Raw genomic sequence first — 72089 nt, 5'->3', positions numbered from 1 at the left:
AATTCCCTAGACCATTAACTTCTGTTTCTACGTGCTCCTCTACACCCATTATCATTAGATTAGGCTTTCTGATGGTGTCTTCCAAGTGTTGGATAGATCTATCATATTTCTTGGACTTGTCTTGGATGGTTGCATGTTCTTTCTCTATAATATCTAGGTATCATCAATCCCCGAGATTTGATCTTCTGCATGGTCTAACCTGCTGTCAAGGCTTTCTACTTTGTTTTTTATTTCTTTTCCTTCTAGTTGGTCAGCTTTTATCGCTTCAAATTCTTTGTTGAAGTTTGTTTAAATCTTATATGAACTTCTTCCTTAATTTGGTGTTCAGTATTTGTTCTCAAATCACTTAGTTGAATTGTTATGGTTTCCTTGGACTCCCATTACTTCTGTTGGGTTCCATTCAGCATTCACTTTGTGGTCTCCCTAATTTCCTTCAGCTCTTTCTTAATGGATCCCATGAATGCCTTTAGTGATCTTTGTGTATTCTCATCCTGGTCTCTCAACTCCTGTTTTACTCTTTGGTTAGATTCCTCCCATTCATGCCATTCTTGTAGTTCTCTTTGAGTGTCCTCAGCCTGTTCATGCCATTCCTGCTTTTCTCTTTAAGTATTCTCAAGCTGCTCATGCAAATCCTGTATCAGTTTTTGAGTAGCTTCCTCACTCTCATGATATTCCTGTATAAACCTTTGGATTGCCTCCTCTCTCTCCCTCTCACACTCATAGAGTCTTTTGTAGGTTTTCAATCTTTTTCTGCATTGACCTATTGTTTGCCTCCTCTCTCTCCCTATCACACTTATACATAGCCTTTTTTAGATTTTCAATCTTTTCTTGCATTGACCTTTTGTTTGCCTCCTCTCTCTCCCTATCATGCTCATACAGAGTTCTTTGTATGTTCTCAATCTTTTCATTTATCATGTTTGCCAGCAGTTTTTGTAGAGCTATTTGGGAACTCTCCTCTGGATTATTCATTATCTGTTCTGTCCCCTGATTGTCATGAGTGGGTGTGGAAATACCCGAACTTGCCATTTTTCTTGTGGTTTTCTGGCTTACTCTGCCCATTTGGGATGAAAGTAACACCAGTTTTGTGCTAGAACAGTAACTTAAGGCAAGCATCAACCAAAGTCTGAATTTGCACAGTCAATAGTCTGCAGATACAATCTAGTTCAACAGATACCTCTATTCAACATCAAACAACTATATATTAATGGGCTATGAACCGCAAAGAAGAATTTGGTAAACCAGAAATTATTAGGGCTAGGGAGAGATGTTGTTACAAAATAGGAATAGAGTGATGTGGGAAGCTATAGGGAGAGTTAACTTAACTAAGTCCTAGTCTCAAAGCTGGAAATAGATTGGATAGGATGAAAGTAGAGAGAGAGAAAACAAGAAGAAAGAGAAAGAATAAAAAAGACCAGAAAAAATAGAAAAATAAAAATGAATAATATGCAGAATCGAGAACAAATTATTCAAAGAACATGAATATAATGTGCCGCGGACCGGGTTCTGTCGGGACGACGGAGGATACCTAGGGGAGGAACCTGGAATAGGATGGGGAGATGGCAAACAGACAACTCACACACATTAGGAGTGGATGCTGAGTGCGATTTAATGCAGAGGATAACAAACATTTATAACAGAAGTCTTCATAAGAAAAGGGGCAAAAGGTTACACAATCTTGCTGCAAGGCTTCGTTCTTGAATGGTCACCAGCTGGTCGCCTGAAAGGGCAAAAGTTTATACAATCTTGCTGCAGGGCTTCATTCTTAGGTGGTCACCAGCTGGTCGCCTGAAAGGCACTTGTTTCCGGCTTATCTCTAAGAAATATAATGGGTTTCGACGTTTGTCACCATCTCACCATTACCTTATTTCTATAGAGGCCTTAATTATAAGGTTACGGAGGCCTAGATCTAGCAAGTCTCTTAGTAAATGAGAGTACCAGGAAGTTCTTTCTCCTAAGTAGTTATCTCAGCAATTGCCATACATTCTTTCTGTTCTAGCCGCGCCTACAACTTTTTGTAAATTTCTTACAATTCCTTCTGCTGGAGTGACTTTGTGAAACCCCCAATACTTTTATATTTGCTTATAACTTGTCTACTAGCCTTCATAAGAGGGGTTTCAGGGTAGCACTTAACTCTGGTGAGTTAGTCATATTTTTAAGACACTCATCAGATATTGGAGTCGTCAACACTCTTAAGAAAGAGCTTTGAATAAGGGAACGTTGACAATGAGTAAGTACAATGAACAGCAGAAACAGTAAAAGATTGATAGGCACTCTTATGAGGAGAAGAAAGACAGAAACACATCTTTTCCCAGGGGTTTTTCCAGCCTTTTCCCAGGAGTAGGCCTCTTAGAAGCCCTATTCTCCGAGGTAGACTTCGGTGAAGTCCCAAAACTCAGAGATAGGTCTCGAGGCCCCTATCATGGTCTGATAGATGGTTTCCCATGCTAAGCAGACTCTACTGGGGTCGGCGTGGCAATAATGAGAGCAGGGGAGGGATATAAAGGAGATGTGAAATCTTAAAAAAAATACTTAAAATATTATATAAGTATAAAGAGGTAGTACTGCTTTTAAGGAATTTAAGTCTCAGAAATTTTGAATTGAGTAATAAATTTGTGGATTAAGTGTGTACACAATGAGGGATAGCTTCTAATAATCAATTACGGGTTTATCTGAAGATGTGCAGAACAACAATTAAGTCCCATAAAGAAGAACAAAAGAGAGGAAAAGGTGAGAAGGATGAGGACGAAAGAAAAAAAAAAGATCAGAAGTTCAGTGAAGCTAAGCAAAAAACAAAAAGAATTTAAAAATAAAAGAAAAAAAAAGAAAGAAAAACGCACACACGCATGTATCCCAAAAATAAAGATTATAAGGGGGAAAAAAAATTACTAGAAAAAAATTTTTTTCATAAAGAGGTAAAAACTAAAAATTAAAAAGTTTTAGAAAAAAAAAATTTTTGTAAAAGTATTAAAAAAAAAGAAGAGGAAAATAAAAGTTATTTGATTTTTTTGGAAGGATTGGGAAAAATCCTGTATCTCCCTTGTGTCTGTAATCAGCCTCTGGTTGGAATCTCTGGTCTGCTTGTGGTCCTGTGGCTTGGTTGGTTTCTTAAGTCAGTTTTTTTGGACAGGCAGAAAAATGCTCTGCTTTACCCAGGATTTTGCGATCCTCCTCCCAGGTTAGTTCAATGGTAGGGAGATCTGCTTTGATTATCACAAAAGAGGGAGATGGCTTTTTCCTCAAGTTTGGAGATGCTGTGATGAGGCTAGGTTCTGGGTTGAGTTGAGGCCTTTCAGCAAACAGTAGCTTTTCCTGGGGCTAGTTTGTGAGAAACTCACAGAGCCCAGCCTGGAGCCACTCTCGGGGTTTCTTTTTACTGATGTCGAGGCTGCTAAAGGGAGGGGCAGCCTCTGGCTCTTATTACCCAGTGAAGAAAGCCACTACTAGGGCTGGTGCCTGAACTGAGTGACTTTTCCCTGGGTGGAGCTGAGTCTGGCAGTTCACACCGCCATTAATTCTTGTGACCTGCTAAATGACGCTAGTTTTATTCCAAGGCCTGAGTTGGAGCTAGCAGCTCTGCTGAGCTTTATCAGTATCCAAGATGAGGGGGGGGTGGCCTTCCCTCTTCTGCTCCCTGAGAAGGAGTGAGGATGTTAGGCTTCTACTCAAGCCGAGTCTTGGTTCCTGGGTTGTCTCTGGTCTGCGAACTGCAGCATGAAGATGTCTGCTCCTTGTCGGTTCTTGCTGGTGTTGAGTAAAATCCGCTCGCCTGCCGCCTCTGGCTCTTTCGTCCCAGCCTCTCTCTGTTTCAGGTATGGAAGTACTGCCACTGCCGCTGCTGCCGCCACTGCTGCCGCAGTGGCAGCTGCTTTCAAGAGCTCCGATCTGTCTCCTTGCCTGGATTTTCCCTCTCTGGCCTAACTCTCTGTCCTCTGATGGCACACTTGGTATGATTCTCTGGCTTAGGACTGTTCACTGGAACTCTAAAACTGTTTTCTATGTGAGAGCTTGTTTTGCCTCCAGCTTCTCCTCCACCATCTTTCCGGAACTCCCAAATCTAACTTTATATGTTTTACAGTCCTGGGATATAATACATGAAGTGATGCTGAAATTTTCTGCTATCATTAGAAAAGATACCTTTCCACACAGTGAAATCCTACATGATTTAACACTAATTAAGAAGTAAAATGTTTTATTCTGTGTCATTAGTAGAAAAATGATTGTTTTTTTGGCTCAAAATGGCAAATTTTTCTCAATGATTATGAACTATTTTGAACCTAATAAAGCGGTTTTGAATTTGAGTTCTTTTTTTTTCCTGCCAGTTCTTCTGGGACATGAACTAAGTGACTGGGTGCTGCCCTGTAGCTTTGGACCTCTTGGCGAGCATTCTACGGCTTGAGTCACAGCTACGGTTTTTTTTTTTTTTGCCAGTTGATTTTTACTGGTTGAGATAAGAGACTCATGGAGTTTTTGCACCATCTGGCGTCAAACCATAATCCTCCAATGTCAGCCTCTTGAGTGGCTTGGATTACAAGTGTGAACCATAAGTGTGTAACTTATGTTATGCTTTTTCATGGTAAATTTTCTCAAATGAGCCTAGAAAATGTATCAATTTGTGATTCTTTGAATGAGTGAATTCATTTATTTCTTCTGTGAAGTAAGTCACAAATTAAATAAGATTAAAGAATTTTTATTTTCAGACCTGAGAACAAATTCAGGGCCTGGCAGTTGTCAGGCAAGTGCTCTTCCATTTAGCAAAATCCCCAATACCAAAATTAAGATTCCTAACATTCAATAACACAAGATTCAGAGACTCAGTGGAAACTAGTTTGTTGACCACTGAATAGAATGAAAACAAATCACAAGATGAAAGGTCATGAAGGCTGGGAAAATGTAGGCTCCGATAAATAGCTCTGCACCTCTTCTCCCTGCTTCCTGTATTCACCTATTTTTAACCAGTCTTGGGGATTGAACTCAGGGTCTGGTCATTTTCCTGAGCTTTGTTTACTTAAGGCTAGCACTCTTCCACTTGAGCCACAATGTACTTCTAGCTTTTTCTGAGGAATCAAACTTACTGAGGAATCAAACTCAGGGCTTCATGGCTTCTAGGCATGCAATCTCCCACCAAGCCACGTTCTCAGGCCTCACTTTTTGTTCTTGAGACAAGATATTCAACTACAACACAGGCTGGCCTATGTCCATGTTTTTAGTATTAATTGACTTAGGAGAATATGCAGGGTACAACTTGCCTGTATCAATGTCTGCCACCTAATTGTTTCTTGGTGTAGGCCTTTAAGTTGGGTAGTGTATGATTTCACTTTTTCAGTGTCACAGTGGGTATAATACTAATAGAGATAGAAATATATTTTCTAAAAAAAGTCCTTAGTGATGTTTGAGGTCTAAAAATGTCATAGCATTAATTAAATCTTAACAAATGTAATTGACATTACAAAGGTAATATATGGAGGATTTATGGTTACTTTTGACTGATTGATTTAGAATGATCCCTTACCTATGGAGGAAGTCACATTCCAGAGACCCTTGACATAGATGATAATCCTAGAAATGGCAATAAGTGAAGTCTAATTATCACAAGAAACTGCATTTATTTTTTGTGCTGGTCCTAGGGCATTAATCAAGGCCTAAGTACTGTCCCAGATTTGTTTTTAATTTTAACTAAGACTATTACCTGATGAGTTTAGCACATAAGAACAAATATACTCATGAGGGTGAGATATAAAGACCTCTGATTGAGCCCTGCTTGGCCTAGAAAATGAATGGGACACTTCTCTCCCGAAAAGAGATGGAAGTGGTTCTGTACTTCAAGGGGTAGATCAACAGCCTTGAGAGAAGAAGCAAAAGCATCTTGCCAATTCACAGTGTTCAAGTCTAAGTATTGTTATATGTACACCAGAGTGTGTGTATAACACACATACACACACACAGACACACACAGACACCCACACACCCACACACACACACACACACACACACACACACACACACACACACACACACAAACAAAGAAAAAAAGAAAAGGAAAAAAACCCTAATAAGGTAATTAAGACACCTAATGTGATAAAGAGGAGAGAGCTTGAGGATTAATTTTTGTATTATTAGATTATTAAGCCACAATCTACAGGTGATTTAAAGTATAGAGATATAGCTGGGACACCAGAGTTTCATTTTTGTTAATGTGTGTTTGTATGCATGTGTGAGCTCATATACCCCATACTAGTGCTTGAATTCAAGCCCTTATTCACTTCATTAGCTTTTTCTCTCAAGGATGATGCTTCCCCACTAAAGCTACATCTCCAATCTGGCATGCCTGTAACTCTAGCTACTTAGGAGTCTGAGACATGGGAGATTGTAGTTTGAAGCTCCATAAAGTAGAAAAGTATGTAAGATTCTATCTCCAATTAAACAGAAAAAATAATGAGTCCAGAGGCCTGTCTCAGTAATTTTTCTGAGGTAACCTTTAGTCAGTCCTTCCTTACATTTCTCAGTGCTTATGTAACATACGGAGTCATATAGCTACAAAATATACTCAACCTTTAGACACATATGAGCATGCATATATTTTCATAATATGTACATCAAGAGAAAATATACATGTTTTTGTTTCTATGATCAGTCCACACATCTCCTAGAAGGTGGTGAGTTCATCTTGCACCCATTGCTGTGCATATGGTATTACTCTAGAAAGACGAAATAGTAGAAAGAGGAAGCATATGTACCACATAATTATCAGAATATCTTTCTTGTTGTAGGACTCTAGGTGTGTACACATGCACTGTGTACATATATTAAACTCATTTACTTGCACTGTTTGACAAGTGTTAGACAGCTGGCCCTGTTTTTAGCAGTTACTTTGAACGAATATCATGGGTTCCCTAAGTTGTGTTAGAATGCAGTGCTAGACTCTGAAAACATTAAGGATGGAATAGGAGAAACCCTAGGTAACCTTGGCATAAGCTGAAATTTTCTTTTCATTTTTTTTCACTTTGACAGATTTATTCATTTTAAATTTGTTTTAAAAGCATTCACGTTAATTCTTTGAATATAAGCTATTCAGTTTTATTATTTTATTGTGAACATATTGTACAGAGGGGTTACAATTATATGGGCAAGAAAATGAGTACATTTCTCATCAAGCATTGCAGCCTCCTCCTTTGTTTACCCTTCACATCCCTTCCCTGCTTCCCCCGTCCCTCCCATGCAATCGTTCCCCCCCCACCAAAGTTGTAAAGCTCGTTTTCTATATGACAACTTGTACTTATTGTTGCAACGGATCCACCTGTATCCTTAAATGACTTGTTTTTCCCCTTCTCCTCCACAAATTATACCAACATCAAATATAGTGAAAGCAGGGGTTATACTGTGGGGGGGGGACATACAAAGCACCAAAGAAATAATCTTATAAATGCATTAGAAACAAATGCATGAAAGAAAAAAAACATTTAAATACATATCTAAGGGTTCATTTTCCTAACATCACATTATCTGAACCTTTTCTGCTTGACTAATACATATACTAAATATTGCAAATGAGGAAAACCATGGGACCTATATTTCTTTGGGTTTGGCTTACTTCACTTAATATAATTTTTTCCAAGCCTTTCCATTTCCTAACAAACGGGGCAATGTTATTCTTTCTGATGGAGGCAGAGAATTCCATTGTGTATATATACCACATTATCTTGATCCATTCATCTACTGAGAGGCATCTGGGTTGGTTCCATATCTGAGCTATGGTAAATAATGCTGCAATAAACTTAGTTGTGCTGGTAGCTTTAGTGTGGTCTTGTTTGTAAATATTTGGGTAAAGGCCCAAAAGTGGGATTGCTGGGTCATAGGGGAGTTCTATGTGAAGTCTTTTGAGGAACCTCCATACTGCTTTCCAAAGTGGTTGAACAAGTTTACACTCCCACCAACAATGAAGTAAGGTTCCCTTCTGTCCACATCCCCTCCAGCATCTCCAAAAGTTTCTTAATAAAGACCCAGAAACACAACAAAGCAAAGAAAGGTTGGACGAATGGGATTGCATGAAATTGCAGAGCTTCTGCATGGCAAAGGACATAGCTAGAAAGAGCAAGATAAAGTCCACGGATTGGGAGAATATCTTCACTAGCTGTACAACGGACAATGGTCTCATATCTAAAATATATCTTGAACTAAAAAAATTAAGTATCACAACAAGAAATCTTCAAAGAAACAACTGCCCAATAAACAAGTGGGCTAAAGACTTAAACAGAAACTTCTCTGAAGAGGATAGAAGGATGGCCAATAGACACATGAAGAAATGCTCAACCTCCCTAGCCATAAAAGAAATGCAAATCCAAACAACATTGAGATACCACCTCACTCCAGTTAGAATGGCTAAAACCAAGAACTTTAATAACAACAGATGCTGGAGCAGATGTCGACAGAAGGGAACCTTACTGCATTGTTGGTGGGAGTGTAAACTTGTTCAACCACTTTGGAAAGCAGTATGGAGGTTCTGCCACATAGAGCTCCCCTATTTCCCAGCAATCCCACTTTTGGGCATTTACCCAAATGCTGACACACAAGACCACACTAAAGCTACCAGCACGACTATGTTTATTGCAGCATTATTTACTATGGGTAAGATATGCAACCAACCCAGCTGCCTGTCAGTAGATGAGTGGATCAAGAAAATGTGGTATATATACACAGTGGAATTCTCTGTCTCCGTTAGAAAGAATGGCATTGCCGCATTTGTTAGGAAATGGAAAGGCTTGGACAAATTATATTAAGTGAAGTAAGCCAAGCCCAAAGGAACATAGGTCCCATGGTTTCCATTATTTGCAATATCTAGTATATGACTGAGTCAAGCAGAAAAGTTCAGATAAGGTGATGTTAGGGAAATGAACCCTAAGATATGTATTCAAATGTTTTTTTTCTCTTTCATGTGATTGTTTCTAATACATTTATAAGATTATTTCTTTGTTGCTTTATATGTCCTTCCCCCACAGTATAAACCCTGCTTTCACTGTATTTCATGTCAGTATATTTTCTGGAGGGGAAGGGGAAAAACAAATCGTTTTAATAGGGATACAGGTGGACCCATTGCAGCAATGAGATGTACAAGTCGTTATGTCGAAAACGAAACTTACAAAGTTGGTGCGGCGGGGGGTGGCGGGGAGGATTGGGTGGGGGGCATGGGGAAGGATGGGAAAGGATGTGAAGGGGAAACAAAGGAGGAGGCTACAATGCTTGATAAGAAATGTACTCATTATCACACACATAAAAAAAAGAATGCAGTGTTAGAATGCCTCTCATACATACCTACATACCTGGAAGAACTAGTACTTACTTATTGATTGTGAATGGGACTTTTTTTTGCCAGTTGTGGGGATTGAACTCACGGTTGAGCACTGTCCCTTAATTTCTTTTTTTTTTTTTTTTTGCTCAAGTTTAGTGTTCTACCACTTTTGCCGCCTTTTCTGTTTAGGTGGTACTGATGAATCAAACCCAGGGCTTCATGCATGCTAGGCAAGCATTCTACCACTAAGCTAAAATTCCAGCTGAGAAGGGGATCTTGATAATTGTTCCCTATGCAACCTTGAACTCTGCTTTCCAAGTAACTATTTTATAGGTTTGAGACACTACACTAATTTTAATTTTTAAATTTTTATATATTTCATTTTCCTCCTTTTTATTGGTAGTTCTGTGCCTAAAAGTGGTTCATCCCATGTATAAGAACTGTGTTTAAGAGAAAATTGGTTTCAAGAATTATTCTGGGGTATTTTTGTTTCTGTTTTGTGCTGTAATGAAAGATTTATTCCTGGATGGTAGAAATCTCTCATGGTGGGTAGTGAGTAAGCTGTGGAGCATTGATGGGGTGATGTGTGTTACTTGTTTTGTCCTTTTAGATTTTCATTTAGATGTGTTATTCCTCAAAGTAATTCCTTTACTATAGCAAGATTGTCCTTTTATTTTTGAGACATATTTTAGCCCAGGCTGATCTTGAACCCATGATGTTCTAGTTCAACTTCTTGAGTGGTAGGATTCCAAATGAGTAGCATCACACATAGCATGGATGTTCTGTAATTAGTACACACTTCTACTCAACTGCCAGTAGTTTGATGCCATGCCCAGTGTTTACAAAGTATTGTTCTATATTGGAAGATGTCTGTAGAAAGAATATCCTGCTCTAGATAAGTGAGTTATTTAGAAGCGCAGTGAGATGCATAGTAAACTAATTACACCATTTTCCAGGGCAGGACAAGAAGACTGTTAGGAAGTACACAGGTAAAGAATAGTGTGAAATATTATCTTGGGCTTTGAGTACAGTGATACAGAAGAGGACTTATACAGGTAGAGTCCTGTGAGGATTCTGGAAGTGGAACAGGTGTTTTCTAGGTAGATCAAATGTGAGGATGTCCAAGAGGAGGGACCAGAATTTTCTGAACCTTGGAGAGGCATAGCAGCAGAGTACTGGATGGATAGAAGCAGAGTGGAAAACAGAATACTCTTTGGGTGTTTGTATGTGTACTAATTTGTTGATGGCACAAAGCCTTAACCCCTGCCAGCAGCAGAGGAAGCTGCCCAGCTCAATCCCATGTGTGTGCTGGAGTGTGTGAGGCTACTGAGGGAGGAAGATGTGGAAACTCAGTCCACACTTGAGCCTGGGTCATTCTATAAATTCACTGTGGAAGAGTGTACCTAGATTTGTCACATATGAAATTAAACTTGTTAGGGAAGAACTGAACTGACAGCCCTTTTAATAATACTTATGTTGTGCATAGGTTCTTGTAGGTTTTTCCTGGGCAACAGCCCAGAAAACTAGCTCTGCTAGTTATGCCTCCCATATAAACTGGAATGACAGATTCATGCCATTACACCTAGCCAATACTGATTGAGATGGTTACTTGGTTAAAAAGTATTTCCTTGAATGGTCTTGCACCATAATACTCTCATTGTGTCTTTACAATACCACTAAAGAAAAGTTTAATGAATGTCTCCTTGTCCTCAAGTTAATCATGATTCTACCAAGGATTTGTGTTCTCAAAGCAGGATAACACCTCATAGAGAGAAGTGTTATGTCAGGACAAAAGTACCACCAATGACTAATCAGCAGGCAGTTCGAAAGAATATGAGCCTGGCTCTCTTGGCTGGGAGATCTTGTTCTTTGTAACAGAATTAGCCTTTACTTTTCTTTTTCTAAGGTCTATTAGCAAAAGATCAATACAAAAATAAATAATTTGCATTGAGCCTCCTATATAGAAGATTCTAATGACAATATCTCCTCATGGGTTTTGAGAACCCAGTCTTTGGTGTGACAAGCTTGGTGGGCTTGGAGAATTGTTTTCTGTACTCACAAAAGCAGAATCTGTTTCCCATGTTCCCTTGTAAGACTGTTACACTTGTATGGGATTTTAGAAGACAAAAATATGTTTGAAATACTAACTTTCGCAGCCAGTTGATTTACCAGTTTCTATTTTGGCTTCTTTTTTCAATGTTATGATAATTTCTTAGTAAGCAAGTGTATAACAATGGTACCCAAGGAACTTGAAATACAATAATAATTTTCCACTCCCTAATTTATAATTGTATTCTTTCACTATCTTATATTCAATCAACAATTATCTGATAGCCTTCAATGGCTTTGTCAAAGACCCCAGTACCTTAAACTTTGCCAAGTCTGTGTCAGCTCCATTCTTCATGTTACCTGACTTTGCTGTGGCAGGTGGCTCCCAGTTATCTCATCTCCTTTCCCTGCTCAAACTTTTTGGCTATTTCTTCCCTTATCACCCCAGATTCTTTGTCCTGGTTAAGAGGTCTTCTGGCACATTTGGACATGTTGGAGGCTTCCTTGATTTCTCACTTCCCTTCATCTGCACTCACACCAGCAATCTTTCTGGCCACGTGGCATTAAATGATAATTGCAGGTTGCCAGATTCCCATTGTGTATTCCCTGCCAGGTCTTTCCCTTCTAATTCACACCATACATTAAGATGGGTGAAATGTTTTCATTTGCAAGTAAATGGATAGAAATGGAGACTATCAGGCTGAGTGAAGTAAACAGGTTAAGAAGGATAAAGGTCACATGTTTTATATAATATGTAAATGCACAATCTAAAATATAAGCATGTGTAAACACATAGAGAATCATATATAAATACATGTATAGAATCTGTCTGTACGTTTAGGAATTTTTAAGAGGATTAGTAGGATTGGGGAAGGATAAATAAATTTATTTGTCATCTGTGCATGGCAATGTTGACAAAAGGAAACTCACCGAAATCTATTGAATATTGATGAGTAGGCTAGTTGGGGAAAGGGAGACTGAGGTCATCAATATCATTAAGATTACTCAATAAGAGTTTGTAAACTTTTATGGTGAAATCTCTTAAATACTATTTTCATGCAATTTAAATAAAATGGGAGATAGGAATGCAAAACAGCTACTATCATAGGTGCGTGTTTTAATGGAAGTGAGAAGGACAAACAGACTACAAAAGTAGGCAAACATGTTCAAAATATATAGTTTTTAAATAGGTGTGAAAAATAAACAACAAGGCATGTTGACATTGACTTGAGAAAGGCTGAAGATGTGTGAGAGTGATGGAGAGATGAGTCTCATAAAGATACATTGTTTGAATATACAAAAATGTCATAATCAATTCCCTTGGAAAAAGTGAGAAAAAATTACTACAGATATATGTGCTATTTTTCTTATCTCATACGCTAGTAAGTCTTTTTTAATTTTTCATACGCTAGTAAGTCTTTTTTAATTTTTAAAGTAACAGACTTTAGTTGTATATAACTGTCATAATTGAAATCTAGGGTTTAAATTATTCTCCCCACTCTATCTGCACAATCATATATGCCGTTCCCAAAAGAATACCATTGCCAGATATATATTGCCAGAACCTTTCCCATGCATATACAAACATCAAGTGTCCATGAGTATAACATACTCACATAAGATTTTACCGATTATATCATATATAGGTTTCTTCTCACTTGACCGAGCAACCTGCGGTGTTCACTATATATGAAACATTGTACTTAATTAATCAGCCTGTACATGATCAGTGGAAATTTCAATGGTTTTAAATTATTTTAGACACATCTCATTACTGCTAATGTCTTTCCACTAGTGAAGTGTAAGAATATCATTGGAGCATAAGGAAAGTGGCTATAGTTTCCCATTCCCTACCCTTCCCCACCATTCTAATTTGTGATAGAGACTGCCAAAGAAGTATGGCTATAAATTCTTTTTAAAAATGTAGGACATTCTGCCAAGGAAATAGTCCCCTTTAAGAGAATGTGAAATTCAGTGGGACTTAACATTTGTGAACATTAAATGTTGACACATGACTGAGTTTTCTAATACATAATTAACTTTGTGTGTGTGTGTGTGTGTGTGTGTGTGTGTGTGTGTGTGTGTGTGTGTGTGTGTGTATTTTCTGAACCTGAGAGTGAATTCAGAGCCTGAGTGCAGTCCTGGAGACTTTGTACTTGAACCACAGCTCCATTTCCTATTTGTGGTGTTTCACTTGAGATTAGTGTCTCAGAGACTTTCCTGCTTGTTCTGACATGGATCCTCACAACTCAGGCTCCTGAGTAATTAGGATTACAAGCTTGAGCCACAGATGGCTGGTCATTATAATCCTCTGGTTCTCAGAATGACACTTCTCTATATTTTGCTGTTAAAACTGGCAGTTGGCACTTCATTGGCCTGGTTAGGGTAGGAGCATCTTCAGGGATTGTGGTCGCGGCCTTAGAATTGAATGTAAGTAATACCTTCCCCAGTAGCTAACATCCGTTCTCATCACTGTCTAAATAAAATTTATAAATTGAGAAATTGGCTTTCAAACTTGAATTTCTATTAGACATATTGTCTTATTATTAGACAAATAATGGACTCCATTATATTTTCATGTTTTTATACTACATATTTTGATAATATTCACTTTCATTACCCTCTTTTGCCTGTCTCTTCCCAGGTTTTTACATTTTTCCCTCTCTCTCCCTCCATCTCTTACCCTCCCTCTCTACGTCTCTCCCCTCCCTCTCTTTCTCTCTCATTCTCTGTCTGCCTCTCTGCTAGTATTTGCTTTTCACTTTTTGCCTTCATTCCACCTTTTAAACAAAGCCTCAAGTTCTAGCTTTCTCCTGGTTAATTGGAATTAAGATTTTTAGCCAGGCATCGGTGGCTCTTGCATGTAATACTAGCTACTCAATTTGCTGAGATCTAAGGATCCGGCTTCAAAGCCAGCCCAGACAGGCAATTCCATGAGACTCTCATTTCTAATTAATCACCAGAAAAGCAGAAATAGCTTTGTGGCTCAAGTGGTAGAGTCCTTGCCTTGAGCTGAAGAGATGGTGGGTAGTGCCCAGGCCCACAATTGAAACCCCATGACCGACCAAAAAGATAAATAAAACAATTCCTTAGATTTTTCTGTCAAACCATGGTCATAAATTAAATGTATTCATGTAGATAATATAGGAATTTAATGTTGTTGGCTTATTAACAACTATTTAAATTATTTTTGACAAATATAATGAACCATGCTTTATGAATCTCATCTTATTCTGAAATACTACAAAAATAGTAGAGTTTTCGGACCCTTCCTAACCTAATAGGAAGCCCTATTCTATATCAGAAGTATATATCAACCATTTCTTTCTCCTGTGTTCACCTTAATTTACATCTATTCCTTTATTATTTTTATTTGTTAATTATCTTTAAGTAGTTGTAGAAAAGAGGTGCCATGTGACAAAGCAGTTTATGAATACAGTGTCTATTAATCCAAGCCACCCCTACAACATTCCCACCCCCCTCTGACACACCCCTTCCCTTATTTTTCGTAGTTTTGTAGTATATGAAATGAATTCCTTTTTAGAAAATTAATTTAGTTTATAGTTATGATAAAGAGATAGTGTAGAGGGAATACAATTGCATGAGTCAGAAGAGAACATTTCCTTTCATGAAGCATCTTCTGTTTACTCACTCTCTCCCAATGAGCTCAACTACATTCTGCCCTTCCTCCCTTCATTTATCTACCTTTTCCCTACCCTCTTCTTTGAGGTAGCCAATTTCTGCTAATATTCTCAGGCTTTGACCTAGTCTTTCTAAAGGTTATAGAATTTGGGCAACATTGGCAGCAGTGATGGTGCAGCAGGAAAGCTCCCACAATGAAGCCCACAATCACATGCAAGGTAAGGTGTATGGAGAAGGGCGGACAGGACACAGCACACCAGAAGTACTGGACCCTCTTCTTCAGATAAATGTCCCAGAGCAAGCCCTCTGAGGCCCAGGAGCTCATGTGCTCATAAGCATACTGCTATTCTTCCCTCATGGCCAGCACAACAGCACAGCGGCACTGTACATGCTGGTGTTTGAGTCCCCAAAGAAGGCAGAAGTGTATGTGATGTCTGGCTAGGGTTTTGTTTGATGGACCCCACTTCTCCACAGCCCTGAAGTGTTCCCGTTTGGGTTCCTGGAAACAGTTACACTCCTGGCTCCATCAGCTTTGGGCACTGACCCTATGGAAAGAGAGAACTCCTGGGAATCTTGATATTAATTCCTACCCTTCACAGACGGTGTGAGCTGCACCAACATCCTGGTGGAGGTCTCCTGGTGGAGGAAGCCCACAGCTTCCAAGGCAAGTGGACATGCTTATGGCCCAGGCAGCGCTGCAGTTTCTCTATTGGAAAAACAAAAGCTGGACTGTGGTCTTCATCATGTATGCACAGAAGCATCATCCATCAAGCACGGGTCAGCCTCTGTATAATCCCTGCTCCACTTCATCTGGTTTCTGCTGCTGACCATGGATGGTGGCAAACTGACCATATTCATGTTGTTGTGCTAGCAGTGCCAGCCCTCCCTATGCAGGCACCCAATTCATGACAAGTACCTTGACAGGACAGGACAGAATAGGACAATTCTACCTCAGGGTGTATCCCAAGCTTTTGTCTTCCTATGGAGGTGCTCAACCACCTCCTGGCCTCCCTTACTCGTCACCTAAAATGTTCTTTCTTACTTATGCTCTATGTATTAAGAACTTATTCAAAGACAAGTTAACTGTTCATGGCTTTCATACTCACTGCTCTAAATCCTGAGATGTCTACAGTATGTCATTCTGCTTTGAGTAAAAACCCTCCAAATGGATTTTATGGAAGCTTACAACTGTTATACAAAAAACAAGGACTGAGTAAATGAAGAATCAAGTACTTAATGATTAGACAACTCAATGTCCTGAAAAAAATTGCCCTTCATTGCTCAGGACATGGAATATAATTCCAGACAAAATTCAGCCAGGTATATTTTTAAAGAACCTTTAATAGGGCAACTACTCTTTCTTCACTTTCTAAAGAAGTATTTTGTAGAATCAAAATGATCTCTTCAAAGTTTTAGGAAAAATCAATAATAAATTTATTAATTCCTAGAGTTTTCTTGATTGGAATGCATTTAAATGTAAAATAATGAAATATGCATAGATTCCATTTGTCTCTTTCTTCCTTAAGTAGGCTTGATAAGTTTCATCTTTGAATAAATCATCTGAAGTTATTGATTACTTCACTTTTTAATTTTACAACTGTAGGATTTCTGATAAAGTACTCATTTGTTTTGGTTATTGGCAACTGGTTTCTTCTCTGCTTTGTTATTATGTATTTTGATCAGTCTTTTTAAATATATGTCCATTTATTGATCTATTCAGACACAGCTACTATTTTCATTGATTTGTCTCTGCTGTGTTCAAAAGCAGGGTTTTTAAGCCACTTAACAAAGTGATTCTTAAATATCCATAGAGGAGCAAAAGAAGAATAGAAGAGAATAGAGGAATAAAAGAGTATCAGTTTAAGCTTGAAATCCTAGCTACTCAGTAGGCAAAGAGCTGAGGATTTTGTTTCAAAGCCAGCCATGGGAGGAAAACCTGTGAGACTCCTATCTCCAAGTAAAAACCCAAAATGCTGGAAATGGAGTTTGTGGCTCAAGTAGCAGAGCCCTAGGCTAGAATTATTGATGTGAATTCCCAGTGTCCTGGTAAGTTGTGCTTTTTTTAGCAGTATAAATGTGTACAGTTTTTAAGCCCTTAATATAACCCACTTCATGTAGTATAAAGTTACACATGCTCTGATAAGTCTGTATGGTAATCACTGAAATTTAAAATTCGGTCTTCCCGAATTTTTCAGTTTTCATATGGTCATTTCTCATTTAGAAACAAATTATTTCAGATTTTATTTAAAGTCTGAGACTGGGACTTGTATTTGGTGTTTGATGCTGTTGCTCTTCAGCTAGTACTATATCAACTAAGCTATGCGTGTAAGTCATAATTTCAGATTTTTCAAAATGCCAGAGAAGGTAATAGTGATAATGCTATTAAGTCCTTCACCCATCTAGATACCCACATTTGGTTTGTTTGGGTTCCTAGTTTATCAGTATATTTATATGTCATAACTTTTGGTTTTGATTTTGTGCTGTTCCTGGAGCTTGAAATCAGTACCTTGCCCTCTCCTTGAAACTGGACATTGTTAGCACACATAATTATCCTAGCTACTCAGAGAGCTGATATCTGTGAATCCAGGTTTTAATCCAGCCCAAGAAGGAAAGATGAGTTTTTTAATCTCTAAGTAATCTCCCAAATGAATTTGGAAGGGAATCTGTGGTTCAAGGGCAAAACACCGCCCTTGAAGGAAAACACGTGAGTGAGAAGGTAAGGTCCCGAGTTTAAACCCCAATATCAGCATTCAACAACGTTGTTTTTCTTGAGCTTGGTATTAAATTGCTCAGAAAATAATCAGCATTGTAGTAATGTTTAGCACTACTATTACAAACATCAGTTATATTTATTGATGTTATTCCATTATTTTCCTAAATTTTACTTACACATTAATATCCAGTAATGGAAAGACAAGATTACTGTTTCACAAGTATTTATGGCAGTTGAATATATGGATGAGAGGGGCATACAAGGAGTTTGGATTGAAAATAGATATTTACAAGCTCTTCACATGAGTAAATGATAGCTGAAGAAGCTGTGAGCATGTATGAAATAAGCTAAAGAAACCAGAAAGGAAAGACAAGGCATGATTCAGGAAAGCAAACAATTTTGGAAGGATAGAACACAAGGAAAGTATGTAGCTTTTGGGAAGAACTTTGTAACCCACCTACAAAGTGAGCACATTTGATTCCTTATTTCTAGTAGAAGGCATTTCAGTTAACTTTATTTTACAAAGTTAAACATGATTAACATTTAATTTTAACTGATCTCTCAGTTAAGCAATTAGTCTAGCCAGGCGCCAGTAGCTCATGCCTATAATTCTCCCTATTCAGAGGGCTGAGATCTCCAGATCCTAGTTCAAAGCCAGGTTGGACAAGAAAGTCAGTGAGACACTTCTCTTCAATTAACCAGGAGAAAATTACAAGTGTCACTGTGGCTCAACATGGCAGCACTATTCTTGAGTAATAAATCTCAGAATTTGAACCCAGGCCCTGAGTTCAAGATCTCTGAAATTATTCTTAAAATAACTTGTTCTTAGTAATTATTTAACTTGTCTAGAAGAATGTTTTAAACTTTGGGATTTTTTATTTCATGTTGACAGCATGTTTTTTTAAGATATGCAGAGAAAAAATATTTATAGTCAGAATTGGTTTGGTTTCCTTTGTATTACAGATTGCTTCTACACCCAAAGATCAGGTGGAAAGCACATGGCCAAATCCTGGCTCTTGGCAATGGAAATGGATTTGTGTTTCTATTATCAAAGAAACAAACTTATGAAATGATAGTCTTTATATATAACACCTTAATAGTAACTTTAAAATTATCATTACTATTATTATTAATATTATTAGTTTTTGTTAGTTGTGGGGCTTGAACTGTGGGTCTACACGTTGTCCCTGAGCTCTTGAGCTCATGGCTAGTGCTCTACCACTTGAACAAGATTACACTTCACATTTTCTGAACGTTTAATTGGAGATAAGAGTCTCATGGACCCATAGTTCTCAGCGTCCCTAGTAGCTAGGATTACAAGTGTGAGCCACTGGCTCCTAACAGTAAGATTATTTGGAAAAAGACAAAAACCCATGATTGTACCTTTACAATATCACAATCTGACAATTGTATCTGTAACGTTAGTTGTATGAAGTAACCATAGGCAGCAATCAGTTGTAGATCTCACCATGTCCTGTCCAATGCTAGATATTATTTCATTAATTTATTTTACTTTTTCCTAACAAAGTTCATTATGAATGTCCAACAACACAATTTGCTATTGAGCACAAAGAACTCTTCAGCATATTTTTTCCAACAAACAGCATTTTGCAATTGTTCTTAAAAAAAAAAAAACCTTGCCAGTCCTAGGGCTTGAAATCATGGCCTGGGCAATCTCTCTGAGCTTCTTTTGCTCAAGGCTAGCACACTACCAATTGAGCCACAGCACCACTTCCAGTTTTTCTGTTTATGTCATACTGAGGAATCAAATCAAGTGCTTCATGCAGGCTAGGCAACCATTCTAAAACTAACCACATTCCCAGTCATTGGGAATTATTTTGTTGTTGTTGTTTTAAGATAGGGTTTTTCTATGTGTCCTTCTGTTGACCTAAAACTTGGGGTGGTCTCAAGCTAACTTCTAAATTAGCCTCTCTATTTAAATGATTTATTGTTTCCCATCCCCTCCACAAACTATATCAACATCAAATACAGTGAAAACAGCGGTTATAACTTTGGCCGGGGGTGGTGGCAGGGGGCGGGGAGCAATGGGAGGGATGGGAAATGGGAAGGGATGGGAAGGGGAAACAAAGGAAGCGGCAACAATGCTTGATAAGAAATATACACATTATCTTGTCCATTTAATTGTAACTCCTCTATATTGTATTTTCACAATAAAAAAAAAAGTCAGCCTCTCAATTTCAGAGATATCAGACATGCACCAACATATTCAGCTCAGGATTCTTTGTAAGAGAATTCTTTCAGAAATAAAGTTATTCTGTCTTCCTTGGACTGGATGTCTCTTTGCATTCGGCACTGGTAATCACATTTCTTGTACTGGTGTGTTTCTCCTGCTAGATCAATAGAAATATTTCAGGCTCCCAACTGGAAACGGAGCTGTGTCACCAGCAACATCACAATCTTGTGAAAAGTAGCAGCTGGCATCATGTGTATGGCAGCCAGCTGGACCTCAACTATCTGATATCTTTGTTCTCCAACAATTCAATCATTTCTATGCACAGTCTGAAAACAGTCATAAGTAATTTTTTATTTATTCCATCCTCTTCCCAGCTACTTGCCATTCTGAGCTATATATGTTTTAAATCCTGTTAAACATTACTTACTATTTCCTCCCACTTTCAAAAGTAACATATATGTCTTAATTTAAAATTCATTCAAACATGACAAAAACGTTAACATAGTTGCTGTACACCATTGGTTCATGTTTTAACTCTTAGCTACTCTAGAGGCCAAAAATGGAGGATCCTGGTTTAAAGCGGCCTATGCAAAATAATCTGCAATATTTCTCCAATTAAGAAACTAAAATCTGGGTTGGGAAGGTGGCTCAGTGGTAGAGCACTTTCCTTGCATGCATGAGGCCCTGGGTTCGATTCCTCAGCACCACATAAGCAAAAAGAAAGAAGCCAGAAGTGGTACTGTGGCACACGTTGTAGACTGCTAGTCTTGAGCTGAAGAGGTGAGAGTGTCCAGGCCCAGAATTCAGGCCCCACTACCGGACCCCCCAAAAAAGAAAGAAAGAAAGAAAGAAAGAAAGAAAGAAAGAAAGAAAGAAAGAAAGAAAGAAAGAAAGAAAGAAAGAAAGAAAGAAAGAAAGAAAGAAACCAAAATCTAAGCTGGTGCCGGTGACTCAATCCTGTAACCCTTGCTACTCAGGAGGCTGAGATCAGAGGATCACAATTAAAGCTAGCCTGAACAGGAAAGTCTGCGAGACTATCTCCAATAAACCACTACAAAACTGGAAGTGGCACTGTGGCTCAAGCAGTAGAGTGCTCGCCTTGAGCTGAAGAGCTGAGAGATAACACCCAAGACCAGAGTTCAAGCCCCATGACCCACAAATAAAAAGAAAGAAATCAAAATCCAGAAGTGGAAATGTGGCTTAAGTAGTAGAATGGCAGCTTTGAGCAAAAAGACTAAGTAAGAGTAATATGTGTACTTTAGACTCCATTATTTACACATGGAACACACACACACACACACACACACACACACACACACACACACACACACACACACACACACAATCTACATTCTCTTAGACTTCCATTCTTGAGCAGTATTCCATGCCATTAACTTAATGCATATTTTCTCCAAATCCTTATGGTAGGGAATAAAGTACTTTTGTACATATGATAATGCAACTTTTGAATTTTTGGTTTTGAACTTTTTTTGTACTTATGTGAGAAAACAGCATTTTTGAACACTAAATAGAAATCACTGTTGTTGGTAAATAGGTGGGTGACAGATTGACAGATGCAGATAATACCACTTGAAAATTTTCTTCTTTAAATTTAAATATATAATATATAATACATATACACACATATGTATGTATTTAAAATTTCTGCCAAGATTTTATTTCCATTATAATGATCTATTTGTTCCATTATATAAATTTAACATATTGTATATTTCACAGGAGATTAATATTTATAAAATTTTCTTTCTTTGCGAGACTAAGTCCTACAGTGTAGACCAGACTTACCTCAAATCTTTATTCTTCTCTGTTTCAGGTTCCTGAGTAATGGCTGGAATTACCATGTGGTAGCATAGTACCATATCCACCTATATTATTTATATTTTGTATACTTGAAAATTAGTGTGAACAGCTTTAAGCCATAGTATCATCATGAATTTGAATGAATTTAATTCTGAGTGAATTCAAGTATGTTAGACATACCTGTAATCCCAGTACCCAGGAGGATTTAAGTTAAAGAGCAGCCTGAGCTACCCAGCAAGTCCTTGTCCACAAAGCCAACAATTTGTGTGTGTGTGTGTGTGTGTGTGTGTGTGTGTGTGTGTGTGTGTGTGTGTGTGTGTGTGCGGGCCCTAGGGCTTGAACTCAGGGCCTGGGCACTGTTCCTGAGGTTTATGCTCAAGTCTAGCACTCTACCACTTGAACCAAAGCTCCACCTCCAGCCTTTTTAGAAGTCATTGGAGATGAGTCTCATCCACTTTCTGTCCAGGCTGACTTAGAAACAAGATCCTCAGGTGTCAGCCTCTTTTTTAAGTAGGATTACAGGTGTGAGCCTGTAGTAGTTGTTGTATAACTGTTAAGTAATATGGTAAACATCAATCCATTTTATACTCCCCCCCCCAGCAGTGTTTGAGTGTTGCACACACAACTAACACACAACCTGCTCCATGTTTGATGACATCCAGGTCTCATAATCCTGTGAGATAAGTATTGTTATGCTCACTTTACCTATGAAGAATTTGAAGTCCAGAGACTTTAGTTAACTTTCCATCCCCAGCTAGTATACAGTGCAGCCTGTATTCAAATTCAACTATGTTTTTTTTTTTAAATTTCAGAAATCATGGCGTCAGCATGTGTTCTAGTCAACATGTATTCTAGCTTGTACTGCTCTTTACAGGTGCTGTTCTCTGCCTGATAGATTAAATTTATCCTGTATGTATGGCTTATTCCTCACTCTTTAACTGTTTACACCCCCTCTCATAAGCTAGGGAAATAAAAGTGATGAGAAGAACCGTTTTTGAAGAGGAAATTGATAATGGGATTTGAACTTGCTATTACATATTAGTCTGAACTTATTCCATGTGAGTTATGCCTCCAGCACTATTTCTGTTTTTTTTCTTTTATATTGTTATTATAAAGATGATTTAAACAGAGGTTATAGTCATATAATTTAGGTATGAGTATATTTCTTTTTGGAAATATCAGCCCATCCCTTGCTCTCTCAGTTTTTCTCTCCCACTGGTTTGTTTTTTTAATTAACTTCCTTATTATTATTATTTTATTAATATTGTGATGTAGAGAGCTTTGTTACATAAGTGAGGTAATGACTACATTTCTTTTGTCTTTATTTTTGTTATAGTCAGTCATGAGGCTTGAACCCAGGGCATGGGCACTGTTCCTGAGCCCTTTCGCTGAAGAATCGCACTCATCTTGAGCCACAGATCTATTTCCATGAGTGCATTTCTTTGTGGACAATATCACTCTTTCCTTTCGTCTCTTCCCGTTTTCCTCTACTTCCCTGTCAACGTCTAGTGCGTCGGGGTCCCTGGATAAGGGTCGTGAAATCAAAAGGACATAGGGGATGCAGAGTGCAAAGAACAATTGCCACTGCATGCTGTGATTTATTATTAGTGGGTATTTAAAGACAAGCAAGCATGATCTTTGCCAAGATTTGGTCAGAAGACATTCATACAAAAAATTTCAACAGATACATTTTTATTTGTCCTATGAGACAATATCTTGATATATTGTTATCTAAACTATTTTAGAACAAGCTCAAACCACTTCTCCAATCTCAGGAAAATGCTTGACCAGCTGTTCATCTATGCTTAAGCAGCCAGAAGATCTACTTCCTCAGCTCCCAGGAGTCTATGACATGTGTTTTGAGATAGGGAGAGAAAACATTTTCCTTCTCTAGCCCGGCATACCAAGAGCTTTCCTAATCCCAAACACAGTCCTCAGATAATCCTGAGGCTGAAGCCTGCATCATTCTGCCCCCTCAACATAGACCCTGAGTCTTCACACTTCCCCACCAACAAGTTGCATAGTGCACTTTCAACATAGTCTCAACTGAGTACCACTGCTCCATATGTTCATCTTTTGTGCCTCCATTTCTCTGCCCCCTTTACCTTCCCAAAGAGAAATAAATGAAAAAAAATGACAAATATGTCTAAGACAAGCAAAAAGGTGAGGTAAGTTGATGTTAGGTGAAATGAACCTGAAGATAAGGATTCAAATGTTTTTGCTTTCATGCAATTGATTCTAACATGCTTATAAGATGATTTCTTTGTTGCTTTGTATGTGCCTCCCTCACGGTATAAACCCTGCTTTCACTGTATATGATGTAGGTATAATTTGTGGAGGGGAAGGGAAAAAACAATTGTTTAAATAGGTGTACAGGTGGGCCCATTCCAACAATGAGATGTACAAATCGTTATGTCGAAAAACGAAATTTACAACTTTGGCCAGTGGGGGGGGCTTACGGAGAGGGGGGGGCTGGTGGGAAGGGGTGGGAAGAGGAAACAAAGGAGGGGGCAAAAACGAAAGAAAATAAAGAAAATTATTATCTTGTTTCTGTTTCCTGGTCACTGGTTATTTTTGAGGTAGATTGTGTGTGTGTGTGTGTGTGTGTGTGTGTGTGTGTGTGTGTGTGTGTGTGTGTGTGTGTGTGTGTGTGTGTATACTGGGACTTGAACTCAAGGAGCTGACCTTTAGCTTTTTTTAGTCAAGGCTGACACTCTACAACTTGAACCAAACTTCCACTTCTGGAATTTGAACTGTTAATTGGAGATTAAAGTTTCACAGATTTTCCTACCTGGGGTAAACTTAAATCCACTTTCCTCAGGTCAAATCCTTCTAAATAGCTAGAGTTACAGCTAGATGTGAGTCACTGGTAGTGCTTGGCCTAGCTTCTTTTTATTAAGGAGTTGAAATGTAAAAGAAATTTGCAATAGTAGAACAAAAGAAATCAATACAACTTACGCAGCTTCATTAAGTTTTAATAATTTGTCATATTTGATATGTACAGAACAACATTTTTGTAAATGCCCCTGAAATTTTGTTTTTATCTGGGTTTTTTTCCTCATCATCAACTTGATTTTATAACTTTTAAACTAATAAATATTGATGAGAATATGCCCAGAGGGCATTATATTTTGTTGGCTTTCATTAGGAAATGGTTCAAGCTAACACATGTCATGATAAATTCTTGTACTGGAACCTCATGATACATTCACATTCTTAGTCAGAAGGCATCAGAGCCTGTTACGAATCATCTAAACCTGACAAAACCCAGACTGAGGTCTTGTGACGACTTTCCTCTATGTCATTGTCTTAGAGAGCAATTCTGAATCTCCAGTGACCATGACAGAGTCCTCCTGGACCCTCTCAGAACACAGCCAAGATAATCATTCAAGCATGATGGGAGATTGGTGTCTGCTTCCTATGAGGAACAGCACAGAAACTGTTAGTTCCTTAAACTGTCCTCTGTACTGAGGATTCCTCATTGAGCATGGAAACCTAAGAATTAAGGAGACATTAAACTCTTTCTTCCTTCTGCAGGTTGTGGACCGGTTTTCCTTCTGCTGCTGTCATCTTCTGTGGAAAGAAATGATCTAGAAGCCATTTTGCTTATTCTAGGCCCTTAGTTTAAGTCTGGGATTTATATTTAGACAAAAAGATATGTAGTGATAAAAAAGTGAATTAATATTTTTTCTATTCTATTTATTACTCAAATATATTTTCAAATACCAATAATTCTTTTTTTGTGTGTGAAAATACCGTACAGAGGGGTTACAATTACATGGGCAATGTAATGAGTATATTTCTTATCAAGCACGGTAGCCTCCTCCTTTAATTCCCCTTGCCATCCCTTCCCATCTCCCACTCACTGCCCCTCCCCCCAGCCAAAGTTGTAAAGTTCTCATTTCAACATAACTAATTCTACATCTCATTGTTGTAATGGGTCCACCTGTATCCCTATTTAAATGATTTGGTTTTTTTCCCTTCCCTTCCTCAAATTATACCAACATCAAATAGAATGAAAGCAGGGGTTCAAACGTGAGGGAGGAACATACGAAACAACAAATAAATCATGTTATAAATATGGTAGAAACAATAGCAAGAAAGAACAACCATTTGAACACTTATCTTGGGGTTCATTTCACCTAACATCAACTTATCTGAGCTTTTGTGCTTGTCTCAGAAATATACTAGTTATTGCAAATAAGGGAAACCATGGGATCTAGGTTTCTTTGGGCCTGGCTTATTTCACTTAATATAATTTTGTTCAAGTCGTTTCATTTCCTAACAAATGGGGCAATGCCTTTCTTTCTGAAGGAGGCATAGAATTCTATTGTGTATATATACCATATTTTCTTGACCATTCATCTACTGTGGGCATCTTGGTTGGTTCCATTTCTTAGCTATGGTAAATAATGTTGCAATAAACATAGTTGTGTTGGTAGTTTTAATAGGGTCTTGTTTGTGGTCATTTCGTTAACTGACTAAAAGTGGGATTGCTGGGTCTTAGGGGAGCTCTATGTGGAGTCTTTTGAGGAACCTCCATACTACTTTGCAAGGTGGTTGAACAAGTTTACACTCCCACCAATAATGCAGTAAGGTTCCCTTCTGTCCACATCCCCTCCAGCATCTGTTGTTATTAGAGTTCTTGATTATAGCCATTCTATCTGGAGTGAGGTGGTATCTCAATGTTGTTTTGACTTGCATTTCTTTTATGGCTAGGGAGGTTGAGCATTTCTTCATGTGTCTACTGGCCATCCTTCTTTCCTCTTCAGAGAAGTTTCTCTTTAAGAACTACACTATAATTTTTTAGAAAAGCTAACTCACAGCCCAACAAAATAAGCACCCAGAATTGAGTATTCATATGTGGGAGTTGAATCAAGTGCTGAAAGGCACATTAATGAGCACATGAAGGGTGGAGAAATACAGTTATAAAATCAAATTCATAATTAAAATGAATGAATATGTCATTTTAAAATGCATTTAATTTTACATGCATTTAGTTTTATAACTAATCTTTACATGCCTCTTGCTTTTTGTACTTTTAGGTTATCTTTCAATCTCTTTTATGTAGGCAATGCATGGACCATGTCACTGGTACCTATCCCTCTTATGTTGCTGAGATTAATGGTATGAGTATTCATGCTTCACTTGTTTTTGAGATTGGTATGCATACATTTTTGGCGAGGCTACGTTCACATTGTGATGCCGTAGATCTCTGACTTCTAACAAATATTGATCATAGATGTGAGATAGCATATCAGGCAATTCAAAGTCTTTAATCTCATTTTCAAGAAATAAAGTATGTTTTCAAAAATTACATTCAAAATGACAAACAGCAAAATAACTCCTTACATTATCTGATTAGTGAAACTATATTTTCACACTTACTTACCCTATATTTTAACAGGAACAAACCTATTTTAATAGTTATGCCAGTGATTAAACTCAAATTGTAGGCATGCAACAGTGCCTGACATCTGTAATCGTAGTTATTTGAATGCTGAGACCTGAGCATCGTGGTTCAAACCCAGCCTGAGCAGGAAAGTCTGTGAGTCTTTTGTCACCAAATCATCACAGAAAAAAACAAAAATATCACTGTCGCTCAAGTGCCTTGAGCCAAAGCATCCTAGTTCAAGCCAAAGTTCAAGCCATAGGAATGTCAAAAAAGAGATTAAAATCAAATTGCCTTCAATCACTCATTTAGACAATCTGTAGTAGGGCAGGCTACTGGAGTTCACATCATTAACTGAAGAGATAGAATTTGAGATGATCACTGTTCAGCATCAGTCAGCAAGGAAAGTAATAAGATCTGCACATCGAAAACCAGGCATGTTGGAATGCACTTTTGATCCCTCAAATTCGCCGACAGAGGTGAGGAATTTAGACTCTGTTTGGCCCTCAGCAAAACTGATAACCTATGAGCAAAGTAAATCAAAAAAGGAATGTTGTTTAGCAAACAAAATAAATCCATAGTCATGTGCTAAAGAAGGAAAGGAAAAAGAACGAAGAAAGAGAAAAGAAAGGAGGGAGGGAGGAAAATAAGAGGGAGGGAAAAAAGAAAGGGAGAAAGAGAGGTATAAATAAAAATCTCAGCATGTGTTAGATGTTAATAATGACACTAAATCTTTTTAGCTATTATGCCATCATTTATTTATTTGGCAGAAACATTTTGTGTGAAGCCTACATAAACCCCAAACTGGACTTAGACATCTAATAGCTATCTCATTTTTATGTTTCCTGTTTGCAACACTGCTATTTTATCCTATTGATTAGTGTGAATTCTATGACCAATATAAAATCACATTTGGAATAAAACAGTTACTAGGTGAGACCTTCCTGGATAAGGTTGTGTGGGGATCCTGGTGGGGCCCTGTCAGGTTCAAGGGAGAAGCTGGTACTTACAAAGGTTCTGTGGTGTAACTGGCCAGGGCTTTGAGGGTAGAGGTCAGTATGGGTAGGGCTATGAGACAGTAGGGAGGGGACCGGAAAGACTAGACTTGTTCGGGGTGGGATTTCCAGGGGAACAGGGCATGGCTTTAGGAAGAAGGTCGACAGGTGGCCTGTTTGTCAGTATAAGAAGGCAGGGCAAAAGGGGAGCTTGTTATTTGCAGACAGGACTTTGAAATGGAAGAACAAGGCTACAGGGGAGAAGGGTTTCTGGTGGAGCACTGAGAGCCTCCACGGGATAGGCAGGGTGGGGTTTCCCGTGGAGCAGGGAGGGGAATTGAGGGAAGAGGCTGACAGAAGGCAGTGTTTCTGGTGGAGGAAGGCAGGGCTATCAGTGAGAGGCTTTTTGGGGGTGTGGCTTTGAGAGGGAAGGGTGGTGCTCAGAAGGAGTGGGCTAGTAAGGGGTAGGGTTTCTAGTAGAGCATGGTAGGACTTTGAGGCATGTGGTAAGGTGGAAGGGATGTTTCTATGGAGCAGGATGTGGTAGCAGTTGACAAGCCTTATTAGGAGGGCTTTGTGTAAACAGGGAGAGAATCCAATGGACCAGACTAGTGAGGATGAGGTTTTCAGTAAACCCAGCCACAACTTTCAGACAGGGAGTACAGTTGGGTGGGTATTTCAGTATTGCAAGGCAGTACCAAACCTACTGTGGCTGGGTTTCCAGTAGGGCAAGGCAACCTTAAAAGAAGGGACTAGGGAGGGACAGGGATTTCCAATTGAGCCTGAAGAGGATTCCAGAGGGAAGCCAATTGGTGCAGTGGTTTCAGGTGGAGCAATTTGGGTGTTGAGAGATCGGATAGAGTGATGGGTGTTTTCTGATGGAGCAGGGCAGGGCTTGAAGCATTGGGGCAAGCTGGAGGTGGAGCTTTGGGAAAGAGTGGAAGGGTTTCAAGGATACAGGATAATTATAGGCAGGACATCTGATAGAGCAGAGTGTGGATCCGAGGGAGGAGCCCAGAAGGCAGGTTTATCTGGGGAGCAAGGCAAGGCATAGAGGGAGTGGATGTGGGAGGTGGGGAGGCATGTGGTGGAGCAGGAGGAGTTTTCCAGGGAGGTGGTGAGCTGTGCGAGAAACTTCAGGTTTAGCAAGGCAGAGTTTCAAGAGCAGGTATAGGGAGGTGGAACGTTTTTGGAGTAGCATGGTAGGCTTTGTGGGAGGAGGTAGGTTCAGTATTGGGCTTTGAGAAGTAGGCTAGTAATAGAGGGGGTTTCTGATGAAACTGGGAGGAACTCCAGGAGGAAGCCTGGTTGGGGACAGGGTGTGAAAGGAAAAGAGCGGCTTGGAGGGACAATTATATGGGAGGGGCCAGACTGGGAGGGGCTAGGGTAGTTAGGGGGTTGTATCCAGTGGATAAGGGAGGGATTCTTGGTGAACTAAGGCAGTACATAAAGGGAGGAGATAGGGATGTGGACTGGTTTCTGGTAGTGCCGAACAGACTTCTAGGAAGGGGTGGAGTGGAAGAGGGATTTCCCTGTAGCAGAGCAGGACTTTCAGGAAGGGGTCAGGTTGCAGTCAGGGCTTTGAGAATTCATAGAAGGACTACCAGAGAGTAGGTTAGTTAAGGGTGGGCTTTCTAAGGAAGAAGATGACTGGAAGGGCGTTTCCAGTGGATGAAGTCAAGTTTCCTGGGAGGGGAGGATAGGAAACTGGTAATGCATTGAAAGTGAAGAGAAGGGCTAGAAAAAAATAGTTAGTACTAATAAATGCAACATAAGACTACCATTTTCTGTCAGTGTAGAATTAAATTACTTTTATGTATGAGAGAGATACTGGATAAACTAACCAAGTAATTCCTTCCTAGTGAACTTTTTCTAATAAAACCACAGATCACATCAGGCTCAGGGGAACAAAGTAGATTAAGACATATGAAGCACTGGACTTGATTCCCCACCACCACCTTTGGAACACAAAAACTATAAACTGTCTCATTTAGTCATAATGGACACTCTATTGTCCTCAAATTATGAATTAATAGAATTTTTCCTCTGAATATTTTAGAAATACTAAAATCAATTAAATAGTAATGATTTAACTTTATGCTTCTATATTGAACCTAAACTAAAACTAAATACTTAGCAAAATATAAAATATACAGAATGTTCAATCTTCCAGCATTAATTTTAATCTAAAAGAATTTAAAACTAGAAAATTGTCATATGGTGAGATTGCAGTATGGTTTTCTTTTCAATCATCCAAATGGTGACTTGAGCAATTATCATTGGATGCACCAATACTTAAAACGTATCCAAGAATATAAAGCAGTAATATGCAGACCCTGAAGAAACTCAGAGGGCACCATAAAATGATTTTGGAATAAAATTAATGACTGCTTCCACTAGGAATTGATCTTCATGAGGCCCACAAATATTTTCCAGAAGAAAGGTCTATATTGAAAAATAATGTAAAGAAATCAGGCAAGCAGACCATGATGTAAACATTATCCAATGAACAACATCTACTGAGGCATGATTGAGACCCTTCATTTACCTAGGGTACAGTACTGAGTTATGTTCTTCCCTGAAGGCAAATAACAGGCAAAGCAGCGAAAATACAGTAATCATTATCAAGATATTAAATGTACAGAATGAACTCAATGAATGTATTGCTAGAAAGTAAAGATATATTTATGAAATAAAGACTAAATTTAATATTCCCAATATCTGGCCCTGTGCTCTGAGAGGGGTACAGGCCAAGTCACAAGGAGAATGGAGTGAAGTAAAATAGTATATATCAGTAGTTCCCAAATACAGTGATGAAAGCAACAGGGGAGAAAATCAACATGACCATCATAGGATTTACAACAATGAAAATCAAAGGAGAATTACAAAGGATGCCCTTGCATATTTGGCAGAACAGTGAACTCATATATGGTCAGAAAAGTGTCTGGCAGTGACTTCTAAAACATGTGGAGTGATTACAGGAAACTACCTGGTACCCACATAGTGCCACAAGAAGAGATGAACTTATGAATTACAGGATATTGAATAATCATAAAGGTCTTGCTTCAGTAGTACAGAGATAAACTTTAATAAACTGTTGTGAAAAAACTAACACATTATAAACCAAGACAAGGAAAATTATATGTATATGTATATATATATATATATATATATATATATATATATATGACTCTACTGTGTGAAACAATAGAATTCAAGAAATCAAATTAAGTAATGTACATACCAAGTAATAAAAGTAATGCAGAAGAATAGCATAATTAAGGTAATCTTTCAACAATACGTATTTTATTTGAAGAGTACTGTTTATGAATAATTTGCTTTCCTTACAGATTTTGAATGAACAAAAACAACAGCAAGAAACAAAACAAAACAAAAACACTTGATAATAAAGGTGGATGCCAGTATCCCATCAATATTCCTATATAAACAGGAGGCTAAGATTGAAAGATCAAGGTTCACAGCCTTTTGCAGTAGCAATCCATGAAACATTTATGTTCACTTGTGCAGACAAAGGCAGAGTGAAACCTTGGCTCAAGTAGTATAGCTTCAGTCATGAGTGAAAAAAACAAGCAAGAGTTTGAGGTTTGGAGTCTAATCTCATTACTACACACACACACACACACACACACACACACACACACAGATTTGAGGCTTGGAGTCTCTCTTTACTACAGAGAATAGAGGGAGGTGTAAGGAGAGAGAGAAGGAAAGGAAGAGGGAGAGGGAGAGAGAGGCAGAGGGAAAGAAAGGGAATATTAAGCTTATAAAGTGAATCTATTCTATAAAAATATCATTTTCAAAATAATACATCTGTAAGAATACATGTGAGGATTTCTACAGTAGAGTCATGAGCCCTGGAAAGGGATAAGAGATCGAAAAGCCATCTCAAACAGCACTCAGAAGAATGAAAGCTATGCCCTGGAAGGGTCAAACAGTCAAGTGAAGACAGACACATAATTTTTTGCCTTAAATTTATTTAAGTTAGAGCTGTTAGGACACTAAAAGATTAAGGCCTTGGAGATAATATTGTTGTCTGTGTTACGGTTGATATGATTATTGCTCCCTTCTGCACCCTAACAGTAAGGGAGTTACATACACAGTGACAACTATGTATACAAACAATACCTCATGTTAATGACTAGATTATGCCATAGTTTGTGCACATACCTGTAACCACTGACCAAAACCCTGTAATAAAATGAATATAAAGCATATTAAGAAGGATTTTGCGATCCAGAACAATGAGCCTTCTGATCCCCAGGTGTATTCTTTCCTATCCCTCTCTGTGATTTCTCAGTTCTTTGTCCAGGTATCCCATCATCTGTGCTGTTCTATTGTTGCAGTTAGTGACAGTACTGATATTCAGAACACCTCAAAACAAACTGTGGAAACACACTTTCCCAACTTTTCTTTTTCCAAAGAAGATCCTCAACAGTAATGATATGAACACCTCTAAACAAACTGTTGATACACTTTTTCCCAAAGAAGATACATAAAATTATATGAGCATCTGGAAAGACACCAAAGCAGTCATCCTGTGATACACTAGCAAGGAAGTACATTTCTGGAGTATTGTTACTTCTGCTAATATAAGAGATGGATAAGTGTCCCTTTTATACAATTGGTATGTGGTTTTGCATAAATTTTCACAAACATATATACATTGTGAAATAATATGATTTATTTCATAGGTCACAAACTGACTGGAGTGAATGACCCTAAAGTCTTATCTCAGTTGCCTGAATCAGACTTAGATTAATCTGAATTGGTTAATTATTAATATTTCTCCATGAAATTCAACAACATAGAATGAAGTTTGAGGGTCGGGTCATCCCATACCTCTAAGGTTTTTATGTGTATTAGAGTAATACACACCTACCCTGCTCACCATTGCACACAGAGGTGTTATAATGGTCTTCAGATCAGAAATATGCTAGAGCCTAAAGTAAAATGAGATGAGCTGTACATTCTCAACGCAAGAGGGAGGATTCACCCCTGCAATTTTTCTCAGTGGAGAATACTTCCTATACCTTTTACTGACTTAGCTTCGACTCTGTACACTACCATTATTAGGGAGAGTCACACTGAATATGCAGCAACAATACTGCAGCAACCTTAGCTGCCTTTGAATTGTACCTCCAATGTTGAGACCAAGGTCAATCCTGCAATTTAATCACATATTTAATGACATCTGATCATTTCAAGCCCTGGTTTAAAATCCAGCTATCAATGCTCTTACCAGTGTGAAAGGTCTCACTCGTTTAGGTTTTTTGTTTATCTTCTTGTATTTCAGATACTGATTAGATGTTGGTTTTTGAGATCGAGCTTTTAGTTTGCATTTGATTTGTGGAGGTGATTCCAGGTGAACGGCATATATTGTAATGTAAATAATTTGATGTTTTGACATATGAATTTAATTTTGGCAATTGAGGAAGTGAATACACATCACTTACAAAAGTTTCTTTATATGTGTTAGTATTGCTTTATTGTGAACTTCCTTAAAAGCAGTCATAGTAGCACATATCCTTAATCCCATCTCTTCTGTCACTGAGACAAGGCTTGAAACGTCTAGATAATTTGTCACTTCATAGTGAGAACCTTTCTACAAAGAAGGGGGAGAGAATAGCAAAAAGAGCAAATTAACCTACCATCAGTTTTGTTATATATTCCTTACACTTTGTCATTAAGACCACCATAATAGTACTTTTTATTATTCCTTACAATGCTCTTTCCCTGTTCTGAGCTATCCTTTATGGGTCTAAAAGAAATTAGAAATATACTTCAGGAAAGTATTAAGCATATAATATGCAATGTTTGCCTAAATTGTCTTGTTATTGGAAAGACACTTGTATTTTTTTATTCTGGTAACAAAGATTATAAACTAAGTTACAATTGTATTCCAGATGGAACACAGACTAGAAACATGAAGGGCAGCACTAAAGAATGCTACTGGTACCACTAATATAGTAAATAAATTTAGGCAAACCTCCTTTAGAATAAAAGCCACAGGACAGCCCCAACATTACTTTCATTGTTTCATGTGAAGAATAGAATATTTTTTTTAGTAAAGACAAATTTTCACAGATATTACCATCAATTGGGTAAATATTTCTGAAGGCATTCAGAAAGGATGCTGTGAGAGAAGCAGATTTATCTGGGACTTATTCAAAACACCATTCCAAGCACTGCACCTGCACTAGAGTAGTTTTAGTGCTCATGACAGTTCTGCAATTTAGGAAAGGAATTCAATATATCACTCAAAAAGACCTAGCCAACAAGGCCAAGCAAATTTCCCAAGTACCTAAGAGTGACCATAATTCAAATCCAGTTTTCCACAAGGCATATCTGAGGCAATTTTGTAAATGTCACATTCATTACCTTTTAAGAACTATGGAGTAGATGAAGCCACATTATCTTCTTCATTATGGTTATAATGGCAACAAAATTGCTACAGAATATAAATATTTTTAAATGAAAAGGGTATGGGTAATGACTTGTATCAAATGATCTTTGTATCAAATAAAGATCGGTTTAATTTCTAGAGATATAGCTGAATGAACATCATACAGCTTTCAATGTTTGTGGAAGTAATTGGTGTAACAGTTTAAGGAGTAACAAATCCATGTCAACGACACCTATGCTTATGAATACAGGCTTTTATCATTAAGTACCTTGAATGCACATGGAATAGTTTGTTAGTGATATATAATCCAAAAGGAATATTTTTTGTGAATAGGTACTTTGTTGTACTAAAAAAATCTATTCACTGTTCCAAAACATGTATTAATTTAATGGATAGTATTGTTATTACTATAATGTATGTATAATATATGTAATGTTATTATAATATATAAATGATATATGTATAGTATAATTACTGATATTCTATTACTACTATAAATTATATATGTATAAAATTTGTTTTATTATTATACTGTGAAGGATACAAGGAATGACTTTATTTAAATAAACATATTTGTATGTTTTAGGTGCATGTTATTTTTGTGCCAGTACTGAGGTTTGAACTATGGCCTGGTGTTTTCCTTGAGCCATTTTGCTCAGTGCTAGCAGTTTACAACTTGAACCCCAGGACAACTTCATACTTTTTTCTTGGCTAATTGTCTGTATGAGTCTCAGAGTTATTTTCTGTTTGGACTAGCTTCAAACAGCTATCTTCAGATCTCTACCTACTAAGTAGCTGTGATTATCCGTGGCATGTTCTTAAGTCATTATTATTGAGTGTTCAATAATATTTTGATATTTCATTTCTAAACCAATTCAGAATAAAAAACTACTTATTGGGTAAAACTTTATTTTGCAACAGAAACTGTAAGGACCCTTACTTTAAAATCAGATTTCAAAGGTATTGCTAGTATAATTCTTTGTCTTACAAGCAGAAAAATTACATAAACATCCCTATCTTAACCGTCTCATTTTCAACAGTATACAAACTACAATATAAACATTCATCTTCCAGAAATCACACCTCTCTAATTACATATTCACCTTTGATTATTCTCCACATGATTATGAACATCCTCTAAGATAGGCTAAACTTATCCACTAGAGTCAGCCTACCACAGCAAACACATTGTAATACTTACTGAATAAATTTGCTTGTCCTCATCCTTATCAGATTTGCAGCTACTTCAGTAAAGAGTATTTTCTGCTGCTTTGCTTGTAGAAAACATCATCCTGTTCTATTTCCCAGCAAAGAAACTGTGGTTGGCAGGCTTGAGAACTGTTAGATTCAGAGGTTCTTTAGTTTTGAATTTTTCCTTTTCTTTCTTGGTAGGTAAGTTGGAATAAGAAAAAAAATTAAGCAGTGTAATTTAGTTTAAATGAAAAGACATTTATTTGAAAATGTATATGTCTGAGTCAAGCAGAAAAGTTCAGATAAGTTGATGTTAGGAAAATGAACCCTAAGATATGTATTCAAATGTTTTTTTCTTTCAGGTGATTGTTTCTAACACATTTATAAGATTATTTCTTTCTTGCTTTGTATGTCCCTCCCTCACTGTATTTGAGGTTGGTATAATTTGTGGAGGGGAAGGGAAAAAAACAAATCGTTTAAATAGGTATACAGGTGGATTCATTGCAACAATGAGATGTACAAGTAGTTATGTGGAAAAACGAACTTTACAACTTTGATGGGTGGGGAGACTAGGATTGTGGGAGGGGTGAGGGGAGGATGGGAAGGGATGGGAAAGGGAAACAAAGGAGGAGGCTACAATGCATGATTGGAAATGTACTTATTATCTTGCCCATGTAATTGTAACACCCTCTGTACAGTATTTTCACAATAAAAATGAAAAAGAAAGAAAAGAAAGAAAATACTACAAGTTGTTGTTATTTAAATTAATTTTTAATTCAAATAGAATGGGGTTGGGTTTAGTGGTGCTTGACTTACTATTTAGAAGGCTGAAAGTTGAGGATCATAGTTTCAAGACAGACAAGCTAAAATGGACCATGGTACTCACAGACAAGGTGAAATGGACTATGGTACCCTTACCTTCAACTAAGAACCAAAAAGCTAAAGGTGGATCTGTGGCTCAAATGGAAGAATGCCAACCTTGAGCAAAAAAGAAAAGCAAAAGGACCTGAAATTAAGTCCTAGCACTAGCACATAGATAATATATATATACATATATATATACACACACTATATGTATATATATGTATGTCAATATGTAAATTATATATGTATATGTATGTATATATAATTATATAATAAATTATTTGCAAGTGTCAACTATATACAAGCAAGCATTTAGTCTTGCTCTTAAAAACAGAATCATACACAATTATGAATCCCTGTGATTTATAGGAGCCAACATATATAGAAATGTAAATGACTAGATTAGGAAATTAATAGAATGATTTTTGTTATAGAATAGACTGTATGCACAAGATTAGGCAAATGATACTAAGTCTTTTTCCAAAACATTGAAAGAAAAAGCATTATAGTACAAGAAATCGCATTTAGATATGGACTATGCCACTCAGTAAACAGGTTGATCAGGAAAATATGATAGCTATATGCATATAAATATGCATATGTGTGTATAAACATGCACAGTGGAATTTTATTTATCTATTATAAAGAATGATAATGCATCATTTGCAAAGAAAGGAAAGAAATTGGGGGAAATCATGTTAAGTGAAAGATGGGAAGAAAGTCAAACCCAGGGAGATATGTTTTCTGTTATATAGGACGGTAGACATGATCAGGATCAATACAATATGCACACTTTGGGGTGGAATCCAAGTATACACCTAGTTATGAACTGAAATATGGTTGGTTCAGAGAAGAATGTAAATAATGTAATTCCTTAGACTAGCTAACTAACCTTCCAACAAAATAAACACCAGGAATCAAGTACTCAGAGGTAGGACTGGGATCAAGGTAGGGAGAAATAGATATATGAAGCAATAAAGTGGGGATAATTGCAATGATCTAACTTAATGCATATCCCATAAAATGAAGAAATTGAGGAAAAGTTGGTAGTGAGAGCATTGGGGAAAATTATGAAAGAGGTGACATTGATCAAGATCCAGTGTACTCATGTACTCATGTATTGAATGTCAACTCCTATGTACATGTTGAAATCAAAATAAACTTTAAAAGCCCAATATTCGGTATGCTTATGGAAATATTACAGTGATGGTGGTTCTCTGAATAACTAAACAAGAACGAAGAGTTCAAGAAAGTAAGTAGCAGAAAGGAAATCATGTTCAGCTGGGGAAGAAGTTTAAGATGGGGCAGATTAATGAAAACAGGAATGGATAGCAAATACAATCATAATATTAATGATACATATGTAAAAATGGAACCAGGTAACTTGGAGGATGGGTAGTGTTGGGAAAGATGGGGTAGATCAATGTAACACTAATCAAGATGCATTATACTAATAAACTCATTGAATTGAAACCTCTTTGCAAAACAACTTTATGATAAATACAAATGAATGAAAACAAACACAAGAATTGAATTTGTATTCCATTTCTTATAGCACAAGTAATATATAGTAAGCTATAATTTGGACAAAATACAAAATTAATAAACTACATGACAAAATAGGAAACTGGAAATATGAGTAATATTGCCTTTGGAAATATACATGCCTTATACATTTCAAAAATATCAATATTCTGATTACTTCGATTTTCTTTTGAAAATAAAGTGATCTATAAACTTTGACACACAATTATCATAATGTTTAATGATACATAATTTAGCTAGATTTCCTAAGAAAACCATTTTTATTTATCTTATATTATAAAATATAAGGAACTGTTATGACACCACTATACTGTAACACAGATACTGAAGGTTTGCTCTTAAATCGCTCCACAGGAGACTGTTACATATAAGCTGCTACAAGTTGCAAAATCCCAAATATAAGTTAAATTACTTAGAAGGAAATGGTAGGAGGACAATTATTATCGTTCACAATCAATATCAGCCTTGGACATCCTGAAAGAGAGTAAGTCAGAGACAAATGTGTTTGTTTCACCAGGCCTCTACTTCCAAACTAGAAGTGTTGGAAAGACCCATCATGGCAACCTACTACTAAAAGCCAGACCACTAGATAGTCAGATCCTCTAAGACTCCTACATGGAAGACTATCTCTGACCCGCATGCTCTTCTTTTCACCAAAGAAACAGTGCATTTAGTAATTTATGTTTTTTGAATTTAGATAATGAATGAACATTTTTCATACAAATCAAGTTTGAAATACCTTTGATATATTTTCCCATGCTTAAAACTAGCAATACAATAAATAATAGTAGCCACAACTTGGAACTTTTCTGCATCAATGGAAAAACAATCTTGAAAAAATGGATTCTGGGAAGAACCGATTAAATCCAGGGATGCATCTATTTTACACACAATTGTTCAAGTGGAAGGAAGGCCAACATAGTTTCATTAAAGTAAGAATTAGTCAAAGGTCTGCACATCCACACTTAAAAAATATTATATTTGTTTTAAACTTGCTGATTGTACTCTAGGTAGACTTTGTAGACTTGGTTATTGTTGACAGACAAAATCTACTTGAGTAAGACATAGGAACCTTAAGCAAGACTTCCTGATAAAGCACATGGTGAGTTAGAAGAGGAAACCATAGTCAAAAAATGAAACTTACTTTTTGTTGGTCACAGCACATGAACTCAGGGACTGAGTACTGTCCTTCAGCTCTTTGGTTCAAAGCTAGCCCTCTCCAACTTTGGTACAGAGTACCACTTCTGATTTTTTGTTGGGTAACTAGAGAGAAATCTCATAGACCTTCTTCTCAGGCTAGCTTAGAACCCCCATCCTCAGATCTCCGTCTCCTGCATATGTAGGATTGTAGTTATAAGCCATCAGTATCCACCACCCCCAAACGGAAACGTTTGAGATTCTAATAAGTTCAATTTTCAGTGGAAACCTCAAAAAGTATGGCAAGGAAAGACCTCCTAGAATTGTTCTTGCTACTAAAGAATTGAAGCTACAGAGTGAGCAACCAGGAAGTTGTCTGTTAGTATAGATGTAAGTCTAGAAGGGTGCCATTAATTTCAGTTATTTTTTTCAATATGATGATCTTCAGTACAAACCTGAACTTGTCACAATGCATCTACCTCTTGGCATGAGCTGAGCCTGGACCTATTCTACCTCAAATGCAAGAGATGCAAAAGAATAGCTCACAGTTTTGGAATGAGTTTCATCAATGTACACCAAATATGCATATACTTCAGTCGAGTTGACCATGCAGATGAATCTGTTTTTCTAACCTTCTTCCATCTTCTATCATTCAACAGCTTTTGATGAATCTCATTTTGTACCTCTTTATTCAACTTCTCAAGATAATTTCTTATTAAGCTTCTAAAATTGTCTTTTCCCCCAATTGTTGCCTTCTTAACATTGCCTCAAATTATAAACTATATATGATTGTCCTGTATGTGTTCACTGATATATTTAAATTTTGGTCTACCATCCACATATTATAGGATATCTTTAGCCTGCTATAACTGCTCTGAAAATCATTATGGAGGTTCCTCACCAAAGCAAAAACACAATGCCATAAAACCAAGTGAAATTAGGATTGTGTATATCCAAAAATATTTTTGAAATGAAATAGTAGAAGCATTCACTTCTCTTATATCCCAGTATATGTTTATAGCTATGAATATTACATTTTCTTTATTCCCTCTTTCTGGTACACCTAGGTGGACTGCAGAGATTGATTGTTATGAATGCTCCTGCCATGAACATGGATATTCATGTTGAATCATATTCCTTCAATATGTATCCAAGTTGTTGTAAAGGTCATTAAAATATGTGTCTTTTTTGGCATTGTGTAAACTTCCATTCTGAGCTGCTTATGGGTTGCACTAGTTTATAATGCCACACAACTGAATATTCCTGATTTATTTCAACCTCTCCAGCATTTGTTTTTATTTGTTTGAGTTGTGATAAGTATTCTGATGTGTAATATGGAATCTCAGTGACTTTTTGATACATATTTCCTTTGTGGATAAGAATTTCAAATATTTCATTTATTTATTAAACATTTACATTTGTAATACATTCCTAATCAGTGACTTTCTTTTTTTTTGTTATTTGATCAATTTTTAAGTTTTAGAATTTGTGATTTTTTTTCCCATTCCAACTATTCACCTTAGTAAAAAAAAATTATCACTACAGTGCACAATTTACTAAAATCAAGCGATTGTACATTTATAACACTGTTTTTGTTTTTTTTTTTACAACCAGGCAATTATTTCAATAAAGACGCCCAACTTCTTTCACTAGAAAGATAGATTGAAAGGATAGTATCTCATATTAGCCCTAAGCTAATCTCAGAATTACCAGTCACAGGGAAGGCCCCAAGAGTTGGGCTAAGTAAAATGCACTTACACATTAAAAACAGCATTTCAAGTGATCAAAGGGCTTCATAAATTTTTTAAAAGGCCCACCTTCAACAAGCAAATGGTGCAGTTCACAAGCAGACCATAGGAATCTGAACATCAAGAAGATCAAAGGATAAAAGTATACAGAAGGGGGGCTGAGAAGGTGGCTCAGTGGTAGAGCGCTTGCCTTGCATGCCTGAGGCCCTGGGTTCGATTCCTCAGCACCACATAAGAAAAAAGAAAAAAGCCGGAAGTGGTGCTGTGGCTCAAGTGGTAGAGCGCTAGCCTTGAGCTGAAGAGCTGTGGGACAGTGCCCAGGCCCAGAGTTCAGGCCCCACAACCGGACCCAAAAAAAAATTTATAAAGAAAGACAACTTTAGAACGTTGACTCAGAATTGGGGGGGGGGACAACCACTAGATACCAAAACTCAATGTTGAAGTGAAGAAGTGTTTTACCCCAAACCTCAGCTGTGTTTGATTCTCTCACATCACACAGACACACACACACACAGACACACACACACACACACACACACACACACACACACACACACACACACCCCTCATGTACACAAAGAACCCTAGGGGCAGTTGTTTCTGGGACAGTGAAGCTTTTTTATTCTTCCTTTTAGATAATCAAATGTGATGTTGTGGTTGGCTTCACAGCCACCCCACACCTGAGCAGGAGGGAAAGGATTCCTGAGACTGCAGGATGGCCTTGTGTACCCCTGGCTTCCTGTGTAAGATTGTAGTTCGTGGACTCCTAGGCCAAGCTAAACAGCGGGTACAGTTTGGCTGGAGGATGGCACCCCAGAGCTCTGCATGCATGCATGGGAAGCCCTGTGAGCATGTCTGGGATGGCCTTTCAGCAGTGTGGAGAAGCTGACACCTGTAGTTGGACATGGCAGCAGGCAGGAGAATAGCAGGAATCCTAAAGACAGGAGAGGCACAGGAGTGAATGCGCTTTTCCATGGAGAAACCTAGACTACACGAATGAAGTTCCCAGCCCACACAAGACGGCCACTGCTCAGGTCCCCAGATGTCCTATCTGGTCTTGTCCACAAAGCCTGGTCCTGATCTAGAGCTGGAACCTCCCCGGCTGTCCTGGGCTCAGTGCCGCAGGAGCAGTGAACTCCAGATGTGCTTCCTACGCCCAGTCATTGCAACTCAATGATTATAGTCACAATTCTTCTTTCCCTGGTATCCTAGTTTCTGCTACTCTGTTCTACTACCCATAATTCATAGTACCATGGCTCCAGCCACCTGATTCCCTGACACCCCTGACACTGATACTCCATTCCCTAAGTAAAAAAGGGCAGAGTGGGCACAGCCAGTCGACTTTGGTACTCCTGGCATCTTTCAGGCACATTGGAACCAATTATTCCTCAGGTATTTAACATGAGCTACTAACTGCAGGTGGAAAGGGAAAAAAGTTATACGGAGGTGACTAAAATGTAGAGTCATCAACATATCATCGGTTGCTAGGAAAAGAAGGCCTTAAGGTAAAAGTTAATGAGAAGAGAAAATTTTACAAAGAATATTGGGGATGATGAAATAGGTTTAGCTTAGTCTCATACTAGTGATCTGATTTATTTTATGACACAGATATGTAACTTTTGCATTTTAAAAATTGATGAAGATGCATATATGTGGTACTTATATTAATTTATGGAATAGTTGCATATAATTAATGCTATTCAATATTTTATGTTCTATGATAGTTAACTCATGAGTCTACCATTGTCAATATGAATTGAGCTATTAACAAATGGAATTTCACTGTCAAATACTACAAGGAGATTACTGGTGCTAGTACCGAAATGAAAGCTAGTAAAACTGAATAAAGCTACAAGTTTGAAAGGAGGGGGTAGTGTTAAGGACTTCTTCACCATGGAATCTGGGAAGACTAGAATGTGTTTTCTTGAAATACTTGTTTTTTTAACCTTGTTAGAAATCAGAACATTATTATTTATTCTTGCTTTTTGGGACCTTTTTAGTGAATGGTTTACAAAAAATTATCAACATGACTTTGAAAATTCACTGATGTGAATTATCAGATGAACATTATATGCAAAGCTTCCCTGAGATGCAGGCAAGCTGGATTCCTTTTCTATTAAATTAATGAAATAAGCTTAGTTTTGAATGGATGGACAGTCCATGACATTTGTTCCCAAACAAGAAAAGATACAGGAGAAAATAAAAGAGAAAGGAGACCCAAGCCTCCTGAAATTAGCGGAAATATATAGAAATATAATTTAAAAAATCATGGTTCAAAGTAAACCATGGCAGGAAAATCTGTGAGACTCTTATCTCCAATTAACCACCAGAAAGGAGGAAGTGTTGCTGTGGCTCAAGTGGTAGATGCTTCTGCTTGATCTGAGGAGTTCAGCAACATGTTAACACTCAGGCACAGAGTTCAAGCCCCACAAATTACAAAAAGGAATTTTAAAAAATTAAAGCATCAAACAACCTGAAGATGTTGTCCAGAGTAAAGAGTGTGGCCTTATGCATTTACATGACTTAGTCACTTGCAACCTAATTTATCAGGTGAGGGTTGGTGATTTGTGTGAGTGCCAAAACCTGCAAAACTATTTTGCACTTTACCAAGGAAGGAGGGATTGGAGGAAGGGGAAAGGTGTTTGGCGGTCATTCCTTTTGGTTCAGTGGTTGTTTTCTGGAGTCAAATTCAGAGAAATTTCCCTGCTAATCCTACTTGCATGGGGAACTAAGGAGCTATGCCCTGGAAGTGGACTTTGTCCTGTCCTTCGCCTGGTTCCAACTCCCACTGGGTAATCAAAGTCCCTCTTCAGGACCAAGATGCCTTGAAGACAACTTATCCACCGGGCAGGTGGACCTAACCACAGCCAGAAAGGCAAAATGTGCCATGTCAAGGGCAGCACATGAGATCAACACATGAGACCAGAGATTTTTTGTCATTCTCATTTTGTATTACCACTTTGATTCTGCAAAATAATATGTTGATTTTAACACCTCTCACCTCTCCCCCCGCATTGGTAAAGCTCACAAAACTCCTTCTTTTGGCTCCCAGGACACTTAACTCTTAGGTTTGTCCAATCGTTTCCATGATAGAGAATGACTTAATTGTATTTTGAACACATAAAGCATGCATATAAAACTAGCACATTTTGATCTTAGGAGAAAATAGCCTGTTCCCCTCACAAATTTATTGACTGTTAGGCAGTTTTAGAGGGGAATCTGTTTTCCTTTTTAGATAAAAGGCTTGTAGGAAACTATGTTCATAATCTGGCTGCTCCTCCCCACACACCTAAAATACAAATTTCACAAGAATTTACAAGAAAGAATACAAAAACCAAACACTGGGAATGCTCAGAAACAGAATGTTTTCAAAACCCAGAATATAACTTTGTTGTCTGAGGGAGGGGCTCTCTTTATATCAATTAACCAACACAAAAGAGGAGCCATTAGTACCTGACATTAGTGTCAATGGTTGCTATTCCAAGGACAAGGAGCTGGACAGACTGATCTGGTGGGAGGTTGCAGGGAAGAAATCTTCCACAGTGACTTGGGTACAAAAGTTGGAGTTACCACCTCTGTGCCTGTCTTTCTTCTTGCAGCACAACAGAGTTTTCCCCTGCTCCAAGAAAGCTATCTATGTACAAGCAGATCTAGAGAAAGGCTTTGGTTCAGTAGGCCCCATCATGCAATGCATGATGACCCTTCCCAAGGAAGGGTCATTCAAGCCCTGGGCCTACAGGCCGGTGCTAGAGTACTTCAGTGGGCACCGTGCCATGTACGCCTATGCCCAGGTAGAGCTTCCAGTGACTGCAGTTGGCTCTGTGCTGTGGCACCATCCTAGCCCGCCAGCATGTCTTCTCCCACAGTCCCCTGGTATTGCAGAAGGTGGGCGAGCTGCAGTGAGGCTTCTACTTCACCAGAGGCCCCAGCATGCCTAGTGCGCATGAAGAGGCTGCCATCTAAACTACTAATTTTATGGAGCAGTTGTAAATAAGGTTATACACATTAGTGTATGCACAATGTTATATCCTGAGTCTGTAGTTTCCAAAGGACATTGAACTCTATACTAGCAAAAATAGGTTTTATTGTTTGTATTTATAAGGCCATAATGGCAAACTGAAATAAAAGTACAATAAAGTTGTTATCCAAAAACACAGTATTAAATATCAGAATTTGAAAAAAGTTGCATGTAAGTAGTGCAAATGTAGTTATACTAGAATGATAAAATACACACAAACTATATTACTTTAGTTACATTCAAAAATAAAAAATAAGGAATTACAGAAAGAATACCAACTGTATATAAAATATTAACATGGTTTTAAAGGTTGAAATAATATAGTTAATATATATTGCTGTAATAAAACATAATATTTCTATGTTCTGGTTCTGTTTATATCACTGAAGGAAAATATTAGAAAATAGAAAGTATATGTGGCACATGTTGCTTCCGGTCCCAAGAAGGGGAGTGGAACTTCTGAATGTGTGTCCTGGGAAGGTCCCCATGACCAGCCCACGAAGACCCATCAGAGGTCCGTGTGGTGACCTTGCAGGGGCTCCAGCGTACCACAAGGATACTGCATTGTATCTCTAAAGCCTTCACCTTTGTACTACACTGAGATTTAGGGAGTAAGAGGGTAATGGGGCTTAGAAAAAGAGTTGTGATATTCTAAGAGAATATCTAAAACACCAGTCCACAAATCCACATTTTCAGTAAGGTACCTTTCTACCTGAATATAGGAAAAATACAGTGAACCAAAGAAAGTGGACCCTAGAACTAAGCAAAAGTTACTAACCAGATATGACTGAGGCAAGCAAATTTAACCTAACACATAAATATGCAAAATCTGCACTGTTTATACGAATACACTTGGAAACAAAATGCAATAGAAGATAGATACCTTGTATTAATACTTACTCAGCTAGGCCACGGTGGCTCGTAACTACAGTCCTATATAGGAAAATTGAAGCTTTTGTGAATAACAAGTATACAAGATTCCATTTCATAAATAACCAGGAAAAGATTAGCTGGACCGGCACTGGTGATACATACCCGTAATCCTACTTACTCAGGAGGCTGAGATCTGAGGATCATGGTTCAAAGCCAGCCCAGGGAGGAACGTATGTTAGACTCATCTCCAAATAACCAGTAAAAAAACCGGAAGTGGCACTGTGGCTCAAGTGGTAGAGCACTCGCCTTGACTTGAAGAGCTCAGGAACAGCGCCTAGGCCCAGAGGTCAAGCCCCATGACCAACAAAAAAAGCTAGGTTGGAAGCACGACTTAAGTGGTAGAGTGACAAGCAAGCAAGCTGAATCCTTGAGTTCAAACCCTGGTACAAGCTAACAAGGAAGGAAACATATTCCCAACATTTTCTTTTCATGAAGGGAAGGAATGAGGTGGTTGTTCCATCAATCTTATCTAGGGAAATAATCAGTGATCCTTCTGGCAATCCCCAAGATGACAGAACCGATATCTTCTCTTTTTAAGAGAAGTTCTCTCTCTCTCTCTCTCTCTCTCTCTCTCTCTCTCTCTCTCTCTCTCTCTCTCTCTCTCTCTCTCTCTCTCTCTCTCTCTCTCTCTCTCTCTCTCTCTCTCTCTCTCTCTCTCTCTCTCTCTCTCTCTCTCTCTGTGTCCATTGTGGGCTTGAATTCAGAGGCTGGGAGCTGACCCTGAGTATTTTTGCTCAAACTAGTGCTCTACCAATTTGAACCAAATTGCCACTTTCAGTTCTGGTGCTTACTTCAAGATAAGCATCTCATGGATTTTTCCTGCCTGGGCTTGTCTTTGAATCTCAATCCTCAGATCTCAGCCTCCTGAGGAGCTAGGATTATAGGCCTGAGCAACCTGTGCCCAGTTAAGGGAAGTCCCTAACAGGATGATCATCTGAATGCCAATGAATGATTCCTACCATTCTCTGTCTGATGTACTGTTAGACTCAAATTTTGTCTGAGTACTTACTAATAAGTTGTTTAACCCCTGTGCTTCCATGTAAGAAAGTTAACAGTTAACTGCTCAGAGCAATCCAGAGTTCAGTGAATTAATACACAGAAGTTCTATAAAGAGAAGATGTTGGCACACAGTAATACTTAGGAAATGTTATTTTTTATAACAAAATACAAGTAGTGACAGTTATCCTCACATATTATTGAACATATGGGACAAGGAACATTTCAACTTCCTCTAAGGAAGCAACATCAAAAAAGAAGAGCAACTGTGATTGTCAGTAAAAAGAAAACAGTATCCATCTAGAATTTATATAACTGAGAAGTGCACATTATATATTATTGAAAGCAGCAATGTTAAATCAGTATTAGGCAAGACTGAGATCAGCCAGTGTTACAGTCATTTGATATAGTTTTTCCAACTTTCAAAAGCTTGACAAGGGAGTACAGAAACAAGGATTTCTCAGCATGGTTGTCCAACATGGCTACTCTATAGGGCAGCACCAGGAGTTCAACTAGATGCTTAGTAACAGCTATAGTCAGCAGAGATTTGTTGACTAGACCTCATGGAGATTGCCATCTCTCAGATAGATCACACAATCGTTAGTCTTTTATGAATGCTACAGTATCTCCATAAATATGAAGGTTAGGATGATGTTATAATTCATTCTGTTACTCACCCTCATATCACCCAACTATATATAAATGTTCATTGGTTCAGAAAGAATATTATGTGTTCCCAGAGGTATCCAGTTCACATAATTTCCCAACATTCATATAAATTTATATCTCTTTAGACAACTCATGGCTTAATTCATCATATTAAATATTAATCCTATTTTTCCAACATATTTTGTAGTTTTTGTTAAGAAAAATAGAAAAAGAGATAGGAGCAGGTTGGACTCTCCATCTTTTCAAAAAATATTTACAATATTTAATATACAAAAAGTAATAAGAATTAAAGATTAATTTTATAGTTGTTTTCCTTACTCTGATGTCTTTGTTTTTAATGGTTTCCTTTGTACAATTTAAATCTATTGTGTTATCCTATTTATTTAGGTCTGATACTTAAAAATGTTGTTTCTTCTTTCCTTGTATATAATTCAGTGACAGTGAACTCAGTTTTTCTCAGGTTTTCATGTGTTTTAGCCTTTAAAATTTTTCAGAAGTTTAATTTAGAAGTAAAACAGAAAGATCCTTGATAGAAGTCAGTACTATATTTTCATGTTTAGTCATTCTCAGAAAGAAAGTCGTCAATGAAAATATGTATTATGCAAAGTTATGATATGCTTGAGTGTCAAATTTCTGTACAAACTGGGGAGATGTTTAGGTTATTATGAAAACTGACATGTGCCATGCATTCACTTGATTTCAATCTCCTCCCACTCCAATCAGTGCCAAATTAAAACCTCCTTTCTCTCCCACGTCATCTGAATATTTCATATTTCTGATTTTATATCAAAACATACAAGTAAAAGAAGTGAAATGAGAACATCATGTGTAATAAATAAAAGGATATCTGCTAATCATTTAGGTAATATAACCAATTTCCAACCTTAAAACAAAATTGTTTCTTATAGTGGCATGCAATATTCAATATATTCTGGCCAGATACAATGGATTGAGGCTTATGTTTGTTTTTTTTGTAACACTCAGGGAGTTTTACATGCTAGACAAGAGTTCTACCACCATGCCATACCACCAGCCCACAGGGAATAACCCTTGCTTTCATTGTATTTGATGTTGGTATAAATTGTGTAGGAGAAGGCAAAAACAACCCATTTAAATAGGGATACATTGCAACAATGATATATACAAGCCATTATGTTGAAAACTATCTTTACAACTTTGGCCGGATAGAGGGGCAAGATGGGAAAGGATAGGAAGGGGAAACAAAGGAGGAGGCAACAATGCTTGATAAGAAATATACTCATTACATTTCCCATGTAATTGTAACCCCTCTGTATGATATTTTCACAATAAAATCTTTAAAAAAGAAAAGAAAAAAGAATGTAGTAAATCTTAAAAGCTGATATAAACTTATAACAGCTCTTACAGCCTCACCCACTCCTTGTCGGCTGGTGGTATGGCATGGTGGTGGACTCTCCATCTTGACAGGCTAGGACTACTTACTGAGAATCAATAAGGGGCAACCAAACTTCCTGGAGGAATGGAGGCTACAAGGAGGTGGGGTTGGAGGTGGACTTTTGTGGAGTCTCAGTCAGGGGGCAGAGGTTATCAAGGAGGTTATCAAAAGGCTATTAGGGCTGAGAGATGGGGACATTCAATCAGCTCACAGTGGAATGTTGGAGGCCAGGCTTGGGTCAGACTGCCCTGCCTGCACATCAAGTCCACACATACCTGGGTTTTGCTTGGTGTCCATATGCACCTGGGACAGTAGGGGGGGTGGTCAATCTTTCATATTCCATCCTTAGGTATATAAGAAGTTTGGGACAAGACGGGAGAAGTAAGTCCTTAATATAGGTCTTTGGATAGATAAAAGGATTGGGCTGGAAGAAGAGATCAGGAAAGAGTTGTTATACTCTTCTTGGAGATTCTTCATCTGGTCCTATTGGGGATTTATTATCCAAACTGTTCTGTTTGGAATTTATATTCCATTTGGGATTTTCTAACTGAGGTATCATCCTAGTCGTGAACTTCCCTTTGCTTTTCTTTTGTCAGTCATAGGGCTTTAACTCTGGGCCTAGGTGCTGTCTCTCAGCCCTTCAGCTCAAGGCTACTTCTCTACCACTTGAGCCACAGTGCCACTTCCGGTTTTCTGGTGGTTAATTGGAGATAAGAGTTTCATGGACTTTCCTGCCTGAGCTGGCTTTGAATTGTGATCCTCAGATCTGAGCCTCCTAAGTAACTAGGATGACAAGAGTGAGCCATCAGTGCCCGGCTTTGGTCTTGCACTTCAGATGGGGTCAGGGATGAAGTACTCCTGAAAACCAGGAAGGACCCGGAGGTGGGAGGGGTGGGAGGTGAGTGATCATGGGAGAAATGTGGAGTTATGAGAACAAAGCAGGTTCCCATCAACTTTGAATAGCAAATTAATTCTTCTGATAATCACCAATCATTGTGGCCTTTTTATTCTTATAAGTCACAGTGATAACATTGTTATTTCTATATCTATATCTATATCTATATCTATATCTATATATCTATATATATATATATATATTCACAGTGATATTTCTATAGTGCTAACCAGATGCTAGGCATTATGTGTACATTCTCTCCCTTACACATACACACACTCCTTAAAACAACTCTGTAGCATAAATACTGTATTATTACCATTTTACAGATGAAGAAAACAGAACTACTGAAGAAAGATTAAATAAATTTTCCAGTCTGGTGAGTGGTGGAGCTACAATTTGTACTCAGCACTCTGCATCCAAGTCTATGCTCTTTAGACACGCTTCCTTAAAAGTTCTAATGGTTTGAAGGTGAAGATGAGTGGAAGAAGTATAGAGAACAGGAAATCAATACTTGTGAAAGCATGTCAGATGTGAGGATAGTAGGAGAGGACAGGTATATGTCTGAGATTAAAAAATAGGAGACATGAGGTGAACCCAGGGAAGGCACGGGTGGAACTGGGGGTCCTATGGAGGCATGACCATGTAGGACTGTGTAGGTCAGGTCAGAAACTAAAAAAGAGCAGGAAATCACTGGGGGGAGGTATGCAGTAGGTAGAGGGAACAGCAGTCTGAATGCCACTTTGGTACACAAGGTGAAAATGCAGGGAGCCATGTGACAGCCAGATGACTGTGCTGTTGGAGGTATGGTACAAATCACACAGAACAGAGGGAAGGATTGAATTTTGGAGAGGGAGTCACAAAGGGAGTTCCATAGGTTATTCCTAGGCTTCTACTTTGTGGAAACAACTGAGGAGGCTCAGAGGCTTGTAATGAAAGTAATTTGCTAAATCCTGGAGATGTGGAGTACAAGGAATATATGGGATCAGGGGAGGTGGCCAGAATTATACTGAAGGAAGGACTCAGAGATAATTCTGGAGATATACCTGACAGTTTAAGGCACAGGATACATAAGATCCCACAAACGGGCTCTAGAAGAAGAGAAGCTGAAAGAGATGGCATTTTAAAAGACCTACAAGGCAAGGATGAGCCTTTAAAGGAGATGTTGAGACACAGAAGGAAAATCAGTACTGTGATATCAGAAGCCAGTTAGAGGACATGTTTAAGAAATCAATAAAGTCCAATGATTCTGAGAACCAAGAAGACTCAGGTTGAAACATCCATTACATCAGGAGACATGGTGACAGTTTCCAGAACACAAAGAGGGCAAGAGTGAAGTGAGGAATGAAGATGGGGTATGTAAATGAAGAAAGAATGCACACAACTCAGAAAGAGGGAATCATGAGAGAATGGAGGCTCAAGAGAAGGGTCAGCAGATTTCTGAGTGCCAAGCACCAGTGGCTCACACCTATAAGCCTAGCTACTCAGGAGGCTGAGATCTGAGAACCACAGTTCCAAACCAGCCTGGGTACACAAATCCTTCAGACTCTTATCTCCAATTAACCAGCAAAAATAGCAAAACTGGAGGCATGGCTCTAGCAGTCATGAGCAAAAATCCAAGTGACAACACGAATCTCTGAGTTCAAGTCCCAGAACCAGCATGAGAATGACTGTGTTTAAACTGTTGATTCCAAGACCAGAGCTGGGAGAAATGAGATGAATACAGAAGGGAAAATCCTGACATATGAAGCTTCGATGAAGTAGAGAGAGAAGACCAAAAGCTCTAAGAGCTGTGAGAAGATGGGCTTTTACCAGGAAGGCAGGAACTTAGGAGATGAGTGGCTATAGACAGGTTTGTACCTTTGACTGGGAAAAAACTGTGAAGTTCCCATCTGATGACTCCCACCTTGTTTATGACACAAAGCTTCACAGGGAGAATGAAAGAGGAGGTGTGGGGCGAAAGGGAAAGGGTAGTGTCAGAGTTCTGAGTAGATAAGAAGGACTAAGCTGTAAGGTGGTAAAAGTGAAACCCTGAAACAGATTGCTATGTGGAACTGAGGACTCATTTTAGAATACTGGGGGTCAAGCCTTGCAGAGATTTCAAATGATTACAGTGCCTGCCTGTGGGTACAGGCACGTAGGACAACTGTGAGAAGTCATCCTGCTGGGGTTTGGCTAAGCGAGATCCCATACGAACTCCAAAGGAAAAGTGGACTTAAGGTATAAACCTGCTAGATACGGACCAGGCACCTAAGCAACAAGAAGTAAAGAGAGAAAAGAGGGACTTGGTGATAATAACAGGAACAGAAAAAAATGAGTTGAACAGCTACTGATGGAAAGAGGTGGGTAAAGAACAGAATATTTGAATTTAACCCATTAATTTCATTAAAACCCATTAGAAGTAGACACAAGTGGGTCATGCTTCATGTTAGCTCTTCAGAAGACAGATACAGAGGATTGCGGTTTGAAGCTGGCCCAGGCAAAAAGTCTACTAGACTCCATCTCCAAAATAACCACCAGAAACCAGGAGGTACAGCACTAGCTGTCAGCAAGCTGAGCAAGAGCTCAAGGCTCCAGTTCAAATCCCAGTACCTAAAAAAATCACTCATTAGCAATTGTGTAGATTTTAAGTCAAACCCAGCAAAATAAGAACCAGGAAATCGGTGCTAGTAAGAAGGGAAGGGGGAGGGGAGGAGAAGGAAGGGGTTGATGAAGGGGGAAGGTTGGAGAATGCAGGCAAGAATCCAAGCCACAGAATTGAGACATAATAAGGGAAAGGGTGTGTCAAAAGGGTGTGTGTGAAGATGTGACACAAATCAAGATGCAGAGTACACAAAAACAGCTTTGGTAAATTGCAAAACTTTCCATACATAACCTAGAATTAAGATAAGTAAAGGAAGGGGTGGCTTGGAGAATTGGGGGAGAATGCTGAAAAGGTAACATTGATCAAGACGCATTGTATTCATCAACTGCTTTGTACAACTACCTAAAGATAACAAAAATAATTTTTAAAAGGAAACTGAGAATGACTATGGTCATAATGCAAGACACAATGCTATCTACTGTTAAGACAGAAAAAAATGGGAATGCAAGTTTTAGAACCCAAATAAGATGATTATGCTAAAAAAATTACTCATTAGATAGCTTGAGCTGGATTGCTCCTTATTAATACATTAAGAAGATGTATGAAAAGATTACAACCTAATGAGGAAAATATGTGAAACACCCTACTTAGTTGGAGACTCTTCATCCAGGACACACAGGGTCTCCTCCACTGAGTCCTCTTCCTTCAAGGCCATTAACTCCACGCCATTGAAAAACAGCAAAAGCCTCTGCAGTCATATGAATGCGTTTACACTAATGCTTTTACAACCATAAGATTGCAAAAGCAAATTTTAATGGCCCATTTCTTCTTTTTCTAAAAAAATGCTTTATTAACTTTTAAACTTAAGAGCATTGCACTGAAGCAAAATTTTCCTACTTATGCTTTCTGCATAGCTGAGATTACAGATGTATACCCCCATGTCTGGCTTGTTGATATTCAGTCTTTTCCCCCAGATAACCTCAAACCATGATCCTCCCAAGTTTCTAGAAATTACAAGTGGGGGTCACTGAGCTCAAATTTAGTGTCTTATTTCTTAAGTATTTGCTTTTCAAGGAGTTATGTGCACATACAGTTGCCACAGTAAAATGAATTTTTCATCCATATAAATTTCCAGAATATGAAAATTAATTTTATCACTAGAAAATTCCATAAAATAAGAATGGGCTATATGCCAGGCAACAGTGGCTCATGCCTATACTCCTAGCTACTCATAAGGCTGAGATTGAGAATCACAGTTCAAAGCCATCCAGGCAGGAAAGTATGTGTGAGTCTTATCTCCAGTTAATCACGAGAAAACTGGAAATGGAGCTGTGGCTCAAAGTGGTAAAGCACTTGCTTTAATGCACTAGCCTACGTCCTGAGTTCAAGCCCTACAACCAAGAGAGAGAGAGGGGGAGGGAGAATGGACTATAAATAAATCAAAATTCTTATCTTAGAAAATTCCAGCTACTTAAAGGAGTCATAAACTGAGGTGTTCACACCTGTAATCCTAGTACTCAGGAAGCAGAGGACTGCAATTTGAAGCTAGTCCAGGCAGGAAGGTTTGTGAGACTCCAGTTAATCACCACAAAGGAAGTAGAATGGTGGCTCTAGAGGTAAAGCACTGGTCTTAAGCATCCAGGTCCTGAGTTCAAGCACCATGGTCAACATGAGAGACAGAAAGAGAGACAGAGAGAGGGAAACAGAGAGGACATCATAAATATTATTTTTTTGGTCAGTCCTGGAGCTTGAATTCAGGGTCTGAGCACTGCTTCTGAGCTTCTTTTACTAGCACTCTGCCACTTGAGACACAGCACCACTTCTGGTCTTTTCTGTTTATGTGGTACTAAGGAATCCAACACAGGACTTCATGCTAGCTAGGTGAGCACTCTACCACTAAGCCACATTCCCAGCCTCAACCATAAATATTCTTAAACTACAAGTATTAAAAATACTTCCTAAAAATAAGACTATGTTGGGCCTGGAACTACAGTAGAAGACCAACAAAATGCTGTGGCTTAAGTGACAGAGTGTTTGGTATAACAAGCCAAGTTCAATTCCCAACACTGCTGTAAAAAATTTACAGTCACATATGGAATGCAGCATTTTTTACAACCTGGTTCAGAAAAAAAATTTTCAGTGATGGCTTTTTAAGTTTTAAAAGTACATATAAATTATATTGCATTAATAAAATACATCTCAACTTAGATATTTTTTGTTCTAAGTATGTAGAAACAACATTCAATTTTTAAAAACACTCACAATTAAAAGAGGTATTCTTAAGGAAGGGACCCAAAGGTGCAATGAATGCCTCTGTGCCAGTGAACATATAAAATAATATTTATCAACAGGAATTTCAGGAAATTGCAACAAGTTTTTAATATTTTTTTTCCTCTTGTTGATGAAGATGGTGTTTTTTTCTTTTTTCTTTTTGGTCTTTGTCTCTTGCTTTTTGCCTGTTTTTCCTTTAGCTGTCTTTGGTGGGTAATAGGAGGCAAAGCAATGGAAGAACCAATGGTGAAAAAATGCAGCAGTGGTACTCAGTAGACACTAACAGGAAAATGAACTGTGGAACTATACAATTTGTAGGTAGAGATGGGAGAGGGAAACGGAGATAACAAAGGAAGGGGTGAAATTGCCCCCAAAGAAAAAATTCATTACATGCTTATGAAATGGTAACCCTTCTATACAACTCTTTAATAATTCATAACAGTTGCTGGGAAGGTGGATTAGTGGTAGAGTGCTTGCCTTGCATGCATGAGGCCCTGGGTTCAATTCCTCAGCACCACATAAGCAGAAAAAGTTGGAAGTGTTGTTGTGGCTAAAGTGGTAGAGTACAACCCATGAGCTGAAGAGTTGAGGGACAGTGCCTAGGCTAAGGTTACAGGCCCCATGACTGACAAAAAATTTAATAACAATTTTTTAACCTCACAGTTTCTTTTTGCCATGAACTTTGATTAAATTCTACTTTAGTTTTGTTTTTCTTTTGTTGTACGGGTTCCGAGTCTTGAATTTAGGGTCTCTCTCTCTCTCTCTCTCTCTCCCCTCGCTCAGCTTTTTCTCTCAAGGCTGGCACTCTATCACTAGAGGTACACTTTCACGTCCAGCTTTTTATTTTTTTTCTTGTTTAACTAGAGATTCGAATATCTATCTCAGTTTCATTTGCCTGAACTGGTTTCAAACTTTTAATTCTCAGATCTCAACCTCCTGAGTAGCTAGGAGTATAGATGTGAGCAACAAGTCCCTTCCTTTAAAAAAATTATTCTATATTAGTTATACAAGGGGAGATTTTGTTGTGACATTTCCACACAATGTTATCCTTCTCCCTCTTCTTAAAACAATTTCAAAAAGTTTCAGTTTTACTTTGACAAAAATCTACTTAACCATATTCATTCTCTTTCCCCTTAGTTAGCCAACCTTCTTGCTAGTTCTCTGCCTCAGCCTCTCTCTCTCCCCCCAACTTTCCATTGATCAACAGTTTTCATGTTATTTTCATATATAGTTATAATGTATCTCAAAATTATTCACTCTCTTTTTCCCTTTCCCTTCCCCTCTTAAACAGTCCTGTAGACTCAATTTGTAAATCTGCCCATATACACAAAGGTACAATCATGTCTATGAATATATATGCTCTTTAGGCCTAGCTTCTATATCGGAAACAAACACATATCTTGTGGTTTTTTTTATTTTTATTTTTTAGCTTGGTTCATTATGATGTCCTCTATTATATCCACTTTTCTGAGAGCGACATGATTTCATTTTCCTTCATGGCTGTGTAACATTCCATGGTACATCTATATTACTTCTTCTTTATCAGTTCAAGAAGATTCCAGGTGTCTGATTCCATCATTTGGATATTGTGCACAGTGCTGTAATAAACATGAGTTATGCTGGCATCTTTCAGGTATATTGATATATTCTACTGACATACGCCTCATATTGGTATAATGGAGTCTTTGGAAGGGTCTGTTTCTAGACTGATATCCATAGTGGTTGCACTAGTTTGCATTCCCACCAAAAGAGTATAAAGATTCCTTTTCTAATTCATCTTACCACATTTTCTTGGTGGCTGTCATTCCAACTGAAGTAGATTTAATCTTATTGCAGTTTTAATTTGCATGTTCTCTATTATAGCTAAGGCTGTTGAACATTTCCTCATGACTTTATTAGCCATCTTTTTCTTCTTCTGAAAACTATGTAATTAGATTTTTTCTGGGTTTTTTTGCTGTCTAATTTCAGTCCTTTATATAGGATGGATATCAATCCTTTATTTGTTGAATAGCTGGCAGCCCTAGGAAACTCCAAATTGTCATTACTCAGTCATGTGGGTCTGTCCTTCTGCCAGTGTTTTCAGCATGAACAAGGGATGAACTGCACATCTCTTGGCTTTCACTTCCGCATGGATCCAAAGTTCACATGACAGCACTGACTGCACATTAGCTGATTAAAAACAACAGGAGGGCCTGGGGACTTGCTCAGTGTAAGAGAACTCATCTGGCAAGTGCAAGGATTTAAGTTCAGACCTCAGCTCTGAAAACTACAGAAACAATTAAACAACAATCAAACCCAAAACCACAAAAAGTGAGTCTTACCTGATGCTGGTGGCTTATACTGGTAATCTTAGCTACTTAGGAGGCGGAGATCTGAGGACTGTGGTCCAAAGCCAGGCTGGGCAGGAAAATCAGTGAGACTCTTATCTCCAAAAATCCAGAAGTGAAGACAAGGCTCAAGTGGTAGAGTGCTAGCTTTCAGCATAAAAGCTCAGGGTGAACACCCAGGCCCTATGTTCAAGCCCCAGATCCTTCACACATTAAAATGTCTTACACTAAGACTGATTTATTAACTATCACCACCTAAATTCCTGTCACAAAGAAACCCAAAATGAATGCCATGAGACACGTCTTTCCAACACCACTCCTGGAAGCCCCACAAGTGACACAGCCACCTCTTCATACATACATATAGATATTATGTGTATATGCGTATATATGTATATCTAGATACGCACATACAATTGAAGTAAAAAAAAAGATCATTGAGAATATGGAATTCCAGATTGAGCAACCACTCAAAAAGTTTCTCTTCAGGTCCTATAGAAGAGAATGGTAGTAAAACTAATGTTACATTTTGCATTATTATTTTATACATTTGTCTTTTAGAACAGATACTCAAAGAAGTATAGTTCTGCCTGGCATTGTGGCACATGTCTGTAATGCTAGCATTTAGGAGGTGGCAGTAGCAAGCTAACAATTTAGAGACCAGCCTGGGACACAGAGAACTCCAGGTCACCCTGGAACTGTCTGTATCCAGAATAATACTAACAACAAATAAAAACAAGATTGCATAAAAAGCTTAGACTCTTTAAACGAAGAAGAATAGAAGTACAGATGCATCAAGTTTCTAATTTATGGAAAGCTGGTCTTGCACAGTTCCTTGCTCTACATCATCCCTTACCCTACAGTAAATCCTACCACTTGGTCAGCAGACACCATGAAGGTCAACACCCCTGTAAAACCAAATACATACCTACTCTAGCAGAACTGGCAAAGATCGAAAGTATCATTAAACCATAAAGAAATGTCTAACAGGAGGAAGATACAGGAGAAACTTCTCTTGGAGCTGCAACCCACATCTACAAATGACTATAAAGTAAGAAGCAATACCAAGAAGCTAAAAGGACTCTGAAAGGTCTCCAAAAAGTATATAATATGTGGGAATTTAGAAAGCTTATTAAGATATACATAAATATGCCAGGCCATATACTTGTTTGGGCATCAACAAGTATGTAGACATCTGTCACAAATCATTAGCTAATATAAAATACGAAAAGATCCTTAAAAGCAGTTTCAAATCTAAATGCAACAGAGCAAACTTGTTTTAAAAAGTTATCACCTAGAAGCTGGGCACCGGTGACTCAGGCCTGTAATTCTAGCTTCTCAGGAGGCTGAGATCTGAGGATTATGGTTCAAAGGCAGCCCAGGCAAGGAAGTCTGTAAGACTCTTATCTCTAGTAAATCACTGAAAACTGAAAGTGGCACTGTGGCTAGAGTGCTAGCCTTGAGCTGAAGAGCTGAGGGATAGCACCAAGGCCCAGAGTTCAAGCCCCACAACCAAAAATATAAAGTTATCACCTAGGTACTTACACCAAAAATATTATGTCAGTAAATCAAAGCCCCAAATCAGTCTCTGCTTAAGGATACATAATTATAAAGCATAATTCAGTGATCATAATTCTCAATAAAAGCAAATAAAGGTACATAGATTTACACTACATCGTAGGCTCTCAGAGGACACACATTCACCCCTTACCTGGTCTCTTTACCTAATCCCCAGGTACAAGCTCCATATCTACCTATGCAGTCTTCAGTTCTAATAGCTCTAGAGAAATGAATAGTATTCCTTTAAGCTACTACTGACGCTCTAGTCAATTTCTACATCAGAAAAAGCGATCATAAAAGTTGTCCCAAGATAGCCTTTCAAAAAGTAATAGCATAATAGCATACTGATATGAATTTGGCTAAATATTCATACATAATGAACAGATTCATATATTATTGAAATTTATGTAGAAAATAGCACATATAAAATGACTTACGTTTTATCATTCCCACTGTATGTTTCAAAATCTTGTTTCCCTGTGTGGTCAAATGCATCAAAACCTCTATTCCTGGGACCGCCTCTCCCTCTTCTTCTCATGCCCCCTTTTGGGCTTCCACATCCTTTCAGCGGCCTGTCTCAATCAAACCTGTCCACTGGTCTAGTCAAAGATGACAATGCAATATGATAAGAGAGCCCAAGCCTCTGCCTGTGTTCTGCCTCATCCAGGCTCCTGTATGGTGTGGTACACTACCAGGATCTGGTGGTGTAATCACCTGCCCGCTTTCCCTTCTGCCCATCCTTGTGCTTTCTGAGGACCTACTTTTTTTCTACTAGACTCCAAGATGTAGTTCTAAATGAATACATCTTTTTAATCATTTTAACACCTTGTTTATTAACTTTTTTAAATTTGTATAGGCTTTCCAAAACATTTTCCCTAACAACAAATTACTTATTTAAAAGAGATCCTGGCTGGGCGCCGGTGGCTCACGCCTATAATCCTAGCTATTCAGGAGACAGAGATCTGAGGATCAAAGTTCAAAGCCAGCCCAGGCAGGAAAGTCTAAGAGACATTTTATCTCCAATGAACCACCAGAAAACTGAAAGTAGAGCTGTGGCTTAAAATGGTAGAGCACTAGCCTTGAGCAAAGAAGTTCGCAGAAAGTGCCCAAACCCTGAGTTCAAGCCCCATGACTGACCAAAACAAAAACGGATCCTGAAATCAAGTAATCCGGATTATTAATAGCTTCAATACTTGCACCAGTAAATTATCCTACCATTCTCTCATGGCTAAGAAAAGCCATTCTTACCACAATAAAAAAAAAGATCGAATGTACAATTTTCTTTTTTTGAAAACAAATGCAGAAATGATGATTAATCTTACCTTTTTCATATAAAACATTATGCTAAATAAATTCTCTACATTGGCTTTTCTACCTTCTAACAAAACCCAAACCAATTTTAAAACAGAACATTTTTTTCTGATTTAAAATTCTATTCTTTTCCAATTTTCTTTATTAGCATTTAATGTAATTTTGAGAAAAGAAATTATTTTAACCTATCAAAATTCCTTACGTAAATTAGATTAGACATAGAAATACAGAAAAAAATCATAGCACATTATGAATTAGAATATAGTCCAAAGGCTAATAATTTTTATTGAGATTCAGTGATTACATAAAATTCACAAATTTCACAGTATTGTGGGATAGTAATACTTAAAGTCATATACACATTTTAACCTTTACAAGGCAAATTGTCATTATCATGGTCTATAAAGTTTGTGAATTCTATAAGTTTTGACAATACAACTATTTCTTCCAAATCGGTTGATATGTACCTTTCTTTCCTTTTGTTTAGTGTAAGCTGCTCCCTCTTTCCCTCTAATTCTCTCCCTTCCATTGCTGCCCTTGAATTCCTTAGTTCATTTTCATTCAATGTCCAATGTAGCTGATGTGCCCCTCTGTTATATAGTCTCCTATTTCCCTCTGATTCTGTGTCCTGCTCCTAGCTCCCCTCAGATGTGCACATATATATGGTAAATATATATGGTACATATATATGGTACATATATATGGTATCTATCTATCTATCTATCTATCTATCTATCTATCTATCTATCTATCTATCTATCTATCTATCTATCTATCTATCTATCTATCTACCATATATAAGGTTGAGAACATGGAGTCATTTAGGAATGATATGACAAATTAAGTAGAGGTCCTTTGTTTCTTGAATCCTGTTTATTTTGTCATATCTCTTTGCATTTTGGATTTAACATTCACATATCAGGAAGCCATGTACCATTTGTCTCTCTGATCTTGGCTTACCTTGCTTGAAATGATTTATTCTAATTCTATCAATTTCTGGTGAATACCATTATTTTATCCTTTCTAATGCCTGCATATTTCACTGTATGTATGTACTACAAATTTTTGATACATTCATCTGTAATGAGGCATCTGGGTTGTTTCCATATCTTAGCTATTGTGAACAGTGCTGCAATAAACATGGAGGTGCATGTGTCCTTGTATCCTGGTTCCTGTTGCTCAGGGTAGATACCTAGGAGTGGTATGGCTGGGTCATATGGGAGGTCTATATTTAGCTTTCTGAGGACCCTTCAGACTGCTTTCCAAAGTGGTTGTGTTAGTGTACATTCCCACTAGCAATGCAAGGGTTCCTCTTTCTCCATATACCCTCCAGCATTTGTCATTGGCTGACATTAGGATGTGTTCCATTCTGACTGGTGTAAGGTGGTATCTCAGTGTTTTGATTTGCATTTCCTTTATGGCCAAGGATGATGAACATTTCATGTGTTTCTTTGCCATTTGTATCTCTTCTTCTGAGAAGTTTCTCTTTAGCTGCTTTCCCATTTAATATTTGGTTATATTTGGGAGGATTTAGTTTCTTGAGTTCCCTGTATATAATGGATATTAGGCCTTTCTCTGATCTATTGCTGGTGAATATTTTTCCCAATTAGTTGGTTATCTTTCTAGTTTGGTTTCTATTTCTTCATCGATGCTGAAATTTTGTTTTAAGATAGTCCCATTCTTCGAGTCTCCAATTTGTTGTGACCCGGGGACTTTGTTCAGGAAGTTCCTGCCTGTGCCTGTAAGTTCAACTGTCTCTCCTACTCTGTCCTGCAATAGTTTCACAGGTTCAGGTTTGATGGGAAGGTCTTCAATTCATTTTGAGTTGATGCTAGTGCATGGAGACAGGTTGGGGTCCTCTTTTAGTTTTGTGCATGTGGCCACCTTGTTTTCCCAGCACCAATAGTTCTTCCACTGTATGTCTTTGGCTCCTTTGTCAAGTGTCAGATGAATATAGGTATGTGATTTTACTTCTGTATCTTCTAGTCTGTTCCATTGCTCTTTGGGTCTGTTTTTGTGCCAATACTAAGCTGTCTTTGTTATTATGGCTCTGTAGAAGAGCTTGAAATCTGGTATCGTGATTTGTCCTTCATTGTTTCTTTTGCCTATAATTGCTTTGGCTATTCTCGGTTGTTTGTAACACAAATCTTTAAAAAAAAGTCTACACAATACTTGAACAGCAAACACATACATGGGAAACAACATCAGTGAAAATCAGTCCTACATTTATAGAAATCTAGATCAGATAACAACAAAACACCAAAGTCTTCTCAAATATATTAATGATAGAAACCAAGCCTAAAATCATCACTGTGTATATTGTAATCCTTGAAAACAGTATATATTCCATATACTTTTTTCCCATTTCCTTTGTTGTTGTTGTTGTTGTTGTTGTTTTGAGTTTGCATTTTTTGAAACGTAGTCTTCCTAATCTAACCCAGGATACAAACTTGCAATTATCCTGCTTCAGCCTCATAATTACTAGAACAACAGGTGTGAAGCAGCACACCAGGTCTTCTGTATTTTAAAACTTGATGAAAATTAAATAATCTTGTACTCAAGAAGTTTAATTCTTGACAAACTCTAACACAAAATGCAGAAGATTAACATATGGATCATGAAACCTGAGCTGGGTGTCAGTGGCTCACACGTGTAATCCAGCTACTCAGGAGGCTGAGATCTGAGAATTGTGGTTCAAAGACAACCTGTGCAGGAAAGTTCGTGAGACCCTTATCTCCAATTAACCACCAGAAAACCAGAGAACACTGCCATTTACATTTGGTAGGAGTATCAGAAGTTGTGTCCTCTCAATGGGTCATGTGAGAAATACGTATGCTACAAAAATAACTGGTCTACACTTTATTCCAGATTAAAGAAGATAGAACACTTCGTGAAATTTGAATGCAAATTAAATAATTTAAAGAATCAGATAATAGTGCTATATCAATATTAATCACTTTAATAATTCTCTCATGGTTTTTGGCAAATACATAAAGTATTTAGGGATAAAGGAACACTGACACATCTTATTTCTAAATGACAAAGAGAAAACTATGTAGAAAAGGAGAGAATGGTAAAGCAAATATGTTAAGAAGTTGATATTCAGGGAATCCAAATGAAGGGTATAAGAGAATACTTTATGTAATTCTTGCCATGTTTTTATAAATCAAATTATTTTAAAAGAAATAAAGAAAAGTCACTTCATTGTCTCATATCCCTGTGCCCCTACCATTACATATGTTATTTCACTTCACAGACAGATTTTCATGTCACAAAAATCTATCTTTTTAAGCCTACCATACTTATTAAAAAAAGAAAAACTGACATGTTCAATTATACTTTTTAAAGTTCCATACTTTTTAAAAATGATGGCAACAACGGTTTCTGCATTTGAACAAAAATTTCATTTTTTCCATAGAATAAAAGTCTGAGTAGAGAAAAAATACATAAACCTTTCAAAAATTTAGTTCTGCTCCAAGAAGCTTTACATATAAAAGTGGCCATTACAGAGAAAATTTGAAATAATCACCAAAAATAAAAAATAAAGTGAGCTTTTCCAGAACTTTCTCTAACCTTGTGGCAGATCCACCAGGTTGTGCATTGCTGTTTTATGTGTCCCTTCTAGTTAGTCACCATATGCACACCACTTCAGATGTGCTGCTCTCTGCTACAGGTCCTTTATTTACTTATTTCTAATTGACTCTAGCAGGGATGAGGTACACTTGACCCATGGGCCCTATAAGGCCTGAAAAATCATTTGGTACATGACAGGTTATAAATATCCAAATAGCGCTTGGTGGAAAATGGTTCCTTACTCCAGCCTTATAAAGCCATGTTCTTTGACTAAGACTTTGTTTCGGACAGGGTCCTAAATGAATTTGGATGGCAGGAAGTCAAAACACTTTGAGAAACTTGATTCCCTGAATACAGAACTATCTTACTAACAGGAGGCATAAGCAAAATAATAACTACGTTTGTAGAAGGCTTTGCTCTGACTCAGGAGACATGGTAGAATGCACCAGTCCTATGCATTACTTCACACCAGAGAACTTTCCAGAGTTTGGTATCATGTATCATATTAGACTTTTCTTCACATGTCTCATGATAGCCTACTTAGCTGATCATAGAATTAAGAATCTGTTTCAATCTATTTAAGAGACTGAATTCATAATGCTAAATCAAAACCCTAATTATATCCCTACTCTAAAATTAGCTCCTTAGTGTAAAACTTCAAAGTAAAATTTTAAAGAATCCAATATACTCATTTGTTTTGGTTTTGTTTTGTTTTGCTGTGCTGGGGCTTGAGTTAAGGACTGTATGCTTGCTACAAAGGCACTCTACTTGAACCATGCCTCCAGTTCCTTTTGATTATTTACTTGTTTATTTTTTTTCTGGTGTCAGTATTGGTCCTTACACTCAGGACCTTGAGCTTTTACTTACCTTTTTTTGTTGTTGTTTACAGCTGCTGCTGTATTAGGCCTCAGTTCTAATCTGGCTAATTGGAGAGAAAATATTATGGATTTTACTGCCTGGGCTGACTTCAAACTGTGATCCTCAGATCTTAGCCTTCTGAGTAGCTAGTACTACAGATGTGAGCCACTAGAGTCCAGCTATTTTGTTACTTTTGTATACTTGCTTTTGATTAGGCCAGCCTGGACCCCATATTTATGCTTCCCACATAGGTGAAAGGCATGTACCAGGACACTCAGCTTTTCATAAGTTAAGGTGGTGTCTCGCAAAACAGCTATGTTAACTCGTGTGAAACACTGCACTGTGTGCTTCTCATACTTATGGAAAATATTTTTTCCTTTGCAGTGGAATTAGACATTGATACTAGGGCCTTGTATATTCTAAAGAGCTCTCCCAATGCTCTACTGATAAAGTACCTTCCAAGCCCATGGTTAATTTATTATTTATTTATTTTTGTTGTTCATGGGGTTTGAACTCTGGGCCTGGGTGATATCTCTCAGCTCTTCATCTCAAGGCTAGCACTCTACCATTTAAACCATAGCACCACTTCCTGTTTTCTGGTGGTTAATTAGAGATAAGAGTCTCAAGGATTTTCGTGCTTGGGGTTGCCTTTGAACCACGATCCTCATATCTCAGCCTCCTGAGTAGCTAGAATTACAGGCATGAGCCAACAGAACCCAGCTCCACATTTAGTTTTAATTATACAACTGGCCCTGAATCTTGATATAAGGTCATCTCTGAAATACATGAAGATCTTTCAGGTGTCATCTAAAATAATAATGACTTGTTGCCTAAACTATCAAAATGTTCCTAAGATCTGTAATATGGAAAGGTCACAAAGGGTTATGGCTGTTCTGAAAAGTCCTCTGGTTCCCCAACCATCCCAGTTGAGGACTGTACATACATTTCAGCTGAAAACTTCTCACCTGTAAAGTCGGCCTGCCTCTTGGCCTCAAATGGTCCATATTCCCTGTAGGATCTCTGCTCAGCTCTATTAAGTATCACCTCTTTTCTCCAGCTGTCATTCCAGCCTTGTTGCTCCCCTTTTCTAGGAGTCCACTTCTGGCCTGCCAGCAGAAAACCAAAGCAGAGGGCTAAAACACAACATCCATGAAACACTAGGTACAATTCTATAGGTTCCTTAAGATTTCATTTTTCCAAAAACCAGTTGGAATACCACTGGATAAATGGGAATTTCAGGGGAAAAAGTTGCTGATGTTATTTTCTAGAATTTATTCATTTTAATAAAACCTTATTACTATTATGACTTCACTTATGTTTTAGAGAGTATACGATAAACCATATAATTATAGGTATCTTTTTCTTTCTTTTTGTTGTTGCTGTGTTTTGAAATAAGGTCATTACATATGTTTGAGATTAGCCTGGAACTCACAATCATTCTGTATCAAGACTCCTGAGGGTTAAAATCATAGGCATGCACCACACCTGGTTAATTATAGATGACCTCTATTAACACAATTTAATAAACTAACTACATTTCACATTTCAAAAGCAGCTTTATGAAACCATAGTTCTAAACCTCATCCAGGAAAGTAGTACATACTAGTACCTTTGATTGTAGTTTAAAGTACAATATTAGATTGTACTTAACATTGTATTTTAAAAAGATTTTCCTTCCCTTGAATGGGATTTATATATTTGCCATATGTCTCTAGTGTGGGCCTCAACTCAGTTTTCAACTCACTCAAGAAGGTATCTTTTTTTGTCCATTTGAGAATCCAGCATCCAGGTGAAACAAGGACAAAGTGCTAACCCTCTTTTGTCTTTTCTCTTCTGCTGCTTTAGAATATGCAATCAAATCCTGTATTTTAAGCCATCTAATAAGTTAGTAACTAAATTTTGAACTTTGTCATTTCTTAAACTGTCTTCCAAAACTGTCTTTTTCCCCTTAGATTTAGAAGGGTCCTCAAATATTATTTATAGCTTTTGCTATACTTCTTTGATTTTCCTTAGGAGTAATTACACCACGCTGATAGTACATATAGAAAAATATTAAAATTTATTCAAATAATGGATGTACATCTCATTAAATTCCTCTCATGTATCCACAATAAAAATACAGGCATAGAGCTGGGAATGTGGCTTAGTGGTTGCCTACCATGCAAGATGCCCTGTACCACATAAACAGAACAAGGCAGAAGTGGCACTGTGGCTCAGTGGTAGAACACTACTCTTGAGCAAAAGCAGTTCAGAGACAGTGCCCAGATCCTGAGTTCAAGCCCCAGGACTGGCAAAAATTACAAAATTTAAAAATACAGGGATTTTTTTCAGTTTTCTCATTATTATTTCCTAACTAAACTTTATACTCTAACACAAATAAGTAAGTACTATCAAGTCTTAAAATAAAAATCCTGTTTGTACATCACGAAGATAAAATTATGTAATTACCTTGAATACAAAATGTTTTTGAGTGTCAAATATTGCACAAGGGATTTAAGTTCACTCTATGGCTCTAATATCCTATAATATCAATAACTATTTAAATCTAACTTACATCACTTTATGATATTTTCATAGAGGATTATACTTCTACTGTAGAAACAAATCAGATCAACCAAAATAGAAGGGGTAGTTGAAATCAGGGGGAAAATGTCACTAAGTTGTTAATAAGTTGAGCCAGGCACTGGTGGGTCACACCTGAAACCCAAGCTACTCAGAAGGTCAAGAGCTGAGGATCGTGGTTCAAAGCCAGCCTGGCAGAAAATCCATGAGGCTCTTATCTCCAATTGAGCACCAGAAAAACTGAAATTAGCACTGTGGTTCAAAGCGGTAGAGTGCTAGGCTTGAACAGAAGATCTGAGGGACAAAATCCAGACCCAGAGCTCAAGCTCCACAACAACAAAACAAAACAAAACAAAACAACAAAAAAACAAGTTGAAGGTGAGTACTGGTGGCTTATTCCTGTAGTCCTAGCTACTTGTAAGAATGGAATTTGAGGATCAGAGTTCGAAGCCAACTTAGGCACAAAAGTTATGTGATCTCTAAGAAAGCCAGAAGTGGAGCTGTGGCTTCAAGTGGTACAGCACTAACCATAAGCAAAAGAAAAAGCTAAGGGACAGAGCCCAGGCCTTAAGTTCAATTCCTAGAATTAGCACCTACATAAATAAAGTTAGCAAAGTGAAAAATTAAAAGATTTGCTTTAGATTTTCTATTTGCAACCCATAAGTATTTGTGTTTTACCATTATAGTATCTCCATTCAACTACAGAATTACTTCATTGATTATTCTACCTTCTTTCTGCTATCTCATTTTTAACTATATCAATTAAACTTGCTTTATAGTAAAGTCATTTCCATCATTTCTGTATGTAAATTGAAGTGTTGAATAGAATTGGCTACTTACTAGGATATTTACCAATATCCTGCAAATACTACATTCTCCCTCTAAATCTCCAAAGACCAAAGCTAATAGTGACAGACATTTTCCCCCCAAATCAGTTGTAAGAGGTCAAAACTGCAATTGAACCCACCTTGCTTTTCCACACTAGAACAGCAGCTTGCATTTCACCAGCCCTTTCCAATAAAAGGCTTGCATTAGCATTTGATCACTGATCTAAACACAAGCTTAGAAAAGGAAAAGAATACAGTAAAATTTCCAGCAAGAGTTCCCATAAAATAGTTGCATTTTGGCTCAAAGGGTTTCTAGGCTCTGAAGAAAGCTGAGAAAAGCGAGCTGAAACAGTCTCTGATGGTTCGAGAATATACTGAGCAAAGGGCCTCTCATAGGTTTCTGTACAGCTTTGGATAGTTTAGTACATTAAAACTTCCAATTCTACGGGGCAAGCATCTAATTCCCACATTCTGGAGGATTAATGTTTCTGGTGTATGTCAAAAAGTGTATTCCCAAATGCTTGACATTTCTCTATGCTAAGCATTCACTCAATCTTCAGACTAAATTTAAAATGTTTCATTTTGCCTAACATCAACTTATCTGACAGTTTCTGTTTGTCTCAGACATATACTAGTTGTTGCAAATAAAGGAAACCATAGGATCTATGTTTCTTTGGGCCTGGCTTACTTCACTTAATATGAGTTTTGCCAAGCATTTCTATTTCCTAACTAATGGGGCAATGTCATTGTTTCTGATGGAGGCATATACTTCCATTGTGTATACATACCACATTTTCTTGATCCATTCATCTATTGAGGGGCATCTGGATTGGAACCCCAAGATAAGGATTCAAATGTTTCTTCTTTTCTTTTTTATTATGAGAATACCGTACAGAGGAATTACAATAACATGGGCAAGATAACGAGTACATTTCTTATCAAGCATTGTAGCCTCCTCTTTGTTTCCACTTCCCATCCCTTTCCGTACTCCCCCCTCTCCCCACCCGACACTCCCCCCACCCCTCACCAAAGTTGTAAAGTTCGTTTTTTGACATAACGATTTGTACATCTCATTATTGCAATGAGTCTACCTGTATCCTTAGTTTAACGATTTGTTTTTTCCCTTCCCCTCCACAAATTATACCAACATCAAATACAGTGAAAGCATGGGTTATACAGACAAGGGACTCATATCTAAAATATACCTAGAACTTAAAAAATTAAATCCCCCAAAACCAAATCTTCAAAGAAACAACTGCCCAATAAATAAGTGGGCTAACGACTTAAAGAGAAACTTCTCTGAAGAGGAAAGGATAGTCAATAGATACATGAAGAAACGTTTTTTTTTCTCTCCTGCGGTTGTTTCGAACATATTTATAAGATGATTTCTTTGTTGCTTTTTATGTCCCTCCCCTATGGTATAATCCCTGATTTCACTGTATTTGATGTTGGTATTGAGAGGTTAAAGTTTTGAGGCAGTGACCACTTGTTGCTTGTTTGTAGCAAAGCAACAAATGGGGCTAAACTGCACTGTTGTGTGCCTTTATAAGACCTGAAAATCCTTAGCTCAGGGCTCTCCTCCTGGGCTCTGCTGTGTCGGAGTGGAAGACAAGGCCCAAGCTGCAGCCTGTGTAAATAAAACAGCTGTAGAATCTGACTCTCGGTGAGAGGTCTATTAGGGATCTAGTAGCCGTGGCAAAAACAGGAAAGGAAGGACAGAAAACATGAAATTGAGCATGAAAAGAGAGACTGGGTAAAGGAAAAGAGGCCAGACTTGTTGGAATCGCCACTATCACATGCTGAGCATATATGGTTCACAGAGGGCAGCAGTTTCATTCGAGATGGAAAAAGATACGCAGGCGCAGCAATCATCACGGACACTGAGATAGTGTGGGCAGAAGCACTCCCCCAGGGAATGTCTGCACAAAGAGCAGAGCTAGTGGCACTAACAAAAGCCCTACAAATGGGAAAATGGAAGAGACTAAACATTTACACAGACAGTCGGTATGCTTTTGCCAACGTGCATGGCCATGGAGCCATTTCCCAAGAGAGGGGGCTGCTGACAGCTGAGGGAAAATATATTAAAAACAAACAAGAAATTTTAAGCCTCGGCCAGATGGGAAACAGCAAATATTGCCATTATGCACTGCCCTGGCTATCAAAAGGGAACTGATTCTATAACCAAAGGAAATAACTTGGCCGATCAGGCAGCTAAGGAGTTGGCCCTCCAGCCCAGAGCTGACTCTAGTAGACCCAGGGCCACGAGCTTTGCCTCCTGAGCCTCAGTACCCCCAAGAAGACTTGCAGTGGATAAAGAAAATTCCCATGGCCTATAAACCTCTGGACAGAGAAGGAAAACTGGTGAGGGGAAAGTTATCTTGCTAAAAAGATTGGGGAAGGGTATTCTAAAGAGAATCCATTGCGTCCCTCACATGGGAACACGAAGACTGCAGGACATGCTCCAACACTCCAAAGTAAAAATCAACTCATCGAGGACATTGTTAAAAATTGTGAAGCCTCATAGCTAGCAAGATCAATAGAAAACCCACGGATTGGGAGAAGATCTTTACTAGCCATACAACTGACAAGGGTCTCATATCTAAAATATACTTGGAACTCAAAAAATTAAACCCCCCAACAACAAATCCTCAAAGAAACAACTGCCCAATAAATAAGTGGGCGAAAGATTTAAAGAGAAACTTCTCTGAAGAAGAAAGAAGGATGGCCAATAGACACATGAAGAAATGTTCAACATCCCTAGCCATAAAAGAAATGCAAATCAAAACAACATGGAGATATCACCTCACTCCAGTTAGAACGGAAAAAATCAAGAACTCTAACAACAACAGATGCTGGAGGGGATGTGTACAGAAAGGAACTTTACTTCATTGTTGGTGGGAATGTAAACTTGTTCAACCACTTTGGAAAGCAGTCTGGAGGTTCCTCAAAAGACTTCACATAGAACTCCCCTATGACCCAGCAATCCCACTTTTGGGCATTTACCCAAATGTATACAAACAAGACCACACTAAAGCTACCAGCACAACTATGTTTATTGCAGCATTATTTACCATAGCTAAGATATGCAACCTACCCTGATGCCCCTCAGTAGATGATTGGATCAAGAAAATGTGGTATATATACACAATGGAATTCTATGCCTCCATCAGAAAGAATGACATTGCCCCATTTGTTAGAAAATGGAAAAACTTGGAAAAAATTATATTAAGTGAAGTAAGCAAGGCCCAAGAAACATAGGTCCCATGGTTTCCCTTATTTGTAATATCTAGTATATGTATGAGTCAAGCAGAAAAGGTCAGATAATGTAATGTCAGGAAAATGAAACCTTAGATGTGTATTTTAATGTTTTTTTCTTCCATGCATGTGTTTCTAACGCATTTATAAGATTATCTCTTTGTTGCTTTGTATGTCCCTCCCCCACAGTATAACCCCTGCTTTCACTATATTTGATGTCAGTATAACTTGTGGAGGAGATGGGGAAAAACCATTTGTTTAAGGATACAGGTGGACCTGTTGCAACAATGAGAAGTACAAGTTGTCATGTCCAAAACGAGCTTTACAACGTCGGTGTGTGGGGGGGGAAGGAATAGGATTGGGATGGGGGGGAGGGGGGAGGCTGGGAAGGGATGTGAAGGGTAAACAAAGGAGGAGGCTGCAATTTTTGGTAAGATATGTATGAATTATCCTGCCCATGTAATTGTAACTCCTCTGTACAGTATGTTCACAAATAAAATAAAATTAAATTTAAAAAAATTTGTGAAGCCTGTCAGCTCACCAATGCCCCCAATCAACTGGTTACAAAAGGAGCTTGCCTCCGTGGAGATAGGCCAGGTGTGTATTGGGAAGTAGACTTCACAGAAATTAAAACTGGAAAATTTGGATATAAATATTTGCTAGTTTTTGTAGACACTTTTTCAGGATGGGTTGAAGCCTACCCAACAAACATGAGACTGTGAAAATCATGGCTAAGAAGATCCTGGAAGAAATCCTACCCAGGTATGTCTTCCCATCCACTGTTGGGACAGATAATGGATGGGCCTTCGTCTCAAAAGTAAGTCAGGGAATAGCCACAGCACCTGGGATGGATTGGAATTTGCACTGTGCTTATAGACCCCAGAGTTCAGTGCAGGTAGCAAGAATGAATCAGAAAGGAGACCTTAAATAAATTGGCCTTGGAGACTGGCGCAGATTGGGTATCACTCCTTCCTTTTGCCCCTGTTTAGAATAAGAACTTCACCCTATCGGTTTGGCTTTACTCCTTTTGAAATTATG

The 72089-nt window shown here is 38.0% G+C and overlaps 1 long non-coding RNA gene across 1 annotated transcript; it reads right to left on the bottom strand.

Moving 5' to 3' along the window:
- Positions 1-33422: 33422 nt before the first annotated feature.
- Positions 33423-68102, bottom strand: LOC138835127 (uncharacterized). Its single transcript, XR_011374457.1, has 4 exons — positions 67937-68102; positions 65373-65513; positions 35715-35897; positions 33423-33712 (listed from the first exon to the last, which is right to left on the bottom strand). It is a non-coding gene; the product is annotated as an uncharacterized lncRNA (long non-coding RNA).
- Between the last annotated feature and the right edge of the window lie 3987 nt (positions 68103-72089).

This window comes from Dipodomys merriami, unplaced genomic scaffold (assembly GCF_024711535.1).
Source record: "Dipodomys merriami isolate MVZ:Mamm:240054 unplaced genomic scaffold, mDipMer1.0.p SCAF_23, whole genome shotgun sequence".
Lineage (NCBI taxonomy): Eukaryota > Metazoa > Chordata > Mammalia > Rodentia > Heteromyidae > Dipodomys > Dipodomys merriami.
Note: the sequence above shows the minus strand (reverse complement) of the source record. Positions and strands in the feature narration are given on the sequence as shown.